We start from the raw sequence: 72,089 nt of genomic DNA on the forward strand, positions 1-72,089 counted from the left end.
GGAGTCTGCCTTCATTGGTTAATCCAGGAGATAACAACAGGGGAAAGGCTAGGTCCAGTTACAATCCACATCGACAATAAGTAAGCTATTAATTAGTAAAACATCCTGTCTTCTATGGGAGAAGCAAGCATATAGATATCCGACTCCATTGAAAGGGGGGATGTTTTTGTAAGGCATGTTGTAAGTCATGAACAAAAGGATGATATACTCAGCAAACCGTTGGCAAGAATCATGTTCAAGGAAATGAGAGAAAAGCTTGCAATGAAGACTCCGGATTAAGGGGGTATATGTTGGTTTAATCCAGCGGGTATATTGGGAAACATATGTTTATTTAATGGTTTGACTCTATCAAAAGGCCATGTTGGCCATATTTCCTTTTCTTTAGGCGTAATCAAGAAGTGGGTTAGTTCCACCATTAGTTTAGAAAGCATTTTCCTTTTTATGGATGTAGTCTATTTCCCTTTTGCAATTTAATGAAAAAACTCAGAAAAGTTGCTCCAATTCGCTGTGTTCTCCCAAATCAAAAGTGAAGTGTGCAGTTTTTGTCCCACCTGCAAGTGCCTTTTTCTCTTTTCTGCCATTACTCATTGAATAAAGTCAATACTCATTGTGTAAAAGCCATCAGGAGTTTGAGAGGAAATTATGCCGGAGCTTTGTGCTATCATATTCTATATATAAAGGTTTATTGGAGAATCACATAATAAGGGAGAAAAAGGAAATTATATGACAGATGGGGACATTGCAGCAGGAAGGCAAGATCATGTGCTGTGTCTTCTAACTTGTACTATAAAAGTATGATCTTGAATAGCACAACCACAAAGTCACAAGCAATAATATGGCTTAATTAATCGTGTACTTGTGTATAGAAAAGAATTAACAAAGCAGATAACTTGTAACACCACTATCTAAATTAAGGTGGGAATGAAAACGGGAGAAGCATCATGGTCCCATGTAATATTAAGAGGAATGTGGTAATGCCCCCTAACAAGCACGAAATTGTGGCTCAGGTCTCTGGTGAATTAGACATTGGATCTGTCTTACAGGTTGGGAGACAAAGCCATGTGACGTTGCCTTTTCTTCCACAAGATGTCACCATCCTCTATCAAGATCTCCTTGTAACTCTGTATATAAACACCATTCCATATGAATAACACAACCACAACTTCCTCTGAAATCCTTCACAACTTTTTGAGAGTTTCCATCCTCAATCCGGCTTTTGAAGTGAACAGAAACTACCATCCTTAAAAATGGCTATCCTTTTTCCTCGGATCATTCAAGCTAAACAAATTATCAGAAGATCATTATCTATGGAAATCCCGAAAGGCTATTTAGCAATTTATGTTGGTGAGGAAGAGAAGAAGCGATTTGTGGTTCCTGTATGGTTGTTAAGCCAACCTGCATTTCAAGAATTATTAGATCAGGCAGAGCAAGAATTTGGGTATGTTCATCAAATGGGCGGCCTCACAATTCCATGCAGTGAATATACATTCAGTGATATTGCTTCTCAGTTGGGCGCATTATGACTTCCTTACAGCATTCTTACAACCAATTAACCACTAGCTAGATTTTTTGTCATTTGTATTTAAAACGAGACAATTTTCCCACTTGTATGAAATCAGATCAAGGAACAGTTTTGAGTTCACTATAATTTGTTTAGTGTATGAATGAGAAATATTTTCAGCGTTGATTATTTTGGAAATGTGAATTTTGGGAGTGAAATGGAGTTAACAAAGATTGTTGCTTTTGTTCATGACCCATCATTAGAAATATAATTGGTAAACAATATGTACCACTTGGTTCCATGACCTTGTGATGGTGATATATCAACCAATAAGTCTCAAATGCTTTTGTTCTTTAACCAAAGTAAACTACAAGTTGGCTAAACATTGATGCATTAAAAGACCAATTGGGTCCCACTTGAAAACAATTCCATGGTATGAAAAAAGCACCGGGTGATTAGATATAAGAATAGAGTTATAGCAATGTTTAACTATTCTTTTGATTACTTGTACACCCAAATATCATGTAAATTAAAGCCAATAAGTCATGTTGTTAAAGCTATGCAATTTCCTAGCTTATCACAACTAAGTAATACGTTAAATTGTTGCATGCGACATTAATTGAGAATCGCAGAAAATCCGTAGAAGTATTATGTTCAATCATGATTATGCACTATGAGCGTTACGTACACGACAATGAATTAAACATTGATATTTGTTTTTGGTTCCTAATATCAGGTGTAAGCATATGTTGTTATTAGCTTAGCCAACAACCCAACAAAAAAAGTATAATATGCCTATATTCACACTTCTTTTTTGAAAAAAAAAAGATATTGACATTGAATTTTGAGAATTCAAGTATAAGCTTATATCGACAATTAATTTACAGGATACTCCAAACAAACAAGTGAAAATTCATGTTTTATACAACAGGGACAAGTGACTCTGTCTCGAATGCCTGTTTCAAAAAGGTCTGTGATCAGTGCTTATAAAAAATGTGTAAGCAAATAGAATGATATAACTTGACTTCAAGATGCTCCCAGGCGACTTTCAACTTGTTAAGGTTTTGTCCCTTTTTTGTAAATTACTTAGAATTGTCCCATTTGTATCGATACACCTGTAGATTTGTTTCCCAAAATCTTGTGATATTTACGTACCAATTCCATGCTATCACCGAAGTTTTCCCTAGCCCATTCCTTTTTCCATTAAGTGTTGGAATTCACAATTCGATTCCAATTTGAATAAACGTTAGTAAAACTCAAATCTGTCTTATTCAAGATATTCAAGTTTTTGCCATGCAATCATGTTTCTAAGCTTATTACAAATAGCAATTCATGAGTCCAAATCCAATTTCGACATTTCTTTGAATTTTTCAAAAAATTAACTTACTAGGGTTTGGTTATTATCTCAAGAATCTGTCAAATTGAAGAATAACAGGAATTTTGGGTTACCAAATGTGAGAAATCACGCACCCCTTATATGATTTCTGTGCTCCGCTTCTTCTTCGTCTTTTTCTGGTTCGGCTTGCACACTCAGCAGAATAAAAAGAGACCTTGAAGGTCTCCCCTTCTTTCCAGATTGTAGACATAACAACGCACACACAAGGAACCAACGTCTTCTTTTTCTTTTGTTAACATTCGATCGACACTCAGAAAACAAGAAAATATGGTGCTCCGTAGTTTCCACTTTGGATCCCAACATTTAACCTATGTTTACATAAAGCCCTTTATATTCTATTTATTTTCAGAATGACCCAAAATTAATAAGTAACATATTTCCCCTCTGCTTTTAAATTCGAAATATTTCAAAATACCCTTCTACTTTATCACCTAATTATTCAACGTACATGTCATTTTAAATAAATGAACAATTAATTTACTTCATTTTTCTATTAGTTTCCATTTAGTAAACTTTGAGTTATTAATTTCTATTTTTGCCCACCAGCATGCCTTAAAATTCCTATATACTTGATTGACTTGTGTTCTTCGATATTTTCAATTATAAAACTTGGGTACCGGTCTTTTCAAGATTACCACCCATCCACGACCTAAGCTAGTGTAAGCCTCTGACGTTCTCTCCATGTTCAAAGACATAATTTGTAGAAGCTAGGTCATCAAGCGCAACAATCTTCTCATTTTGATGTTGAGAACGAGATGGTGTCATGGAAATAGGAGGAGACAAATCATGCTTTAGGAGAAATCAGCCATACATAAACAAATATTGTACTTAACGCATGATTCCTAAAAATAGTCGAGCAACTAAGAAAATCAAGGCAACTATAACACACAGTTCAAAAACTAATATCAAAACACCAAAACAAATCCCTCTCAAGAGAAGCCAATCAATCAAAAAGTTGCTTCTTTGTCGTCATAAAGAAATTTGACTTTGTCGGTCATCTAAAAATTTTCATTCAAGACTTTAGTAAAGTCGTTACTCCTTTATGGCGTATTCAAGCTCGAGTTCTTGAATCGCGTCCACGACAACCTCCAGTTTTGATTACAAAATCTCATAAGATCATGAGCCCATTCAGCTTCCACGCTTGCTAATTTATGGACCCCAGGTTATCAACTTGCTTCCTTTATATTGCTATGACGAACTTGATGAGCAATATACCCCTTTATAGATAGGAGTGAGTATGGTGTAGCTCGATGCGATTATTGATCAAAACCAAACTATGAAACACAAGTATAATTATTTCATTTTGCGAACCGAATGGTGCGGTTATGTAGTTTTTTTAATGTGGTTAGTAGTTTGGTATTTGACTGTGTGTATTTGTTTGGTTTTCTTTTTGTAGTATTTTGTGTTGTTATTCACCATGTTGATTTGGGTTTTTTAATTTGTGGTTTTTAAGAGTGTCAAAAACTATTAGTAATTAACATCTTAAAAACGTTAGATTTCCATAACTTATTTAAATCACTAACAAACTAATAAAGTGAATACGTAACGGTTAACATCTTAAAAACGCCAAATTTAAATATCTTGCTTTAAAAAGTTAAAACATCACCAAACCATATTTATAGAGTTCGGAACATTTAAAAGCACCATCAAATGAATAAGTTAAGTAATTAACAGTTAACATCTTAAAAACACTAAATTCCACCGATTTCTGACGTTTAAACAATACAAAAACAACATTTTTTTCTTCTAATATTTCCCCTTCATTCATCCTAAGTAACAACTTGTTATTGAGACTCTCTTCACTTCACGCGCAAAAGTAAACAACCAAAATCATTACATACTAAAAAATTAAAAAAAAAATCATTAAACATAAGAGACTATAAACAAAGATATACCATGTTAGTTATGTGGTTGCAAAGCAATTCAATTGCTTTTTTGCTGAGTATCATTGGATTACCTTTTACCCTTTGAAAGTTTATCTGCATAAAAAAAACTTGATAATATTAATATCGTAGTAAATGTTTGTGAAATTAAGTCCAAAAATATCGAGAAAAACTTACCAATTTTTATACTCTGATAATTTCTCAATCAATTCATCTATGTATTTACTCCTCGTAAGATAACCAAGTTCATGATCTACTGAAGAAAATTGTATCCTATCTTGTGCACAAATCAAAGGTTATGTGGGGCTAGTGTTAGAAATCATATAGTTACTGATAGCTCTACCACAGATACTAAATGTCGACTCAGATTGTACTGTGGAGATCAGCATTGTCAAAACATGTCTAGCAACTTTAGACGATATGGGAAATTTGACCTAATTTTCTTTCTATCAACCCAAAAGATCAAACGTGTAACATTCGGATTTCGAGGTATGGATATCAAAACTATGTTGGAAAATATGGTTCGGCATGACGTGGTGAAGGTATCACCACAATGTGGTAAATTTTGCTTGAGGCACACATATTAAATGAGTGCCACGATGTGGCACTATGTTGGCCATGTCGTGGCTACCATTTTATGCAAAACCCTAATTCTTGGGCCTTAAGCCATATTTAAAGGAAGTGATGGCTAGGGTTTTCTCCACCCTCAGCCTTCATCACCTCCGAAAGAACCTTTGGTCAAATGCTTGTTCTTTTGAAGCTTTTTGTTGGGCTGAAGATAGTTTTGATGTTGCGTCTTTTGGGCTCGTTAGTTTAGCCTTGTATTCTCCGGTTTGGGCCTGTCTAACCGTGAGCCTTTTATGCATTGTATATAAGTTAAATGCTTGCATGCATATTAGGTCAAGATTGCTGAGATTATCGAAATAGCGATTCATACAGAGTACAATATTTTTCTTTAATCGTTCTTGTAATCTTCTAATCCTCTACAGTTGATGTTCTTAGTCGAGCTCTTCTGAGGATTTTATTTAATCATTCGACACGTTTGATTCAAGTCGTTTTGTTCTTATTATTGCGTTCTTGTTATTTTACATTCATATACTTGTTCAAGATCTAATCGATCTTCATAGATTAAAAGTTGTTTTAATCCCATCAATTGGTATCAGAGCAGGAGGCTGTGTAATCGATACACATCTTTTCTGTGAAAAAGATTTCCATTAGGGTTTTCCGCAATCATTGATATTTATTGAGCCGTCATCTTAATTGACGTATCTTAATATTTATTATTTTGCCCTAATCTGCTTTATTACAAGTCTGATCTTTGAACAGGTTTTTACGATCATAATGGACGCGAAGCAATCAAACCCTATTAATATTTCCAACAGCATCGGTTCGTCGACAAAGATTCCAATCTTATACACCCATGACTATGAAGTATGGGCGCATCATTTTGAAGATTACGTGATTGGATCGGAGGACAATGGTTATCTCATATGGGAAGCCATCATCAATGGACCGTTTTCTCATTCTGCTACATCCAGAATCATCAAGACACAAAAAGAGTACAACGATCTGCTTAAGGACGTGAAGGATATTGCACAAGACGAGAAAGACAAATTCCAGTGTAATATTAAGGCGTTAAGGTTGATCAGATTCGCCCTTCAGTCAGACACATTCAGACTGGTCAGCTCATGTACTACGGCAAAGGAAGTATGGGATAGACTTCGCGAACTGTATTCCACAGACGAAGATCTTGAACATTCTATCCAAACCTTGCTTCTATCTGAGTTTGGAGAATTCAGGCAAGGGGCCGAAGAAACGGTGACCCAGACGTTTGATCGCTTCAATCATCTTCTCAGCAAGATGATCAAACACGACATTGAAAGGAAGCTCATCGAACAGAAGGTTACTTTCTTGAACGGACTGAGATCTGAATGGAGAGCAGTGGTTTCCACAGTCAAAGCCCATGAGCAGTTTAAATCATACTCGCTGGCGAAACTGGTGGGTATTCTAAAGTCCCAAGAGAAGATTGTGGTTCAAGAGAAGAACGTTGTTTCGAGTCTTGGTTCGTTGGCCCTCCTATCTAAAAGTAAAGCTGTGATGGAGGATGAAGAGCTGAACTTGGAGGAATATGACCTCACAACTGAGGATTATGCCATGATGGTATCCAATCCTAAGAGGTTCATAAAGAAGAGATTCCCCAGCAACAAAAATCGAAACTGGCAGGGGAATTACAGCTCTGAAAAGGTGAACAATGAACCGAAGGCTGAGGAGCTCAAGAAGGAACCGAAGGCAGATGGCGATTCCGGAGTAAGCTGTTTCTACTGTGGTGGAAAGAACCACTATGCTAAGGACTGTGTTCTTAAGAAAATGGCTGAAAAGGACGATGGAAATGATGAGGAAGCCGTGCTGCAGAAGAGATTGGATGAGTTGAGAAAGAAGAAGTCTACCGCTAACCCTTCTATTAATGCTCTTATTGTGCAGGGTTCGGTTAATGACGATGAGTTCAGTAGCACAGAAGTTTGGTCTACTGACTCAGAAGATGAAGAAGTGAGGAAGCCTACTCATGGAAAGGCTTATGTGGCTAAGGAGGAAAGCAGTGGTGGAAAATGCTTCATGGTGACTGACGTATCTCAAATGAGGGGATACAATACCGATGGAGGAAGCGATGGACCGAAGGTACAGGAGGATATGTGCTTTACGGCCAAACCACTCAGCCAGCAGTTCAATGAGCTCGATGAACTGATAAAGAAGGTACAATCGGTTTTTATTTCTTCTAAAGTACCTTCATCCTCATATGAGAAAGAACTAAAAAATGTTAATACAAGAATTTCTCATTTAGATAGTAGCTTAACTCAAACTCGAGTCACCAATTCTAACCCGACTGATCAATTAGGCAGGGTGGCGTCGAAGAGTGAGGAGCGGCGAATGTGGATTGAGTTAAAAGAGTCGGAATTAGTTAAAGTTAAAGACGAAAACATTTATTTGCAGAGAGACAATTTGAAATTGTTAAAACAACGAAATGTCTTTTGTTTAATAGCTAAACGTTTATATTCCAATATTACTCAACTTCACTTGGATTGTGAGATAGGCCAAAAGATCCATCGCATGATTTTGCCCTTCCTAGAATTTAAGGAGGATAAAATCGATGCCGAAGCCTACAATTGTGAGAGTGTGATATCGTCTGATGATGTCAATCCGACCTACATGTATGGACTGGACAAAATTGAGTCCTTCATTAAATCCAAAGACCACAAGGACATGCTCAAAAATCTTTTGGACGAAAATGACAGACTTAAACTGAGAACCGAAACCATGCAAAAATTTGACTCTCTAAACGCCAACGTAAGCTCAGAAAATAAAATCGACGTTGAAAATGCATCTGAGCTTAACGAGGACGAAAACATGAGTGAAATTTCTGTAGAGGATACGGTTGACTGCTCAGAATTTGTTAAAAGCGAAACTGAAAACCACAAAAACCTAATTTCTGAAAACTCTGTGGAGTTCGCTCGATTGTCCCAACAAAAGTCCCCGAAATTAATAGAAAAAGCAGTTGTGTATCAAAAGGTCAGGACCACTCCGAATCAAGTATACAAAGTGACTGGAGTAACCGAACATCAAACAGCTGAGCTCACAGATATTGTAAACGAAGACAATGCAGATGGCTGTGATGAGTAATTCTGGGAAGCTCCAATAGATAATGGAAACGAAACAGTTGGCCTATCTGAAAGAACTTCCTGGATGCGAAAAGGGAGATACATACCTGAACCATTGAATAAGCCCGATAATTTCAGTGAGCCAAGCACCAGTGGTACGAAAGATATTCCTCAGGAGGATGGGAGATCAGCAAAAGAAGACATTCCTTCCACTCCCTCAGCTCAAAGTGAAACCTCTTCAGACATTCCTTCCACTTCCTCAGCTCAAAGTGAAACCTCTTCAGACATTCCTTCCACTTCCTCAATGCAAACTGAATCTTCTTCGGATATTCCCTCTGCTCCCTCGGCTCAAAGTAAAACTCCTGAAGTTCAAAAGGACCCAGCCAAGGTGACAACAAAAACGAAGGCGAACGTTCATCATCCACCTAAGCAGATGAGGGATAAGAAGATAGAAAGGAACCAAAGATACAGGAAAAACCTTTCTGAAAGGAAACAATTTTGGCACTCCCAGGATGCATACTATTCACACAAAGACAAGAATCTGAAGTATGAAAACAATCCTGTAAGAAAGCCTGAAAGTTCCAACAACCGAAAGCCAAGGTTCGGTTCACAAGAAAATACCAACCGAAAGCCAAGGTTCGGTTCACAAGAAAATACCAACCGAAAGCCAAGGTTCGGTTCACAAGAAGATACCAACCGAAGGCAAAGGTTCGGTTCTGAAAAGGACTTCAACCGAAACCAAAGGTTCGGTTCCAAGAACAACTCCAACCGAACGCAGAGGTTCGGTTCTGAAGTCAAAAGAGAACAAGACTCTAAGGTCAGTCCCACCAATGATCAAAGGCAAACGGGTCCCCTAGAGTCACCAGCCAGGAAGCCCTCTCCTTCCAAATCCTCTCATTCTAACTCTTCTCGTTCTTCCAATTCATCTCCATCTTGCTCTAACACGAATTCCGCTTGTTCTCAAAAACCTCATTCATCAGCTGAACAAAAGGGAAAGCAGAAGGTCAATGAATCCAAACCAGAGTCCAAAACGAACACACCCAATTCTAACAAAATAAAAGTCTTTACCATTAAAAAGAAAGATGAAACAACTCTAATAAAACGAACATATCTAGTTGACATCTCTCTTACTACTCCCGTTCCCATGAAAAGCTCACATGGATCCAAGAAACTTTGGGTTCCTAAATTTGCTTAATTTTTGCAGGTTATAAGTGACGAGCAGTTTGACGAAGAATGGTACATCGACAGTGGCTGCTCGCGTCACATGACAGGAAGGAAAGAGGAGCTCAGGGAATACAGATCTCTTGCAAATGGTGGCAACGTTAAGTTTGGAAATAACTCTTTCGGCACCATAAAGGGATACGGGATGATAACGAATGGTGACTTTACAATAAGGAAGGTGGCTTATGTGGAAGGACTCCAACACAACCTCATCAGTGTATCTCAGCTTGTTGGAGGTACAGGTCTCAAAGTTTCATTCGATGATGAAGGTTCTGAAATCATAGAGAAAAAGACAAAGAAAGTGATTCTAAAGTCAGAGCGAAAGGGTGAAATGTTTCCTCTGAACATGAAACCCATCAAAGGAAACCCAGCCATATGTCTGTTATCAAAAGCTCAATCCGACGAAAGTTGGTTGTGGCACCGAAGACTCTCTCATCTCAATTTCAAAGATATCAACCGACTTGTCACTGGAGGTCATGTTAGGGGTCTTCCATTGCTCAAGTTCGACAGAGAGCATTTGTGTGCTGCATGCGAAATGGGAAAGCAGAGTCGTCAAAGTCACCCATCCGTAATCAACACAAAAGTTGTTGAACCACTAGAATTGCTTCATATCGATTTATGTGGTCCTTCATCTATCGAAAGCATTGGTGGTAGCAAGTATATTCTTGTTATCGTTGATGACTTTTCACGATTTACATGGGTGTTCTTTCTAAAGCTCAAATCTGAAGCGACTCAAAAGCTGAAAGTGTTTATCAAGCAAATTGAAGTCCAGCTCAAGAAGGTCGTTCGCAACATCAGGAGCGACAATGGTCTCGAATTCAAGAACAAGGAGTTTGAAGAGTTTCTTGCAGAAAAGGGAGTTAGTCACAATTTCTCAGCTCCCTACACACCACAACAGAACGGAATAGTCGAAAGGCGAAACCGGTCTTTGTGTGAAGCTGCCCGAACTATGCTAAGTTTCGCTTCCTTACCTCTTTATTTTTGGGCTGACGCTATTTCTGCTGCTTGTTTTACACAGAACAGGTCCTATCTCAACAAGCGTTTCACGCTCACACCATATGAGATAATAAACAACAGAAAGCCCAATGTGAAATTTTTCCATGTGTTTGGCTCAAGGTGTTTCATCTTTAACTCTAAAGAACACCGCAACAAGTTTGATGTCAAAGCCGACGAGGGAATCTTTCTGGGTTACTCACTCACATCCAAGGCGTACAGGGTCCTAAACAAACGCTCAAGAAGGATTGAAGAGACATACTATGTGACCTTCGACGATAGCTATGTCAAGAAGCTACAAGCCATAGAAGACACTGCCAGAGAAATCTTTCCTCAAACTGGCCAAGTCACAGTCTCAATCGCCAATTTATACGAGAAGTTTATGGATCTCTTTGATGAACCGGAAAAAGCTTCTCTCTCAGAAGCAGGTGCAGCTGACAACAAAGTTGATCATATGAAGCAAATTGTCGAAGATGCTGCAAGAAGAATGCATGAAGGAGAATCGCCCACTGATGAATCTCCATCCAACAATGCTTCAATCGAGGGGGAGCCAAGCTCACAAGTCCAGGAGGAGCCAAACTCTACATCTTCAACCGAAGGTCCTTCACCAACCGAAGGTGCCTCTCCAACCGAGGATGCCCCTCCAAACGAAGGTGCTTCAGCGTCTGAAAGTCCAGCACCACAAGAAACCCCTGAACCTCATGTTTCTCAAGACTCATCAATTGAGGGGGAGCATGAGGATATGACGCTTGATTACGATAGCCAATCTAAGCCGGAAGAAATGATCAATGCTGAACTAGACCCAACCTTTGATCCGAATTACCCTCCTCTTACCAAATGGACCAGAGATCATCCTATCTCTCAAGTAGTTGGTGATGTATCTGAAAAGGTTCTGACCCGATCTCAACTGAAGGCAAAACAGACATCCTTATTTTCAAAGGTTGAGTTTTGTATGTTTAACTCATTCGTATCAAAAGTTGAACCGAAGACAGTGAACACTGCCCTCGATCACTCTGATTGGGTTCAAGCAAAGCAAGACGAACTGAATGAGTTCGAAAGGAACAAAGTATGGCGACTCATTCCAAATCCTCCAGATGCTTCGGTTGTTGGTCTTAAATGGGTTTTTAGGAACAAAATGGACAAGGAAGGTAATGTCATAAGGAACAAGGCTCGTCTGGTGGTCAAGGGATACTGTCAGGAGGAAGGAATAGACTATGAAGAGACTTTCGCTCCAGTAGCTAGGCTAGAATCTGTTAGAATATTTCTGGCTTATGCTGCTCACAAAAACTTTGAGGTTTTCCAAATGGATTTAAAGTGTGCATTTCTCAATGGAGAACTCGAAGAAACTGTGTATGTGGAGCAACCTCCTGGGTTCGTGAATGAAAAGTATCCAAATCATTGCTATATTCTGGATAAAGCTGTGTACGGCCTCAAACAAGCTCCGAGGGCCTGGTATGAAACGCTTACAAAATTTTTAAAGATGTCTAAATTTAAACAAGGTTCGGTTGACCCAACCTTCTTTCGCAAAAAGGAAGGTAACCACCTTATGATAGTTCAAATTTAGGTAATCATTCGACACGTTTGATTCAAGTCATTTTGTTCTTATTATTGCGTTCTTGTTATTTTACATTCATATACTTGTTCAAGATCTAATCGATCTTCATAGATTAAAAGTTGTTTTAATCCCATCACTTTTGTGCTCATTTTGCAAGATTTTGGTGGTTTTAAAGGAAGAAGAAGAAGTGATGGTGCCTTGGTTCAACAATCAAATCTTTCCCCTCACTTACGTACGTCTTCTGGACTCTTTGTAAGTCCTCAAGCTTCCATCCGTTGATGTCTTCCTCTTTAGATCTAGGTTTTATGTCATGTTTTTGTTCATTTTGATGTGGTTTGTATGGTTTGAAGAGATAATGTTTGAAACTTTATGGTTTCTCTGAGTCCCTTGAGCATCATGTCATATAGATCTCGAAATTGGCGGTGGTTGGAAGTCTTTGCATGAGTTTTAGGTCATATTTCATCTGTTGACCTACATTTGGGAAACGACAAGCATGGTGCGTGCTTTTCGAAAAAGTTTGCATTTTTTGGGATCATTAGGATCCCTAAAACCCTTCTGTTTGTTTTGGACCGGGGATTGTAAGGATTAAGTGCTTAATGGGTGACTTCATGCCTTTAGTGGCCATTAAGGACCTTTGTTTTGAGATCTTGGATTATTGGGATATCTTAATGGATAAAGATAGAAACTTTATCTGTAAAGAACTTAGGAAGAATCATTTATGAGGTTTGGAGCTTGAAAGGATGAAGAAAAACCAATTATTTTGATTAAGTTGTTTTGACGCAGTTCCAAGGACATGGCGACTAAAGATCAGTCGACAATTTTGTTATTTTGCGACCATGACATGGCCAAAGGGAGGCCACGACATGGTAGCTTGCTGATGATGAGAACAATCTTGAAGTTTAAGAAAGTTTCGGAGACGTTATGGGGAGAAGCAGTAAGACATACAATGTATGTGCTTAACTGTGTGTCAACAAAGGTGTTAGAAAACACAACCCCATACGAGTGTTGGACCGAAAGAAAACCAACTGTTGAACACCTGCAGGTGTTTGGTTGTATTGCTCATATGAAAGTCATGAAAAGTCATCTCTAGAAACTCAAAGATAGGAACAAGAAATATGTGTATCTTGGAACAGAAATCAGAAGTAAAGCATATAGATTACTTGATCCCAACGCTGGAAATATTTGTGTGAGCAAACACGTGTACTTTGAGGAAGAAAAAGGGTGGATTTAGGAGAATTCTGAATGATTTAAAGAACATTTAGGATGTACATTGGTTGTGGAAGGATACAACGAGGAGGCTGATGAACAGATAGAATATGATGCACCTTCAGAAACTTAGGGCTTCAGCAAACATGATACTCATATGGACTTCTTCAATATAAGTTAACAGGCCCATTTCGAAAATGATCAGAGCCCAACATGCCCATAACTCTCCAACAAACACTCTTCCGCCATCACCATGCAACCCTACCAGCCAGTTCAACCGGCTTAAACACCACCACTTCAGAATCAACAGGTGGTGGTGTACCAAAGAGATATCATCAGTTGTCGGATATCTAGAAACAAGAAGATGAACCTATACATACTCTAGATCAAAAAGAACTAACCTCATTTGAAGCATCAAAGAGTAATGTCGAGTGGGTAAAAGCTATGAAAAACAAATTGGGTGCCATTAAGATGAACAAGACATGGGATTTAGTGAAGCTGCCATAGGAACACAAACCTATTGGTCTCAAGTGGCTGATCAATCTGAAATGAGACCCAAAAGGAAACATCTTGAAGCACAAAGGCTAGTTAGTGGCAAAGGGATATATTTATAAACAATGGATTGAGTTTGCAGAAGTTTTCGATTTAGTCGCTCATCTCGAAACAGTAAGAGTACTCGTAGCTCTCAATGGGAAGAATGGATGGTGGGTCCACCATCTAGATTTGAAATCGGTGTTCTTGCATAGGTAGTTGGAAGAGGAAGGGTATGTATCATAGCCGAAGGGATTCGTGAAGAAAGACTGAAACGGAATGGTGTACAAATTATCCAAGGCATTGTATGGCCTTCGACAAACCCTTCAGGGTTACAAGTACCTGAAGCAAATTGGTTTTAAATGGTGTGTTAATGAGTATGCAGTGTACACAAGAAAGTCACAAGACAATGTGTTGATAGTAGGGGTCTATGTTGATGACCTCATTATCACCAGAGGAAACGAAAATGAAGTAAACACATTCAAGAAACAAATGAACCACGAATGTGTGTAACATCCAAAAATACGACCCAAAAATTTTTGTTTTAATAATAATAAAAATCATAGACTGAACGACATATCATAAAACCATACGTCAAATATCTCAAACCATAAGAAAATGTCGTGATACAACTGTATCAAGTCAACTAAGTATCAAAACAATCTCCCAGGACGAAAACTGAAGCTGTGGTGTGTGCGATGCCATCATCCCGAGCTCTTCCCTTTACTTGCAGAAGTACCTGAAACCAAAACTGAAACTGTAAGCACGAAGCTTAGTGAGCTCCCCCAAATTACCTCATACCATACAAACATATAACAACTACTGGGCCTTGCCCACTGCATCGGACCGAAGTCCGGAAATTGCATCGGACCGAAGTCCAGAACTAACCAGGGCCTTACCCTCTGCATCGGACCGAAGTCCGGAAACTACATCGGACCGAAGTCCGGAACTAACCAGGGCCTTGCCCTCTGCATCGGACCAAAGTCCAGAACTAACCAGGGCATTGCCCTCTACATCGGACTGAAGTCCGGAAACTGCATCGGACCGAAGTCCGGAACTGACTGGGACCTTGTCCCCTGCATCGAACCAAAGTTCGGAACTGACTGGGACCTTGTCCCCTACATCGGACCTAAGTCCGGAACTAACTGCATCAGACCAAGGTCCGGAACTGACTGAGCATAGCATAACATAAACATATCAACTAACATGAACACATATACTGCATACTGCATCGGACCGTAGCCCAGAACACATAACACATAATCCTGTCTAAGTCACGAAGACATCAAACATACTAACTACTGCATCGGACTGTAGTCCCAAAACTACTGCTAACTAAACGGGCCGGCATTGTGGCCTTAGACCCGTTCCTACTAGAAGGAAACTCACGTCGTGAACTGGCTGCCGAGCGTATGGGTCTGGAAACTATCGGCTGCTGCTCCGGTATCTCCCCGGCTACAATTCCACAAACACACTCAATCAAATACTAATAACTGTATTGGGGTAAAATGACTCTTTTACCCATGACCAAAGTCAACTCTCCCGGTCAAAGTCAACTTACAGTTGACCTGACTCGCCGAGTTGGGCCGCCAACTCGCCGAGTCCCGACTCTCACTTCTCAACCCTGTTTGCTGCTACTCGTCGAGTATGGCATCAACTCGACGAGTTTCCTTTTGATTCTAGAGCTCAGGCTATCTGCATCCGACTCGCCGAGTTGTATGAACAACTCGACGAGTTGTTCTTAAACTAAGAAGATTGCCTTGGACTCGCCGAGTTGTATGAACAACTCGTCGAGTCCCTCCATTACTGAGTCTGACCCTGGCTCACTGAGTCCATTCCACTACTCATTGGTCCCACTACTAGAAAACAGCCCTTTAATGACGCGCAAACAATGACACTCGCTGATAGAGGGCGCACATTTGTGCGTGCCCTAAAAGATAATGTCAGTTTTGCAAAATTTGAAGGATAGAGGGCACGCATTTGTGCGTGCCCTAAAAATAGTGTCTAACAAAAAAAATTAAAAACACGGAAGGCACCTATCATAAAAAAGGGCATTGTCTAAAATTGTCACTTTATAATTTTCTTTAGGAAGGCGCGTTTTCTTAGGGGGAAATGAAATACCAAAAAATTAAACAGCCCGCCGATGCATCTCCTTCTTCTTCTTCTAAAATCCTCTACCAAAAAGCCCTAATAATCCTTTAAGCAGTTCGTCTCTCTCTCTCTCTCCCTCTCTCTCTCTCTCTCTCTCTCTAAAAAAAGAAACACATTGATCATCACGATTTCGCATCTAAATCACCTACCGCCTTCTCTTCTACATCTTCACCCACCCACGACCTGCATTCCATCTCTCCATTCTCTCTGCAAACTCTAAGCCACCGCCACCACCATTGAACCCTAAAATCACAATTCGCCTTCCTCTACCTCTGTACTCTCTCCACCCACCGAATCCACCTTAATTCTCTCCCTCCTTCTCTCCAAAGACCCCTTCTACCCATCGATAATTACACTCACCCTAAATTACTTGGATTCCTTCTCTCTTAAAACCCTAATCCAACATATCACACTCCATATTGTACAACGACACTTTTCACAGACCCTTCACCTGCTTATCTCGATCGTTGGCTCCTCAACTGCCGATTCCTCTCTGCTCGCCGCCATTAGCCATCGCCTCCCTGTGAAGCCAAGCCACCACTGGCTGGAGGCCGTCGCACTCCACAGCTACACCAGGGACCTTCAATTTCTTAGCTACAGGTTCATTTTTCTTCAACTTTTTTATGTTTCATTCATCTTTTTTTCTTGTTGTCGGTCTTCCTTCTTTTACATGATTTTTTGTTATTCCCTTCTTGGAGTCGATAAAAAACCATCACCGTCTCTGGTGGTGGCCATTACTCTACATATGCAAAGGTAAAATAAAAGTTTTTTTTATTTTTTTTATTTGACTCTTTCATGTACTTATCTTTACCTTTACCTTCAACTGGAACCCATGTAGAATTGGTGATTAAATATGGTAAAGGAAATAATTTTAATTCTCACAAGGATTCATATTGATCCAAAAGTTAGTAGAGACACACATATTTTCTTTTGTGGTGGGTAGAGCATTTGTCTCATATATCGAAAGGTTAAAAGTTAGCAATAAGACAATTTCCTTAGAGATTGAAAGTGTGATAAGTTTTTTCTCTGAGGATACTCAGTTTTTCTTTTCTTTCTGTCTTTCACATGTGCTTATTCAATGTGGAGTTATGAACTTGGTTTTTATGTGTACATACATTTATAGTTTAAAAATCCAATACTTTAGGGCCAATATTTTCTTTTATAAACATTTTTTTTTCCATACATTCATTTTGCAATGTTCTTGAATCTGCAGATGAAATTAATGGCACCATGTGGTTATGTTTAACTCTTCTGCTTTTGTGAAAACTGTAAAATGTGAAAAACCAAAAACATGAATTTTGGGAATTTATTTTTTTGTCAGGTTGTGAGCTCTGTAAAATGCCTAGAGGATGAATTAGAACCTAACTCTTCTATGTATGTCTAATGTCTTAACCTTTACCACAAACAGATGAGGAAGATACCAAATACAATAAGATTAAAGACGCTTTTCTTACAAGACCAAGTTGAAAAGAAAAGGAACTGTTCTTTTTACAGCAAAGCAAATAAATTTTGTGGTTTGATACTTTAAAAAAGTTGAAAGGTTACACGGTTAAGATGGAAACGAAACATAATTTTCACAACACATGGAAAATCAACGCAGGTCAGCCTAATGAAAACTTTAAGTAGTGGTTTGGTTTGGTATGAAAAAAATGGAATTGCTGATGGAAATCATTGTTAACCTCACTAATCAGCAATTCAAAATCAATATTACTAAATACTAAAAATCATAATACTGAAAACAAACTATTACATTTGAAAAGTCTTGTTGTTACTAGGAGGAGTCTTGAATTGGGGAAAATGGAAAGAAGGAAGGAAAGAAGGAGAGGTTATAGATAGACTTAAAGAAAGAAAGACTTAAAGATCAATAACACGAGAGAGCTTCTGAATACGATTGAGCAAGAAATCCCCTTGCTTAATAGTCGCTTGATACAGAGCATTCTTTGCATCTGAGCGGTTAGAAGGGTAAAAAAACTGCCAACATTCTTGCAGTAATGGCATCTGCAGCTGTTGCATCAGGTGATGATAGGCGTGTCTGTTTCTCTTTCTAATTATACCATCTGTTTTTTTGAATGGTTATGTGTTGTTGATTGATGTGGGTGTATCATAATGGTGTATGTGGTTATGCACATGTTTCTTATAACTATAACGTGATTGTTGTTGTACTTATACATCCATAGACAGTTCATATAAACTAAGAATGCTTCATTTACAAAGCAAAGTGTGACACTTGAGTTAACTTGCTACTAGGTTCTTCTTGGACTTGGATATAGCAGCCCCCAAGATCACCATTCCAACTGAATATTGTCCAGACAATCTTCATCCCACAAAACTCTTGCTTGACCTAGGAAACTTGATAATCCGTACTCAGGTTGGTCCATAGTGATTTCTCTTTGATCAGCCCAAATATCCTTGATTGATGACGTTTCTCATGAGAAGGATATTTATCTCCAATTCGGTGTAGTATTAAGTGATGTATCTGCTTTTTTTTGTTGATGGTGACTATCATTGGAGTCAACGTTCGTTGACAGGAGGACCTGGCGGTTCTTCGTAGTCTAGTATAGTTAGTTTCTTGCCTATTATTGATAAGTGTGGTGTGACTTGTAAGCTTCAACAGGTATATTCATTTCAAGTTTGAAACATGATTATTATTATATGTTGTCAGTTGATAACACTTCATCTCTCCATCTAGATCCAATCAGAGAATCCATCTTTCCCCACAACAAGATTGGTCGTGCGGCTTCCTTTCCTTGGATTTCACTTTCCCCCTGCGCGTTATCATCGACTGATGCAAGTTGCAAACATCTTTCAGGGAGAGGATAATGATAACGAAGGTCTTGTCTGCCCTTGGGATCAAGCTGACTCTGAGGGTTGGTTAGATGTCCTTAATTGGAAGGTTGATTTGATTCTAGAACCACTCATGCTTTCATCCAATCCAATCAGCATTGTGATTTCTTAAACTTTTGGATTTTTTTTTGTTTATCATTATTTTGGTGTAGGGTGTGGGAAATAGGGAAGCTGTTTGGCAGAGGAGATATTTCTTAATCGGAAAGGGCCAACTTCAGGAAGATCACCTTATCAACCAAGTCTTTTCAAGATTTGGTGAAATTAGGCATAACCACAGACAAGATCAGAAACCTACTGATTTTGGTGAGTTTTTATTACAATTCAATTAATTTATTCGCATAATTTTGATCATTTTTTATTTTAATTTGTTATATCAGAGCTTGAAATGATGAAAGAAAGATTTTCAAATCTTTTTGTGGGGGAGGATATTTTCGATAGTAGGGACAAAATTTACTACATATAAGAAGCTTATGGCTTGATCATATCAGAGAAAGAGGAAGCAGATGAAATTCAAGGTACTTTTCATCAATGATTTTACTATTTGACTAAGTTTTTAACCCAAACTATCATTGTTCATCATTTTAACTTATCTTTTATTTGATTTCATAATGCATCACAGTGTCTTTATTTCTTATCTAGTTGGCTTTGTGTATAGATGCTTCATGAAGGATTATGCATTTGTATGGCTAGTATGATCTTTTCCTTCATGTATATATAGATTGTAGAATAACCTTTTTAATGTTTTGCAGCCTAACATTGTTACCGGTGATATTAATTTGTAATTTTTTTTATTTAAAATGATACTTATCATAATTATCTCATATTTTTTTGGTTCTTTAAAGTGTGATTTTACAGGAACTAGTATGTGAAAATGTTTATGTTGTGTATTATATATTCATATGTCCAGTTGTGCTTTCTATATAGCAAATGTTAACCTTGGTCTTTGCGTTTTTTGTTCATAGATTACAAACACCAATATTTTTCAAACAACAGAAGATCTAGAGTTTAATTGGGTGATTGAAGGTGATAGATGTAAACTTGATTTTGGAACTCTCAGTCTACCAACATTAGAGTTTAATTGGGTGATTGAAGGTGATTTTGGTTCTTAAAACGAGACTCAAGATATCATATTTTGGTGCTGCAAATGCAAGTGTTGCATTCTTCATTTCAATTCTTAGTATGAAACATAGAGTAGATTGGCCAATGTACAACTTCTTATCCATATAACATCTGTTTGGAGCATTAGTCTTAAAGAATTATGAAAGGCAAGATGCAACTTTACTTAGTTGGAATTTGATGTAGAGAGTAGATTAGATGCAAATTTAGATATTGTAAAAAATAGAATTGTATGACATTAAATTTTATGCAATGGACTGTATTTTTTGTATATGATATTTTATTTCTATTATGAGACATTAAATGCAAATTTAATTTAAAAATTAATAAATATATAAATATTTTTTTTAGAACATTTAAAATTATGATACGCAAAAATGTGTGTCATCTTCATTTATGACATGGCCTTTCTTGACAGGGGCTTCCTTGATACGCATTGCGTGTCATAAACACGCGCGTCGTAAGGTTACGACACGCAAATGCGTGTCGTCTTCCTTTATGACAGGGCTTTCCTTGATACGCATTGCGTGTCATAACCGCGCGTCGTAAATGCGCGTCGTCTCTCTTTATGACAGGGCCTTCCTTGACACGCATTTGCGCGTCGTCTGAGCGTTTTACGACGCGCAATGAGCGTCATAAAAGGCCTTTTTTCTAGTAGTGTCCCCACTCGGAATCACTCAGAAAGGGGAAAATTCGGGGACTCGTGGCTCGACTCGCCGAGTCTGAAGAACGACTCGCCGAGTCGCATGCATGCAGTTACTATAAACTTGATTCTGCTTGAATCTAGCGCATATAACTTGTAGATTTGGTCTCCATAGGCTCGATTAACATGTAAAGATTCTATCTTTACTTGCCCATAAGCATCCATGAAGATTAAAAGGCTCAAAAAGCATAATAAAGGCTAGATCTAGGGTTCTCATGCAAAGTAACTTCAAAAAGGCAATAGATCAGGGCTCTACAACTTCTAAATGAACAGATCTAGGGATATCTCGACCCATCAAGGCATCCATACAACTATAGAGCTTGGAAAATACATTAAACTAGCCTTAGAGGTGTTCCAATGGAGGTTTTAAGCACAAGACAGAATGATTCCGAGAAATACCTCAATGAACTCTGATTCTAGAACCACTCATGCTTTCATCCAATCCAATCAGCATTGTGATTTCTTAAACTTTTGGATTTTTTTTTGTTTATCATTATTTTGGTGTAGGGTGTGGGAAATAGGGAAGCTGTTTGGCAGAGGAGATATTTCTTAATCGGAAAGGGCCAACTTCAGGAAGATCACCTTATCAACCAAGTCTTTTCAAGATTTGGTGAAATTAGGCATAACCACAGACAAGATCAGAAACCTACTGATTTTGGTGAGTTTTTATTACAATTCAATTAATTTATTCGCATAATTTTGATCATTTTTTATTTTAATTTGTTATATCAGAGCTTGAAATGATGAAAGAAAGATTTTCAAATCTTTTTGTGGGGGAGGATATTTTCGATAGTAGGGACAAAATTTACTACATATAAGAAGCTTATGGCTTGATCATATCAGAGAAAGAGGAAGCAGATGAAATTCAAGGTACTTTTCATCAATGATTTTACTATTTGACTAAGTTTTTAACCCAAACTATCATTGTTCATCATTTTAACTTATCTTTTATTTGATTTCATAATGCATCACAGTGTCTTTATTTCTTATCTAGTTGGCTTTGTGTATAGATGCTTCATGAAGGATTATGCATTTGTATGGCTAGTATGATCTTTTCCTTCATGTATATATAGATTGTAGAATAACCTTTTTAATGTTTTGCAGCCTAACATTGTTACCGGTGATATTAATTTGTAATTTTTTTTATTTAAAATGATACTTATCATAATTATCTCATATTTTTTTGGTTCTTTGAAGTGTGATTTTACAGGAACTAGTATGTGAAAATGTTTATGTTGTGTATTATATATTCATATGTCCAGTTGTGCTTTCTATATAGCAAATGTTAACCTTGGTCTTTGCGTTTTTTGTTCATAGATTACAAACACCAATATTTTTCAAACAACAGAAGATCTAGAGTTTAATTGGGTGATTGAAGGTGATAGATGTAAACTTGATTTTGGAACTCTCAGTCTACCAACATTAGAGTTTAATTGGGTGATTGAAGGTGATTTTGGTTCTTAAAACGAGACTCAAGATATCATATTTTGGTGCTGCAAATGCAAGTGTTGCATTCTTCATTTCAATTCTTAGTATGAAACATAGAGTAGATTGGCCAATGTACAACTTCTTATCCATATAACATCTGTTTGGAGCATTAGTCTTAAAGAATTATGAAAGGCAAGATGCAACTTTACTTAGTTGGAATTTGATGTAGAGAGTAGATTAGATGCAAATTTAGATATTGTAAAAAATAGAATTGTATGACATTAAATTTTATGCAATGGACTGTATTTTTTGTATATGATATTTTATTTCTATTATGAGACATTAAATGCAAATTTAATTTAAAAATTAATAAATATATAAATATTTTTTTTAGAACATTTAAAATTATGATACGCAAAAATGTGTGTCATCTTCATTTATGACATGGCCTTTCTTGACAGGGGCTTCCTTGATACGCATTGCGTGTCATAAACACGCGCGTCGTAAGGTTACGACACGCAAATGCGTGTCGTCTTCCTTTATGACAGGGCTTTCCTTGATACGCATTGCGTGTCATAACCGCGCGTCGTAAATGCGCGTCATAAATGCGTGTCGTCTCTCTTTATGACAGGGCTTTCCTTGACACGCATTTGCGTGTCGTCTGAGCGTTTTACGACGCGCAATGAGCGTCATAAAAGGCCTTTTTTCTAGTAGTGTCCCCACTCGGAATCACTCAGAAAGGGGAAAATTCGGGGACTCGTGGCTCGACTCGCCGAGTCTGAAGAACGACTCGCCGAGTCGCATGCATGCAGTTACTATAAACTTGATTCTGCTTGAATCTAGCGCATATAACTTGTAGATTTGGTCTCCATAGGCTCGATTAACACGTAAAGATTCTATCTTTACTTGCCCATAAGCATCCATGAAGATTAAAAGGCTCAAAAAGCATAATAAAGGCTAGATCTAGGGTTCTCATGCAAAGTAACTTCAAAAAGGCAATAGATCAGGGCTCTACAACTTCTAAATGAACAGATCTAGGGATATCTCGACCCATCAAGGCATCCATACAACTATAGAGCTTGGAAAATACATTAAACTAGCCTTAGAGGTGTTCCAATGGAGGTTTTAAGCACAAGACAGAATGATTCCGAGAAATACCTCAATGAACTCTGATTTTGACCATGGATCTTTGCTCTACACCTCTTCTTTTGGGTACTTTCTTCTTTTTCTTCTTCAAACCTTCAAGAATCCACACAAAACACTTTAATCAAACAAGGAACGGTTTAGGGTTGCTCACAGGCTCTCTGAGGGTGAAGGAGGCGAGTTTAAGGCACATATCATTGCTTAAATAGTGAGAAAACCCGGGGATTTAGGGTTTTCTTCCAGACAGGCGGACTCGTCGATTCCCGAATATGGACTCGTCGAGTCGCCGACTAACACGTGCTCGAAATCTCGTCTCTACTCGACGAGTCAGGCTATAGACTCACCGAGTCCCTCTGGAAAACTTCCAAATAAATAAACATGAAAACAACATACCAAAGACGGGACGTTATAATTCTCCCCCACTTGACTCAGACTTTGTCCTCGAAGTCTGCTACGGCCGAATCTGCAAACAACTCCGGGTAGTGCTCTCTCATCTCCTCCTCAGCCTCCCATGTCCACTCAGACCCCTTCCGGTGCTGCCACTGCACCTTCACTAACTCAACCACCTTGCTCCTCAAGATCTTCGTCTTCCGATCCAAGATCGCTATCGGCCTCTCAATATAATTCAGGTTGCTATCGACATGAAAGTCCTCCAGGGGAACCACCGCTGACTCGTCCACCAAACACTTCCTTAACTGGGAAACATGGAAAGTGTTGTGAATCTGACTAAGCTCCGCCGGAAGATCTAACCGATACGCAACCCGCCCAACCCGGGCCAAAATTCTAAAAGGGCCAATAAACCTGGGGCCTAACTTTCCCCTCTTCCGGAACCTGATGACACCCTTCCAGGGTGAGACCTTCAGGAGGACCATATCGCCCACCTGGAACTCCAAGTCTGAACGCCTCCTATCGGCGTAGCTCTTCTGCCGACTCTGCGCAGTCTGCAGTCTACTACGAACCTGCTGAATCAACTCGGTCGTCTTGAGCAACACTTCGGTGCTCCCAATGACTCGTTGACCGACCTCGCCCCAACAGATCGGGGTCCTACACTTCCTCCCATAGAGTATCTCGAAGGGAGGCCGATCAATACTCGCATGGTAACTGTTGTTATACGAGAATTCCACTAAAGGAAGATACGTATCCCAACTGCCACCGAAGTCTAGGACACATGCCCAGAGCATGTCCTCGAGAGTCTGAATTGTCCTCTCGCTCTGCCCGTCCGTCTGAGGGTGGAAAGCGGTGCTAAAATGGAGACGAGTACCCATCTCGTCGTGAAACCGCTTCCAAAATCTGGATGTAAAACGGACGTCTCGGTCTGACACCACCGATACCGACACTCCATGACGTGCCACTACCTCCCGTACATAGATATCGGCTAACTTTTCCGCCGATATGCTCTCGTAGATCGGTATAAAATGAGCACTCTTCGTCAACCGATCCACTATTACCCAAATCGAGTCTACCCCACGTGCGGCCCTGGGAAGCTTGGTGATAAAATCCATGGTAATGTCCTCCCATTTCCACACAGGAATGTCTAACGGCTGAATCTTGCCGTGAGGCCTCTGGTGTTCTGCCTTGACCTTGTTGGATTAATGTCTAAGTCCATAACTATAATTGGTAAGACTTGACCCGACCCGGCATGGTCCATTTGGGTTGCATACCATCATGCACTTGAATGAGAGAAATAAGACACTTATGGTTATTAATATATTATAAGTTCTAGTATATTAATAATAAGAATAATAAGATTATTTAATTAGTATTGATCAAGAATTAATCTAGGATTAATTAAGTGATCAAAAGAAGACTAATTAAATATATGGGTTGATTGTGTAAATCATCCATACTTGTATAGTGGGCTAATGCTCCATGGATAATCAAGTTGGGCTAAAACCCATAGGATGGTTCATGGATGCTCCATGGTGTATTTGTACCCATGGATCCAAGGAAATGGAAAGTCATGACAATTAGGGTTTGCCCTAATTGTAACACTATATAAAGATATTATTCTTGGCAAAAATGGGCAACTAGAATCACACTAGTGTGTGAAGTGAAAGGGCTAGCCGATTTTGATGAGTGTAGAATTCTCTCAAGTCATTCCAAGTGTTTTGATGATTGTGATTCCATTTGAGGTGTCACACTTGGGGCACTAGGCACTCTAGCTTCATGAAGACTTTCTTCTCCAAAGAGGTATGTATTCTATCTTGCTATAGTTATTGTTTTGTATGCTAGATTAGGATAATACCTTGGAAGTTCTTATTTGTATGTATAATAGAGAAAACATAGATCCAAGGTATTTAGGGTTGCATGTACACTTAGGAGTGTTAGAATGCTCAAAACCCAATAGTGGTATCAGAGCCTAGGCTTGTTTTCTTGTTATACCTGCAATAGAAGCTGAAAAAACGAATCTGGTGCTGTCTGGCCATCAGACTCGGCGAGTCCATCAGGAGACTCGGCGAGTCCATGCCTAAAAAGTGATGAATTCGATCCAACTCGCCGAGTTTGTTCATGCACTCGACGAGTTGGACCCCCAGACAGCATATTTTCGAGTTTTTTGGCTGGAAATGGACTAGGAACATTACCCTAAGTTGTTTTTGAACTTATAAACTTGTTTTTGGTGTGGTAATGTTCATGCTAATCCATTTTCAAAGATAATTGTCAATAGATTCATGTTTTGTATTAGTTTAAGGTTTAGACTAATTACATGAAAAAGTTTGATTTGATTATCTTGTTCTTATGAGTTGCTTAGATTAATAGAAATGTTGAGTGAAATAGTTGTTTTCAATCCATTTTAATCTAAGAGTTGAGTATAAAATGTGTTTGTGTAACTTGTCCTCAAGTTACATGAAGAGTCACATTAAAGACTCATAAAACTCATAATAGTTGGCAATGGTTACAAAATGAAGAGTCTTGTGTCATTGAATGTTTTTTTATGACTCGATAACTTGTCCTCAAGTTATGGAAGTTCAAGAGTCACTTCATTAAAAGAAAAATATGTAACCATAATTAAATCCATAAGTTATAAAATAAAGGAAAAGTTAGTTCTTTTATTAGTTTAAAGTCTTCCATAACTTGTCCTCAAGTTATGGAACTTGAAGAGTTTTTGGATTAAAACTACTTTAAACACATAAGTTATGGAATTAATTAGTTTTGAATAGTTTCAAAACTTGCCCTCAAGTTTTGGAATTTGAAAAGTTTTCAAGTATGAATACTTTAATTCCAAGTTAGCCCTTATAATTTTAAAAGTTAAAATTCAACCCTTATACTTTATAATATTATAAGTTAATAATATATATATATATATATATATATATATATATATATATATATATATATATATATATGTATAAGAGTAAAGTCAGTCTTACCGCTAGTACGCCTCATTCACGAAGCCGGTCTATAAGGTGGGTATAAGGTTGTTGCCTATAAAATGGCAACTTAATGGGTGTCCACTCTCACCCACCGCTTGCTTGACTGGTGGAGGGTCGTTAGCCGAACGGGTTTGACAGGACTAGAATTCTCCCTTCATTAAAAGTATTAATGAAAAATACTAAGTAACTAAACTCTTAATAATACCCAATCTTAGTTACTTAGGAAAAATGTGAATAAGGTGCTAATCCATGAAATTACACTTTACACTTTGTCAAAGTCGTTAGTGGAGCGTGTGTGGTTAACCGGCACACTAACTTGGACTTAACAAGGTAGGTAAAGGGTGACTTAATATTTATCATAGTATCGATGGAGCGTGTGTGGTTAACCGGCACATCGATTGAGGGGTAATTTATTAAGGGTACCAAGTGATTTGCATGGTTACTTCACACCTTGTTTTGTGATCCTCGGCATCCCAGTCACAAAACCTGAAGGGCACACTCGAGATTGAAACATGCCTTTGAAAAAGTTCAATGAATCTTAAAGATCTAGGAGTTTCAAAACCAATTAAAACCTAATAATACATTTCGTTTATCTTGGTGGAAATTGGTGAATCGTCATTCACCTACCTTCAAATATTTTATAGCTTGGATTACGGCATACCTCTTCTAAGTTATAAAATAGTTTGTTGGGTCCTAGCCTTAATATTTCATATTGGGTGTCATATTAAGGACTTTAAATCAACTATCTTGAATATCTCCCAAAAGATGTCTGGTTTAGACACCTATGATCCTCCCAAATCTCTTGAAACAAGCTTTCCTAAATGAAGATGATGTTCCTTGGAAATCATACTTCTTTCACCTCCTCCAATTATTCTCCCTAACCCACAAGTTCTTGAAAAGTTTAAGGTCACTCAAGCCCTATTGGCAAGGCAAGGTCTAGGTGTGGTCACATCTTGGAGATGTAGTCACATATTGACAAGCCGGGAGAGTTGGGTGTCAAAGTCTTGAGAAAGTTGGTGGTTCAATCACTTTCTAAGTCACATAGTGAGTTCCTTTAGGACACCTATGAAACAGACTATGACAAGACCCTTAATGATCTTATCTATTTGTTAAGATCAACTTCCTTAAAACTTGATGGACATTGACAATAGTGACACAGGAAATCCAGAAAAAGCATTCTCTTCCCAATGGAAAGGGATCGGCCATAGTCAACTCGGTTGACCAAATGGTAAAGAGAAAAGCTAAGTCTGTGATAGTCTCGTGTACCATTATCAAAGGGTCCATATGTTTATATTGCCAAAGGAAGGGGCATTGGTCACGAAGCTGCCAAAATTTACCTAAGGATGTTAAAGTCAATAAGTTTGACTCTACTTCAGGTAAATTCCACTATCTAACTCTGTTAAGTTTCTATTCTGAGATTCTTGATACATGATGTGACTGGGTCACATGGTGATGTTTTAAGAATGAAAGAAAAGTGAAGAAACTTAAAGAAAGAATATGCTGAATCTGATGGCGTAGATGGATTTCTATCGCATAGTTTGAAGATCGGATTCTTGAGCTACTTCTTAGGAGTTATGAGATATTGCTTAGGAATAGGTAACAACAAGTTTTCATATGGATTGTAAGGATAAGTTTTCCGCAAAGTTTAAAATAAAAGAAAATTTTTTATTTTATTTATTTTAAATATCCTTACAATGGCATTTGAGGAAAAATTGTTGCTTATGTGATTCCATTAAGAGCAAGAGTGGAAATATGAAATTGATTCTTTCATTTGTGGTAATGTCTAAATTTACCAAATAAGGAAAGATTCTCATCACCCAAGTTTCAATTGGACCGGAACTTGGAATCATGCAAGTTGTATAGCATGATGAATGAGAACTTTCAAGTTTTGGAAAAATTAAGACTAATTACTCGTTCACATGGATGTGTGAGTCAAGTAAAGGACTAAGGGATCGAGTACACATTCTTGTGCACTGGTCAAGTCCACCACAAAAAGATTGATTAAACTATTCGTCATAGTTTACTAAAGCTCAGTAAATATGATTATACTTACAAGCTTAAGTGTAACTCTGAGACATTGGAAATGGTTCCAATGTAAGGCAGAGCGAATAAGAAGAATCAAATTAGGCAGAAGGATAAAAGTTTCTCAAATCTGAAAAGATGGGAGAGTACTTTAGTATCAGCTTTTGTGATCATCTTAATGATTAAGAAACCATAGCACAATTAGTTCTCTAAGGAAATCGTAGTGCATTCTTATGACTAAGAAGAGGGGTCTTGAATTGTTGAAATGGTTAAATCAAGAAGATGAGTCATACTTCGTTCCAATACAAGTCTTAGAGTCATACTCCAAGATTGTAACTTGAGTGACATGTCTCAAAAGAAGGTTTAAAACACTTTTCAAATGTAAGAGTAAAAGTTTTCTACTCTTGTACATTTGAAATTGGTAAGTTGTGATGTTTTGGATAAAACAAAGACCAACTTAGGCCAATTGTGTGAAGTGTTTGTCTTGATTAGAATCCATACTATCTCTTGGATATTTGACAAGGGGGTCTTATAGGTCAAGAGGACAGTGAGAGTCTTAAAGGTCTTGAAAGTCTCAAGAACTAATCAAGAATAAAACCTGAAGTTCTTCACTAGCACACGACTTGAGGTTTATAACCTATCGTGTTGACATATTCTGTGCCCATTCCAGTTAAAGGTGGTTTTGCATATGAGTTCTTAGAGTTCTCAGTTTGTTGCACAACAACTTGGAAGCAATGGCAGGCCCTTGAGCTGCCAGGTGGCAAGAAATTAAGATTGAGTTCAGTCCATATGAGTTTGGGTTTGTCATTATCCTTGTCTTGTGACTACGATTTTGACCATTCACATGGATAAGAACACATACACCAGTAAATCTAAGTGTCATAAGGTTTCTCTCCGATTCATGAAAATGATGGTAAGGAAACACTTTCACTAAGTAGATTTTAGCTAGATAGCAATTGTGATATTTGCATTCTCAAAGTCGTTAGTGGAGCGTGTGTGGTTAACCGGCACACTAATATGGACTTGTGAGAAGTGGCAAAAAGGTCTAAACATTATGATTACGGCATCCCTCTTCATAATTGTTTAGATACACAAGTGTGCTATCTAAGGGAAGGTGTATGATTTTGATAAAGTCTTATCAAAACAATCTAGTATCAGAAATCTGAACTTTGGTAAGAAAGTCAATAAAGTATTGATTTCTAGAAGTCCAGCTGATTTCTGGGTACATGTCAAAGCTAGTGGGAGCATAAGTGATATGCTAATAATCATCATGTTAGTGGTAGCATGATAATTATGATAAGTATTGCAAGTTAGCAATGTTAATTATAGAAAACAAAAGTTTCAATTGGGAAAGAGTTGTTTTGCTATAATTAAGGGAGAGGAAATTATGCTTCATCTCAAATCTATAAGCTTAGATCGTGAGGTTTTAATCATTTAGTCAAGGATATATATATGAATTTCATGTTGGAATGGCTCAACATAAGGAAATTCTATATATGGATCCATTATTTGCGTTCTAAACTTCGATTATGATTACGGCATCCCTTTTCATAATCTGAATTATGAGAACTTGGCAAATTGAAATGGACATATTATAGCAAAAGACTAGTTTAGTCTTTATGTGAGACATCATGAATCGTGTCCCATATGCTTCGGATATAGGATCGATTACATGTGCTATATTCATCCGTTCTAAAATTTTCCAAATGCCTGGGGCATTAAGAAGGGAAAAGGTTTAGAACTGGATATGACTAAAAGGATTAAACAATTGTCGAGGACAATCTAAGGTTTACCAAAGATTGGTTACTCAAGGACAATTGGAAGTATAGTGATAATTCTGGAAGGACCATATTGACATAATCTGTAAGGAGGCAACTCTTGTTCAGAAGTGATAGTCAAAATGGAATCTGGAAATGTTTCAAAGTTAGAATTTTCAATCTGTGTAAGATTAAGGAAACTTAATGCAAGAAGAATATTTCCAAGGAGTTGATCTCCTTTGGAATACTCTGTAATGATTGTTGCCAAGTCTTTATGACTTTGTGCATAATCATTACAAGAGGATCAATGCATATAAGTTTACAATCTAACAGATTTCAGTAAATGGCATGAATTTGGAATTCTTGCATTTGCGGTAAGGATTTGGGAGTGTGAAAAGAGAATCATTGAAGTTATGTTCAATTGATCTAGTTCACAAAGTAAAGATCATAGACAAACATAGTATGCATACTTGGTGTGTGGCATGACTAGTGTTTAAGAAAACATAGTGTACATGCTTGGAGCATGGGACAACTATTGTTTTAAATTCAAGAATAAAGTTGATAGCTGAAACAGTATACAATGAATAATGTGTAATCATATGGTGATAAATAAAAGGTGTTTTATTTATGTTCAAAGAGTTGATACCATATTGGATTCAATTATTATTGTGTTTCACTTTGCATCTTTTGACTTCCCGAATAAACTAGGTTATTCTTCCGGAATGACTAAGTTATTCAAACCATCCACAGTCGGTCATATGTTGGAAGTAGATATGAATTAAGACTGTCATGGGTTGGCTTGTAGAGGTCTAAGGTGTTGGACAAGGCTACAACACTCATGAGTGCTCATAAGTTCTGAGTATTGGATTCAACCCGCGCTCATTGGAATCACTTCATGGATTTTATCACGAGTGATCATGAGACGATAATATCTGATATTCTTCAAACCTAGAGATATGAGTTGTTACTATGAGTTGATAGTACATTGATTGCACGAAACCGCATTTGGTAACTCGGTGCTATAAAACGTGCTTTTGTGTATGATTCAACAAGTAGTAGAACAAGCCATATGAGTCGAAGTTTATCCGTTCCTTTTACCTTCGGGATAAAAGTGATATCTGTGGGCCCCTTGATGATTTGATGATGACAAATGGAAGTGCTCGGCCGGGCCAGGACTGATTTGATTTGTTCAATTAGTCAGTCGTCATAAATTGGAAATCGGGAAACAACAAATGGACAGAGAGAATGATTATAATCCATGTCTCAGTCCATATGATATCTAGAATGGAGGAATATATGATCCCTTATCTAATGGACAAGTCACTGACAAAGGTCAGAGTTCATCTACAAGGTCAGAGTTCGACAGAAGCTTTTGAGAGCTACGATTGCCAGTTGGTTCCTGAAGTCATACGCAATAATAGTTTTAGACTTATCCAAGTGGGAGACTGTTGGATTAATGTCTAAGTCCATAACTATAATTGGTAAGACTTGACCCGACCCGGCATGGTCCATTTGGGTTGCATACCATCATGCACTTGAATGAGAGAAATAAGACACTTATGGTTATTAATATATTATAAGTTCTAGTATATTAATAATAAGAATAATAAGATTATTTAATTAGTATTGATCAAGAATTAATCTAGGATTAATTAAGTGATCAAAAGAAGACTAATTAAATATATGGGTTGATTGTGTAAATCATCCATACTTGTATAGTGGGCTAATGCTCCATGGATAATCAAGTTGGGCTAAAACCCATAGGATGGTTCATGGATGCTCCATGGTGTATTTGTACCCATGGATCCAAGGAAATGGAAAGTCATGACAATTAGGGTTTGCCCTAATTGTAACACTATATAAAGATATTATTCTTGGCAAAAATGGGCAACTAGAATCACACTAGTGTGTGAAGTGAAAGGGCTAGCCGATTTTGATGAGTGTAGAATTCTCTCAAGTCATTCCAAGTGTTTTGATGATTGTGATTCCATTTGAGGTGTCACACTTGGGGCACTAGGCACTCTAGCTTCATGAAGACTTTCTTCTCCAAAGAGGTATGTATTCTATCTTGCTATAGTTATTGTTTTGTATGCTAGATTAGGATAATACCTTGGAAGTTCTTATTTGTATGTATAATAGAGAAAACATAGATCCAAGGTATTTAGGGTTGCATGTACACTTAGGAGTGTTAGAATGCTCAAAACCCAACAGACCTTCCTGCAGGTCAGGCACCTCTCTACATACCAGGCGACATCCCGCTTCATGCAGGGCCACCAGTAATCGGGTCGAAGATCTCTGTACATCTTCGTCACCCCTGGGTGGATAGAAAATCGAGACTTATGAGCCTCGTCCATCAGAACCTGCCGTACTCCACCCCAGTACAGTACCCACACTCTCCCATGAAGAGTCAACAACCCTCGACTATCATAATCAAACGAAGCTACTCGGCCTACTATCCTCTCACACTTCTGCCTTTCCTACTTGAGGCCCTCAACCTGTGCCTCTCTGATCTGCTCCAACAACGGAGTAATCACTGTCATCCTCAGACATAAGTCTCTGATAGGGGCTGCTGTCGCCTTGCGGCTTAGAGCGTCAGCCACTACGTTGGCCTTCCCTAGATGGTAAAGGATCTCACAATCATAATCCTTCAGCACATCCAACCACCGTCTCTGCCTCATGTTTAGATTCGGCTGATCCATAAGATACCTCAAACTCTTGTGATCCGTGTAAATGGTAGAACGGACCCCATAGAGGTAATGTCTCCAAATCTTGAGGGCAAACACCACCGCCCCCAGCTCTAAATCATGGGTAGGATAGTTAGCCTCGTGAGGCTTCAACTGTCTCGAGGCGTAAGCTATCACATGGCCTCGTTGCATCAATACTGCTCCCATACCTGTGATTGAGGCATCACAGTAGACTACAAAATCCTCTACTCCCTCTGGCAGGGTAAGGATCGGAGCCTCGCACAATCTCTGCCTGAGGGTCTCAAATGTCGCCTGCTGCTCAGGCACCCAACGAAACACCACCGACTTCTTGGTTAGTCGGGTAAGCGGTACTGCTATCTTGTAGAAATCCTGAATGAATCTCCTGTAATACCCTGCCAAACCTAGGAAGCTCCGAATCTCGGATGGAGACTTCGGGACCTCCCACTGCATCACGACCTCTATCTTGGCCGGATCTACCAAAATACCCTTCTGGTTGAGTCTTGGAATACACCAAGATATCATCTATGAATACTATCACAGACTGATCCAACATCGGTCTGCATACACGATTCATGGGATCCATGAACGCGACTGGAGCATTAGTGAGCCCAAAAGGCATCACCACGAACTCGAAATGACCATAGCGGGTCCTGAAAGCAGTCTTCTGCACATCCTTACCTCTGACCCGCATCTGGAGATATCCGGAGCGTAAATCGATCTTGGAGAACTAGGATGCCCCCTGAAGCTGATCAAACAAATCGTCTATCCTCGGGAGAGGGTAACGGTTCTTCACTGTTACCTTACTCAGTTCCCGGTAGTCTATACACATACGGTGTGACCCATCCTTCTTCTTAACAAACAGGATTGGCGCTCCCTAAGGTGAACTACTCAGCCGAATAAAACCCTTGTCTAGCAGCTCTTGCAGCTGCATAGACAACTCCTGCATCTCAGGGGGAGCTAACCGGTACGGTGCCTTAGCTATCGGAGCCACACCAGGAATTAGGTCGATCCCGAACTCGACCTATCTCTCAGGAGGTATTCCCGGTAAATCCTTTGGAAATACATCCTGAAAGTCTTGCACCACCGGAACATCGTCAACTGTCGTCTTGCCCTTTTCCCAGGCATCCAAGACATAGGCTACATAACCGTCGCAACCCTGCTGAAAATAACGTCTCGCTCTAGCCGCTGAACACAGAACTGGTCCGCGTTGTGGCCTCTCGCCCTGAATCACCAACTCTCCCCCACTGGGAGTGCGAACCCTCACTAATTGCAATTCACAATCTATCACAGCCCCATTGGGGCTCAACCAATCCATGCCCACTATAACCTTATTCCCTCGTAGGGGAATAGGGACCAAATCCACCGGAAACTGCTCGTCGAACAACTGAAGAGAACATCCCCTGTGAACCCTGGCGACCCTCACGGTCCTGTCGTCTGCTATCTCAACCTCTATTGGACAATCCAGCTCCCCTGGAGTTTTACTAAATCTCTTGCTAAGCGCTAGTGATACAAACGATCGGGTAGCCCCCAAATCAAATAATATTGTAGCAGAAATGCCGTTCACAGAGAACGACCCTATCCAAATATATAACCATAAGCAATAATCAATAATAAATACAGAGATGAAGGGAAGATACATACCCGTCACCACATCAGGAGTCGCTCGCGCCTCCATAGCTGTCATCTGAAAAGCTCTACTCTTCGCCACTGGAGCCTCGGCTCGGCCCTGACGGCCATCTGTAATCCTCAAGGTAGCAGGGGCAGGTGCCGCCACCTTCCCTGCTGCAGGTAAACTCGGACACTCGGACATTTTATGTCCCCTCTGATTGCACTGAAAGAAAATCAGATATGATGCTGCAATGGCGGTAGCAGGGGCTGTACAATCCCTGCTCAAATGCCCAGTCCGACCGCACTTGTAGCAGCCGGAACTCCCTGCCTTGCACACCCCATCGTGCAATCTCCCACACTTGCCACATCGACCGTGGCTCTGCTGATTCCTGGATCTGTGATCTGAAACCTTGGGCTTTTTGCCCGAACTTCCTGTACCCGAAACCGCCTCCGGTTTCCTCTTCTTCTCCATCTCAAGGTCAATCTCCCTCTCCTGAGCCCTAGCAATCATGTCATCCAGCGTTTTACAGCTGGACCAGCTCACAAACTGCCGAATACCACTCCGTAGCATCTCATGATAACGGGCATTCTTCATTTCCTCGTCAGCTGCATACTGAGGAACGAGAAGGGCCCTCTCTCTGAACTTGGCGGTGATCTCCGCCACGGTCTCTGTAGTCTGGGTGAGGTCCTAAAACTCCCTGGCTAACTGCTGCACCTTAATAACCGATGCAAACTCCGCCCTGAACCTGGTAGAGAAATCAGCCCAGGTCATGGCATCTAACGCTGCGTCATCTCCAATGGCATGTCCAACCTCCTCCCACCAATCCCGTGCCCTGTCCTTCAGAAGACAGGACGCCAATCTGACTTTGTCCCCCTCGGGACACCTGCTCGAGCGGAACGTGTTGGCCACATCCGCCAACCATCTAGTACTCGCTGTGGGGTCCCGCACCCCGTGGTAGTCTGGAGCTCCACATGTCCGGAACTCCCTGAAAGTAAGCGTGCGCGACCCCATCATGGCCGCCACCTCAGCATGAAAGGTGCCTAGCTTCTCCTCCTTAAACTCTAGTATACCCTCCTTGATCGAACCAAAGATCACTGGAGTCTGCTCAAGAATGATACGAGTGACTTCTGAAGTGAAGAACTCTCTGGTCTGCTCATCCAACTGTTCGGTTCCTGAGCCTGATCCCAATCCTTCTCCGGCACCTAAACTGCCGCCTGCTGGTCTAGAGCATAAAACCACCATTCTGAAAACACATTACGATAAATGTCAGAAACAATGATATATCTCGAGGGGTCACTACTAGTACAGACCCTCCGGTCTCATCTCGGCCTTCCTTGATTTGAGTACAGATCCTCTGCTTCCAGTAGTATGGGCCCCTACTACCTTCCACATCTATCTGTAATTTCCTCCAGAACTGCCTCGACTCCACCCGACCACTACTACTGCTGCTAATCTCTACTACACTCATCCTAGGCTTGCCCTAGGGAATTATCCGACTCAATCCTTACCAGTCCTCAGCTGCTGAAGGCCTCCTTATGATGCCAATTGGTCATTACATGAATGCCATCACATGTGGCGAGGCTCAGATAATCCTTTGAGTACAAAACTCGTCCCAATAACGGTTAGACTCAAACAAGAGCTGCGCAGTAGGGCCAAATCCAACACTCTGAGATTATTCAACCTTGTTCACATGTGATGTGGCGCATTCACCTAACGGCTAACTCCCATCACTCAGAGTCCCACAAAGCACAAATCAAGTAGCATTCGGACACGGAACTACTCGAGCAATTCTATCCTTGTAATGAGAAACTATACTAGCATACAATGTTAAGCTCGTGCTATCAGGCATAACCTAAACAGGCTATCCTACTTCTGTCTACATGATGCTAACATGCAATTCTCATAAAGCTGGAACACACACAAAGCAGGCACATAAGGCATCCTCCTAGATCCTTAGTCCTATACTAGCATACTGTTCTACTGAAATCGAAACAATTAATCATAATATAAACTTGTATGTGGTAATTTGGGAGTACTTACTTGAGCTCGGCTGATCGCATGCACCACACCCTTATCTTGTTTTCAAAACTATTTTCTTTCTAAGCGCTTTTCAAAAAATTTCTTTCGAAAACATTTTCCTTTTAAAAATCTTTTTATCTTTCCTCTAGTTTGAGTTCAGACACACCCGAGGGTGTATCCGAATCCCTCAAACCAAGGCTCTGATACCAACTTGTAACATCCCAAAATACGACCCAAAAATTTTTGTTTTAATAATAATAAAAATCATAGACTGAACGACATATCATAAACCCATACGTCAAATATCTCAAACCATAAGAAAATGTCGTGATACAACTGTATCAAATCAACTAAGTATCAAAACAATCTCCCAGGACGAAAACTGAAGCTGTGGTGTGTGCGATGCCATCATCCCGAGCTCTTCCCTTTACTTGCAGAAGTACCTGAAACCAAAACTGAAACTGTAAGCACGAAGCTTAGTGAGCTCCCCCAAATTACCTCATACCATACAAACATATAACAACTACTGGGCCTTGCCCACTGCATCGGACCGAAGTCCGGAAATTGCATCGGACCGAAGTCCGGAACTAACCAGGGCCTTGCCCTCTGCATCGGACCGAAGTCCGGAAACTACATCGGACCGAAGTCCGGAACTAACCAGGGCCTTTCCCTCTGCATCGGACCGAAGTCCGAAAACTGCATCGGACCGAAGTCCAGAACTAACCAGGGCCTTGCCCTCTGCATCGGACCGAAGTCCGGAAACTACATCGGACCGAAGTCCGGAACTGACTGGGACCTTGTCCCCTGCATCGAACCAAAGTTCGGACCTGACTGGGACCTTGTCCCCTACATCGGACCTAAGTCCGGAACTAACTGCATCGGACTGAGGTCCGGAACTGACTGAGCATAGCATAACATAAACATATCAACTAACATGAACACATATACTGCATACTGCATCAGACCGTAGCCCGAAACACATAACACATAATCCTGTCTGAGTCACGAAGACATCAAACATACTAACTACTGCATCGGACCGAAGTCCGGAAACTACTTCTAACTAAACGGGCCGGCATTGTGGCCTTAGACCCGTTCCTACTGGAAGGAAACTCACCTCGTGAACTGGTTGCCGAGTGTATGGCTCTGGAAACTATCGGCTGCTGCTCCGGTATCTCCCTGGCTACAATTCCACAAACACACTCAATCAAATACTAATAACTGTATTGGGGTAAAATGACTCTTTTACCCCTGGCCAAAGTCAACTCTCCCGGTCAAAGTTAACTTACAGGTGACCTGACTCGCCGAGTTGGGCTGCCACCTCGCCGAGTCCCTTCTCTCACTTCTCAACCCTGTTCGCTGCTACTCGTCGAGTATGGCATCAACTCGACGAGTTTCCTTTCGGTTCTAGAGCTCAGGCTATCTGCATCCGACTCGCCGAGTTGTATGAACAACTCGACGAGTTGTTCTTAAACTAAGAAGATTTCCTTGGACTCGCCGAGTTGTATGAACAACTCGTCGAGTCCCTCCATTACTGAGTCTGACCCCGGCTCACTGAGTCCATTCCACTACTCACTGGTCCCCACTCAGAATCATTCAGAAAGGGGAAAAATCGGGGACTCGCGGCTCGACTCGCCGAGTCTGAAGAACGACTCGCCGAGTCGCATGCATGCAGTTACTATAAACTCGATTCTGCTTGAATCCAACGCATATAACTTGTAGATCTGGGCTCCTTAGGCTCGATTAACACGTAAAGATTCTATCTTTACGTGCCCATAAGCATCCATGAAGTTTAAAAGGCTCAAAAAGCATAATAAAGGCTAGATCTAGGGTTCTCATGCAAAGTAACTTCAAAAAGGCAATAGATCAGGGCTTTACAACTTCTAAATGAACAGATCTAGGGATATCTCGACCCGTCAAGGCATCCATACAACTATAGAGCTTGGAAAATACATTAAACTAGCCTTAGAGGTGTTCCAATGGAGGTTTTAAGCACAAGACAGAATGATTCCGAGAAATACCTCGATGAACTCTGATTTTGACCGTGGATCTTTGATCTACACCTCTTCTTTTGGGTCCTTTCTTCTTTTTCTTCTTCAAACCTTCAAGAATCCACAGAAAACACTTTAATCAAACAAGGAACGGTTTAGGGTTGCTCACAGGCTCTCTGAGGGTGAAGGAGGCGAGTTTAGGGCACATATCATTGCTTAAATAGTGAGCAAGCCCGGGGATTTAGAGTTTTCTTCCAGGACTCGCCGAGTCCCGAATATGGACTCGTCGATCGCCGACTAACACGTGCTCGAAATTCCGTCTCTACTCGACGAGTCGGGCTTTAGACTCGCGGAGTCCCTCTGGAAAACTTCCAAATAAATAAACATGAAAACAACATACCAAAGACGGGACGTTACAATGTGAGATGAGCGACTTAGGGCTTTTATCATACTACTTGGGTATTGAGGTGACTTAAGAAGAGAAAGGAACCAGCTTAAAACAAACATCATATGCCAAGAGTTTGTTGAAAAAAATAGGCATGGAAGAATGCAATGGGGTGGAGGTACCCATGGAGCACATGCTGGAATTGACGAAAAATGAAGATGGTGATCGTAAATGCTACTGAATATAGAAGTATTTTTAGTGGTCTGAGATATTTATGCCGCCACACTAGACTTGACATAGCATATGCAGTGTGAAGTGTAAGTCGGTTCCTTGAAAGGCCCACTAAACTTCACCATCAAGCTGTGAAGAGAATTCTAAGATATGTATAGGGAACTCTCAATCTTGGGCTATTTTACCGTCAAAGCTCCAGAAAGAATGAAGTGATTCCATTCTCAAATAGAAATCACGCCCGAGACTTGGTTGACAGAAGAAGTACAAGTGGAATGGTGTTCTACTTCAACGAGGTGTGTTGCACTGTCATCGTGTGAAGTGGAGTTTATGGCAGCAACTATTGCAACATGTCAAGGAGTCTGGCTTCGTTGGTTGATCCAGGTAACACAGGGGAAAAACTAGGTCCAGTTACAATCCACATCCACAATAAGTAAGCTATTGAACTAGTAAAGCATCCCGTTTTCCATGGGAGAAGCAAGCATATCGATACCCGGTTCTATTTTATTAGAGAATGCATTGAAAGGGGGGGGGGGGGGGGGGGGGGGCGGTGTTGTTGTAAGTCATGAAGAGAAGGCTGATATCCTCACCATACAGTCGCCAAGAACCATGTTCAAGGAAATGAGAGAAAAGCTGGGAATGAAGACTCTGGATTAAGGGGAAATACGTTGGTTTAATACAGAGGGTATATTGGGAAACATGTTTATTCAGTGGTTTGACTCTATCAAAAGGCCATGTTGGCCATATTTCCTTTTCTATAGGTGTAATCAAGAAGTGGGTTAGTTCCCCCATTAGTTTAGGAAGCATTTTCCTTTTTATAGATGTAGTCTATTTCCCTTTTGCAATTTAATGAAAAAACTCAGAAAAGTTGCTCCAATTCGCTGTGTTCTCCCGAATCAAAAGTGAAGTGTGCAGTTTTTGTCCCACCTGAAAGTGCCTTTTTCTGTTTTCTGCCATTACTCATTGAATAAAGTCAATACTCTTTGTGTAAAAGCCATCAGGAGTTTGAGAGGAAATTATGCCGGAGCTTTTGAATAATGGTTTATTGGAGAATCAAATGTACATTAAGTGAGAAAAAGGAAATTATATGACAGATGGGGACATTGCAGCAGGAAGGCAAGATCATGTGCCGTGTCTTCTAACTTGTACTATAAAATTATGATCTTGAATAGCATAACCACAAAGTCACAAGCAATAATATGGCTTAATTAATCGTGTACTTGTGTATAGAAAAGAATTAACAAAGCAGATAACTTGTATCACCAGTATTCTAAATTAAGATGGGAATGGAAAACGGTAGAAGCATCATGGTCCCATGTAATATTAAGAGGAATATGGTAATGCCCCCTAACAAGCACGAAATTGTGGCTCAGGTCTCTGGGGGTTTCTTGAAACATACCTGGCCCTATCATTAATAGGTGAATTAGACATTGGATCTGTCTTACAGGTTGGAAGACAAAGCCATGTGAGATTGCCTTTTCTTCCACAAGATGTCACCATCCTCTATCAAGATCTCCATGTAACTCTGTATATAAACACCATTCCATACGAATAACACAACCACAACTTCCTCTGAAATCCTTCATAACTTTTCACCAAGAAGACGTGCATGCTTTGAGAGTTTCCATCCTCAATCCGGCTTTTGAAGTGAACAGAAACTACCTCCTTAAAAATGGCCATCCTTTTTCCTCGGATCATTCAAGCAAAACAAATTATCAGAAGATCATTATCTATGGAAATCCCGAAAGGCTATTTAGCAATTTATGTTGGTGAGCAAGAGAAGAAGCGATTTGTGGTTCCTGTATGGTTGTTAAGCCAACCAGCATTTCAAGAATTATTAGATCAGGCAGAGCAAGAATTTGGGTATGTTCATCAAATGGGCGGCCTCACAATTCCATGCAGTGAATATACATTCAGTGATATTGCTTCTCAGTTGGGCGCATTATGACTTCCTTACAGAATTTTTACAACCAACTAACCACTAGGTTCTTTTTATCATTTGTAATTAAATCAAGACAATTTTCCTAGTTGTATGAAATCGGATCAAGGAACAGTTTTGAGTTCATTATAAAATTTTCATTGTATGAATGAGAAACTAATTTTACCATTGACTATTTTCGAAATGTGAATTTTTTGGTTCGGAGTGAAACGGAGAGTATTGTATTTAATGTTATATCTTCGCTTGTCTTATAAAACTGCATAAAGCAAACAGAGCTAACAAAGATGGTTTCTCTTTATGGTAAACCGAACTAATATGCTATCTAATCTTTGTTCTGGTTGACTTTTAAAGTGATTTAACACAAATAAAGTTAACCGGGGGATCAAATATTTGGTAATATCAATTGTTAATGTTAGGAGTTATGGTATTTTAACTCAATAAACAGTGTGGTTCTTATCAAGTTGTACAAACTTATTCAAAATGAGTGGTGAACAAGGCGTAGCACTGTAGCAGTTGGGTCCAAGACCTTGTGATAATGTTGTATCAAACATTATCTCTCACATGCTTTTGTTCCCTTACCCAAATTAAAATATAAGTTGGCAAAATAATGATACATTATAAGACCCAATTTTATTCTACGTGAAAACAATTCCGTCCTTTGAAAAACCAACCTATTCATTAGATATACGAATAGATTTATAACAATGTTTGACTACTCTTTTGATTTCCTACAAATCCAAAGATCATTTAAATTATATCGACTGAGTACTCTGATAAAACTATGCAATTTTCTTACCACGACTAATTAATATGCAAAATTACTGCATAATGACATTAACCGGTGATCGTAGAACACCGGTTGATATATTATATTTAATCCCAATTATGCATGTTACGTCCCAAGGATTGAAAAAAAACATTCATATTTGATTTTTGTTCCTCATATCGGTGTCACCATGTGTTGTTATCAGCATGGGCAACAACTCAAGGAAAATAAAGTCTTATATCCCTGTAGTGTTACTTATTTATGAAAATTGATCAGACACTTTGTTTTTGAAAAAAACAATATTGACAATGAATTTTGTTTCTCCTTCAAGTATAAGCTTATATCGTCAAATAATATACATGGTATTCCAAACAAGTCAAAATTCATATTTTACACAACCAGGGCATGTGACTCAATCTCGCATGTTGCAATATGATCTGTGATTTACAAAAATGTGTTAGCAAATAGAATGATGTAACTTGACTTTAACATGCTCTCAGACGACTTGCAAGATCAAAGAATTTCTGCTCACTACATGGGATTGTTAGGCCACCCATAGGATGGTCATATCCAAACTCTTCCTCAGTCTCACGTAATAAGTCCTGAAATGAAGGCTGGCTTAACAATGACACGGGAATCACAAAACGCTTCTTTTCTTGTTCTCCAACATAAACCGGAAAATACCCTTTCGGCAAGATCATGTCTTGTGTCTTTTAACTTGTATAAAAGTGTGATCTTGAATAGCACAACCACAAAGTCACAAGCAATAATATGGTTCAATCATGTACTTGTGTATAGAAAATAATTAACAGAGCAGATAACTTGTATCACCAGTATTCTAAATTAAGGTGGGAATGAAAAACAGTAGAAGCATCATGGTCCGATGTAGTATTAAGAGGAATATGGTAATGCCCCCTAACAAGCACGAAATTGTGGCTCAGGTCTCTGGGGTTTTCTTGAAACATATGTGGACCTATTATTAATAGGTGAATTAGACATTGGATCTGTCTTACAGGTTGGAAGACAAAGCCATGTGAGATTGCCTTTTCTTCCACCAGATGTCACCATCCTCTATCAAGATCTCTTTGTATCTCTGTATATAAAAACCATTCGATATCAATCACACAACCACAACTTCCTCTGAAATCCTTCACAAATTTTCACCAAGAAGACGTGCTTGCTTTGAGAGTTTCAATCCTCAATCAGGCTTTTGAAGTGAACAGAAACTACCTCCTTAAAAATGGCCATCCTTTTTCCTCGGATCATTCAAGCAAAACAAATTATCAGAAGATCATTATCTATGGAAATCCCGAAAGGCTATTTAGCAATTTATGTTGGTGAGCAAGAGAAGAAGCGATTTGTGGTTCCTGTATGGTTGTTAAGCCAACCTGCATTTCAAGAATTATTAGATCAGGCAGAGCAAGAATTTGGGTTTGCTCATCAAATGGGCGGCCTCACAATTCCATGCAGTGAATATACATTCAGTGATATTGCTTCTCAGTTGGGCGCACTATGACTTCCTTACAACATTCTTACAATTACCTAACCACTAGGTTATTTTTATCATTTGTAATTAAATCAAGACAATTTTCCAAGTTGTATGAAATCGGATCATGGAATAATTTTGAGTTCGTTATAATTTTTTCAGTGTATGAATGAGAAACTAATTTTAACATCGACTATTTTGGAAATGTGAATTTTTGTTTGGGAGTGAAATGGAGGGTATTGTATTTAATCTTATATCTTAGCCTGTCTTCCATTTGACATTTAAGGTGAATGAAACTAGTGAAGTTAAATGTACCTTGTAATTCCAGCTTCTTGCTGTTTTATAATAAAGTCTTGCTGTTAGAAAAAAAAAAAAAAAAAAAAAAAAAAACTTATCAAGTTGTAAAGACTTATCATAAAAAATATAATTGGTGAACAATATGTAGAACTTGGGTCCATGACCTTTGTGATGATGATATATCAACCATTAACTCTCACATGTTTTTGTTCTTTAACCAAATTAAAATATAAGTCGGCTAAACATTGATGCATTACAAGATCAACTGAGTCCCACTTGAAAACAATTCCATCGTAAGAAAAAGGAACTTGGTGATTAGATATACGAATAGAGGTATAATAATGTTTAACTCATAGTCACAGGGATCGCCAATATAGCCACGATCCACATTCCAAACGCGGTACAATTTCGTACGAATCGCCAACCGAAACACTCTTTGGTACGGCTTCCTTGCGATCCCTTCTATTCTCCGATTCGCTACTGGGAACGTGATTTTGGCAAAATTAAGTCCAAAAATATCGACAAAATCTTACCAAGGAAGCCATACCAAAAAGCATACAAGACAATGAATAAAACATCGATATTTGATTTTGGTTCCTCATATCAGGTGTAAGCATATGTTGTTATTAGCTTTGCCAACAAAACCAACGAAAAAAAAAAGCATAATATGCCTATATTCACAGTTCTCTTTTAAAATTGACTACACTTCTTTTTTGAAAGAAAAAAAAAACATTGACAATGAATTTTGTTTTTCATTCAAGTATAAGCTTATATCGTCAAATAATATACGGGGTACACCAAACAAGTGAAAATTCATGTTTTATAGAACAGAGACAAGTGACTCAGTCTCGCATGCCTGCTGCAAACAGCAGGGGCGGTTTTAGTATATAGGGCACATAGTGACACATGCAACTCCTAATTTTCTCTAGCCTGTGACACCCCGACTATGAAATTTTGTGTCCACCCCTGGTTGGTTGTGATAAGTGCTTTACAAAAATGTGTAAGCAAACAGAATGATGTAACTTGACTTCAAAATACTCCCACACCACTTTTCAACTTGTTAAGGTTTTGTCCCTTCTTTGTAAATTACTTAGAATTGTCCCATTTGCATCAATACACCTGTAGATTTGTTTCCTCATTTCTTGTGACATTTATATACCAATTCCATGCTATCATCAAAGTTTTACCTAGCCCATTCCTTTTTCCATTAAGTGTTGGAATTCAAAATTCGATTCCGATTCTAATAAAGGTTAGTAAAACTCAAATTCAAGATATTCACGTTTTTACCATGCAATCATGTTTCTAATCTCATTACAAATAGCAATTCATGAGTCCAAATCCAGTTTCAACATTTATTTGAATATTTTCAAAAAATCAACTTACTAGGGTTTGGTAATTACCTCAAGAATCTGTCAAATTGAAGGAAAATTGGAACTTTGGGTTACCAAATGTGAGAAATAACGCACACCTTATATGAGTTCTGTGCTCCGTTTCTTCTTCCTCTTTCTCTGGTTCGGTTCGCAATCAGCAGAATACAAAGAGACATTGAAGGTCTCCGCTTCTTTCTAGATTGTAGACATAACCACGCATACACAAGCAAACCAGCGCTTTCTTTTCTTTTGTTAATATTCGATCGACGCTCAGAAGAAAAGAAAATAAGGTGCTCCCGAGTTTCAACTTTTGATACCAACATTTAACCTATGCTTTCATTAAGCCCCTTATCTTCTATTTATTTTCAAAATACCCAAAATAATAAGTAACAGATTTTCCTCTCTACTTTTAAATTCGAAATATTTCAATGTACATTCTACTTTATCACCTAATTATTCAGCATACATGTCATTTTAAATAAATGAACAATTAATTTATTTTATTTTACTATTAGTTTCCATTTAATAAACTTTGAGTTATTAATATCTATTTTTTCCCAAGAGCATGCCTTAAAATTTTCTCAATATTTTCAATTATAAAACTTGGGTACCCAATCTCTTCAAGAATACCAACTATCAACGACCTAAGCTAGTGTAAGCCTATGGGGTTCTCTCTATGTTCAAATACATAATTCGTAGAAGCTAGGTCATCAAGCGCAACAATCATCTCATTTTGATGTTGCGAACGAGATGGTATCATGGCAATAGGAGGAGATAAATCATACTTCAGGCGAAAAAGAGCCTTATATAAACGAATATTGTAATTAAAGCATAATTCCTAAAAGCATTTGAGGAACTAAGAAAATCGAAGCAACTATAGCAAACAGTTTAGAAACTAATATCACAAAACCAATCCAAATCCCTCCCAAGAGAACCCAAGCGATCAAAAAGTTGGTTCTTTCTCATCATAAAGAAACGAAGACGACGAGGAATATACCCCTCTACAGGTAAGGTGAACACAGTGCAGTTCGATGCGATTATTGATCAAAAACAAACCGTAAAGCACAATTACGATTATTTCATTTTGGGAACCAAATGGTGCAGTTATGTGGTGTTTTTAAGTGGTTTGTAGTTAGGTATTTGACTGTGTGGATTTGGTATGTTTTTCTTTCTGCAACATTTTGTATTATTATTAATCGTATGGATTTGGGTCTTTTAATTAGTGGGTTTAAGAGTTTCAAAACTATTAGTAATTAATATCTTAAAAACATCAAATTTCAATAACTTACTTAAAGCAGTAACAAACTAATAAAATTGAGTATTTAAAAATTAACATCATAAAAAACCAAAATTTAAATAGCTTACATTAGAAAGTTAAAACACCATCAATCCATATTTTTAGAGTTCGAGACATTTGAAAGCGCCATCAAATGAATAACTTGAGTAATTAACAATTAACATTTTAAAAACACTAAATTTCTCCAATTTATGAGGTTTAAACAAAACAAAAAAACATTTTGTCTTCTAATCTTTTCGTTTCTTTCATCCCATGCAACAACTTGCTGTTGAAACTTTCTTTCCATTACATAGACTACAAGTAAACAACCAAAATCATTACGTACTAAAAAAATAAAAAATAAAAAAACATTAAACGTAAGAGAATATAAAAAATATAACATGTTAGTTATGTGGTATCAAAGCAATTTAATCGCTTTTTGCTGAGCATCATTGTATTATCTTTTAACCTCTGAAAGTATATCTACAAAAAAAAAAAAACATGATAATATTAATATCATAGTGTCTGTTTGTGAAATTAAGTCCAAAAATATCGACAAAATCTTACCAATTTTTAGACCATATAATTTCTTCATCAATTCATCTATATCTTTACTCTTCATAGTAAAACCAAAGTCATGATCTACCGAAGAACATTGTATCCTATCTTGGGCACTGTAACGTCCCAAATTCCATAATAAATTTTTCATTTTTAAAATAGAATATACACTCGATTTTATAAAGTCACATTTAAATCAAACCAATTGTTTATAAACCATAATTCAAAATGAGAGTTATAAGGAAGAAATGCGAAAATTTCGAATCATAAAACAATTGTTGTGTGTACAGTCTTGTCTTCGCAATCTGATAGGTATGTGAAAAAAATTTAATCCTCAAATATAAACACAAAGCTTAGTGAGTTCCCCAAAATATCGCATACAACACATCATAATAATCAGTTATGGTTTGTCTACAACCATGGCACTATCAGTAGTCTTGAGTGATGGGTTTTGAGCAACACATCATTCCTATGGTGTACATACAAACCCTAATAGCTTTCGGATCTAGTTTGTCTAATGAACATGCAATTGATAATCCAAAGCCCTAAACCCTAGATCTAATAACTATAACTGAAATTAGGGTTTAGATCTTACCTTTGATTGTTATATAGCAATAACAATCAATCATTGGCTTCGGAAAGCTTAGTGCCTCAAGTGCTGCACCACTAATGGAGTCACAAACACCACTAAGCAACTTGGATGAAGAGGGAGGAGAGAGGAGGCACCAAAAACGGCTGGAAACCCTAGAGGAACTCTTAGCCACGTTTTTGGAGCATAGTATACATGTAGGCTATTATGGTTTGCAACTAGGAAACCCTAATCTGACTGCTTAGCCCCTATGCAGCCCATGGACTCCTTTAACATATCCCTTAGACGAATTCCTTATGGGTTTCGCATAGAATTCGTCCAACCTATATATTATTAGGTGATCCATAGCCCAATAGTAATTATCTTAAAGTTACAACTCCAGTCCCTTAAGTTTTATTAATCTCTTTTAGCCACAAAATTAATTCTTTATTAATTCTTGACTAATATTAATTAAACAATATGATTTCTCCTTTAATATATTATTCTCATAATATATTAATAAATCATAATTAAACCTTTCTCTTCTTAATTCATCCTACATATTGCTATGGTGAAGGCAAACCAAAAGGACCATGCTCATAATCGGGTCAAGTACATATCAAAATAGTTATGGACTTAGACACTAATCCAACACTGAGGACTATCAACGGTCCTTAATATCACATACAACACAACAATATAAACAACTATAGGTTATCAACAACCTTGGGACTATCAATGGTCTTATGAGCTCACAGCAGCCCTATGGGCTATTAGCAACCATGTGGGTTATCAGCAACCTAGCGGACTATCAGGAGTCTTGGAGTTATCAACAACTCAAATACACATATAACAACAATCAACAAATAAGACTCAGCTAGTCTAGCATGCACACCACTATAATATTGGTAATATAGTAAGAAGACTCACCTGAACGAAGAACTAAAATCCATTGCTCAAATTCCCATTGAATCAGCTACACAAACCTCCTAAACCAATCACAGGTAAACCTCATACTGTAACACCCATAAAATCATGAAAATTTAAAACTTTTTAAAAATCATTAAAAACCAATAATCGTTACAACTTTGTTTTCAAAATGTTTTCGTGTCAGAGTATCCTAGAATCAAATCATAAAAATATAAAGAGGTGCACGATCACGCCTTCCCCTTCCCACGATCGTCAGAAGTACCTGAAACAAAATCAACAACTTTAAGCCCGAAGCTTAGTGAGTTCCCCCAAAATACCAATGGCATACAATCATAATCATATCATAGCAAATAAACAACATACATAATGAGCCATCAGCCTGACTGGACCGCCTTACAGGGCCATCAATCTATTTGGACCTCTCTCTGAGCCATCGACACATCTGGACCGCTTCGCAGGGCTTCAGCCTATCCGGACCGCTCCGGACCGCTCGTTGGGCCTTCAGCCTGACTAGTATGCCCTAATCGGGTCTGCAGTCTATCTGGTCCACCCTGGGTATGTTGGAGAAAACACAAAGCATGACCACCTCAACCTAACCCCCAATCAAACAATCATGTGCACATAAATATCATACGCTAGTTGGCATGTATAGATAGTCATACAGATCTAACAGATCACTAACACAGTATCATCCTATAACCAGGATACCGACCTTACCGGTCACTAACATAGAATCATCCTATATAACAAGATACCGACCTAACAAGTCACTAAGCATATCATCATGCAATCAACCTGGATAAAAATCCGAAAAGGGCCGACATTGGTGCCTTCGACCATGTTAGTATTGTGAGGACAACTCACCTCATAAGTAGCTCGGGATGATAATGTCAAACTCCCCCAAATACAACTCCAAATCAATCAGCTACATCAGCCAATGATGCAGTTCAATAAATTTCCAAATTAGTAAAATACCCCCAAAAGTCAAACTCGTCAAGTGTAGCCCACTGACTCGTCGAGTTCTTTCAGAACTCGAGAAACCATGAAAACCCTAGTTGACTCGCCGATTTTGCAGACAACTCGTTGAGTCCATGTGGTGTCCAAATGTCGGGAAAAACCCTAACTAATTTGTCGAGTCATCTCACTGACTCGCCGAATCCATGCAGAAATAAAAAACAACCAATCTTCATCCGACTCGTCGAGCTGACCATGAAACTCGTCGACTTCTTTCAGTCCATTTCTCATTCATATGCTTTCACGTGAAATCAAAGCTCCAAACTGTAGATCTAGGCTCCTAGGGTGTTGTTATCATGTAAAGTTGCTAACGTTACGTGCATGAAAGGATCCAAGAAGCTAAAACCCTCATAACTAGCATTAAAAGAAAGTTTTGGACATGAAGGAGGGCCAAGGCTTCATAAAGCTTGAGGCTTTATGTCCATAGGGGCCTAGAGGAGTCCAGATCTGAAGCTATGCCCTTGTGACAAGCTCAAATCCGAAAGTGACTCCATTTTTGCACCAAAATGCCCATATTCTCACATAAGAAGAGATGTAACCAATGGAAGGCCAAGGTAAATTCTTTTTACCTTCAAACGTAAGCCAAGAAAATGTAGATACTAGATCTATAAGCTTCTTCTCGTTCCAAGCTTCTAAATCCCAAGCTTCTTCCACAAATGCACCAAAAACACACTTTAGCCTCTCACACACTCAAGAATAGTGTTTAGATCGATTAGGATTTTCTTCTGACCGTCAAAAGGTGGTAAGGGGTTGGAGGAAAGGACTTAAGGTCCTTTAAATAGGCTTCAAACCCTAAAAATTAAGGTTTCCATGCACAACCTCTAGTCGTCGAGTCGGGGCTCTCCGACTCGTCGAGTAGGAGTCATAAACCACGCGGGCTGACTAGTTTCGACACGACGAGTTAGGGCCTTCAACTCATCGAGTTCCCTCAATAAAATGAATATAATTGCTTTTAAAATTATACTTGGGAATCGGGATGTTACAATTCTCCCCCACTTGAACTAGACTTCGTCCTCGAAGTCTGCTGTGGCAAACAACTCCGGATAATGCTCCTGTATCTCTGTGTCTGGCTCCCAAGTCCACTCGGATCCCCTCCGGTGCTCCCATTGTATCTTTACCATGATGGGTTTTGGCCATAAGAACATCCTATGTGCTCATACAAACCCTAATGCTTGGATCTAGGTTTCTCTATTGTACATGCATTCATCCAAGACTTTAAACCCTAGATCTAGCATACAATAATGATTTTAAAATATGAATTAGGGTTTAGATCTTACCTTGATTGTAATGTAGGAATAACAATCTCAATTCCTCCTTGTAATAGGCTTCTGAAAGCTTAGTGTCACAAATGGCACACCTCTAATGGCTCACAAACACCAAGAGCAAGAGGACGAAGAAGGACAAGAGGAGAGGCACCCAAAAATGTCTAGAAACCCTAAGGAGTCAGTTAGCCACGTTTTTGGTGCCCTAAGGGTCCTTAAATAGTGAGGCTATTAGGGTTATCTAATAAGGAAACCCTAATTTGACTACTTAGGTCCTAAGCAACCCATGGACTCCCTCCTTAGAGGCCTTGGACGATTTCTAATGGGCTTCCCCATAGAATTCGTCCACTCCATCCTTATGGAATCCATTAGCCCAATATTCAAATATCACACAATTGACAGTTCCAGTCCCCTTTATTTAATTAATCTCTTTCAGCCACAAATTAATTCTTAATTAATTACTGACTAATATTAATTAAACAATATGATTTCTCCATTAATATATTATTCTCATAATTTATTAATAAATCATAATTAATCCTCTCTCTCCATAATTTATTCTATCAAGTTGCTTTGGTGAAGGCAACCCAAAAGGGCCGTGCACCATCTGGTCAAGTACATACCAAAATAGTTATGGACTTAGACACTAATCCAACAGTCTCCCACTTGGATAAGTCTAATAACTATTATGCGTATGACTTCAGTTCCTAGTCCGCAATCGTAGCTTTCAAAAGCCGCTGTCAACTCTAATCTTATCAGAAGCGTGTCCTTTAGATAAGGGATCATATATTCCTCCATTCTAGATATCGTAAAGACTGAGACATGGATCTAAATCACTCTCTCTGTCTATGTGTTGTTTCCCGATTTCCGATTTCCAATTTATGACGACTGACAACAGACTATGTTTTATAACACCAAGTTACTGGTGCGTTTACATATTATCAATGTGTAACCGACTCGCAAGATACAACTTACACATCTCGGTTTCAAGAATATAAGATATTATCGTCTTACCAATCACTCATGATAAAATCCATGAAGCGATCCAAGTGAGCGTGGGTTTATTCCAATACTCTAATCTTATAGCAGCACTCATGAACCATGCAACAAACTTTTGCTATGTCTAAAACACTTTAGACAATCTACAGTCAGATTCATGACAGTCTTCTTTCGTTCCTACTTCCAAAGAATGAGCGACTGTGGAGGGTTTGAATAATCTTAATATTCGGGAAGTCAAAACATGCAAAGTGAAACACAAGAATAATAATAATAATCCTATATGGCCCCAACCTTTTGAGTATAAATAAAACACATTTTATTTAATCACCATATTGATTACTCATTATTTGTTGTTTCTGGTAATCAACTTCTTACTTGAATTATAACAACAATTGACCCATGCTCTTAGTATGCACACTATGTTTTCCTATGGTCCTTACTTTGTGAAATAGTATAATTGAATAACATTTTCAATCACACTCATTTCACAATTCCCAATCCTTACCACAAGTGTGAGAATACCAAATTCTTGCCACTTATAGAATATGTTAGATTCTAACATTTTATGCAACGGTCCTTTCGTAATATCATAGCGCCAAGGTCACCAAGACTTTGCCAATGAAATTACAAAAGGCTCTATTGGAGATTGTGACAAGACAATTCCATAGCCATGAAGTCTCACATTCAAAGTACATTCCTTTGAACATCCTTCTTGCATAGAAGTTTCTAATCTAGATATAGATTCTTAATATCCAACTCCCAATATGGAAACATTTCCATATTTGCCATATGACAAATCATTCTAAATAGAATCTTGTCTATTCATAATAATGTCAATATGGTCCATCCATTAGTATACTTCCAACCGTCCACAAGCGACCAATCTTTGGCGAACCTTAGATTGTCCTTGATGGTTGTTTAATAATTTTAGTCAAAACCGGTTCTATTCCCTTTTTCCCTCTAAAAGCCCTAGATTTTATGGTTGTTAAAATCTCTCTTAGTGAAAGCATTTCCTCACAATCATTTTCATAAAGGATAGAAACCTTATGACACTTAGATTTTATGGTGTATGTGTTCCTATTCATGTGAATTTTCCATAACCATAATCAAAAGATAATGTTTGTGACAAATTCAAACTCTTATGGACAGAACTTGTTCATTATTAATCTCTTGCCAACAAGGGTCCCACCATTGCTTCCAAGTTATCTAGCCACTCACCTATGCCAGTCAATGTATATTCATCGAACAAGGTGCTTGCCTTATGTAGTCTATTGAGAACTCGTAGAACTCATATGCATAATCACTTAACATGATTGGCACAGAAATAGAATTTTGTCAACACGATAGGTTACAACCTCAAGTCGTGTGCTAGTGTTTAATAGGTTTACTCTTGATTAGTTCTTGAATCTTTTCAAGATCTTCAGACTCCCACTGACCTCTTGACATATTAGATTCTCTTATCAAGAGACATTTCTTGATAAACAAATATTCAAGAGTTGGTGTGTGTCTATATCAAGATAAACATTACACACATTTGGTCTTAGTTGGTCCTTGTTTTCTCCAAGACATCACAACTTACCAATTTCAAATGTGCAAGAGTAAGAAAAACAATTTTCTACTTCACATTTGATGAGTGTCTGTCACTCAATTCACAATCTTGGAGTATGATTCTAAGACTTGATTTTGGAACGAAGTATGACTCGTCCTTTTGATTTAACCATTTTAACAATTTCCGATTCCTCCTCTTAGCCATACTAGTGCCCTAAGATGTCCTTAGATGATGAATTGTGATATGGTTCTTAATCATTAACACGATCATAAAACTGATATAAAAGTACTCTCCCTTCTTCTTAGATTTGAGAAACTTTTTATCTTTCTGCCTTCATTGATTCTTCTTATTCGTTCTGCCATTCATTGAAACTTTTCAATGATTCAGAATTACACTTAATCTTGTAAGTATAACTACATTTACCAGACTTTTGGTAAATTATGACAAATAGTCTCATTGTTATTTGTAGTTGACTTGACTAGTGCACAACATTGTGTTCTAGTCCTTTAGTCCTTCACTTGACTCACATACTTGTGTGATCAAAGAATTAGTCTTAATTTCCTAAGTACCAAGATTTCCATACATCACATGATTCAAATCATATGATTCCAAGTCTCTGTCCAATTGAAACTTGGGTGATGGAAATCTTTCCTTACTTAGAAAAATTTGACATTACCATAAATAACATAACTAAGAATCACATCCATTTATAGAAATACACAAACATCAATTTTTTCACAATGATTTCATTGCAAGGATATATATAAATAAGACAAATCAAAATTTATTTTATTCATAAAAGCAACGAAAAACATGTCCTTACAATTCAAAATCAACTGAAAAACTATGTAATCAAATATTCCTAACAGATCTATCATAACTTTTAAGCTAAAAATCTGATCTTCGAATCCATGCGACCGTGATCCATTTCTTCGTGATCAGACGCATCTTGCTCTTCCATCAAGCTTCCTCTCTTTTCTATGATCCTGCAAAACTGGCACACCCCCGAACCAGACGACGGAAACGTCTGAGGGCTCACGTGACTTTAATTGAATATCATAAAAATGAATATACATGAATCATAACATAAACATCACCATGCATCAATATTTTACAACTGGAATTTTTCACATCAAGTACATTGTTTTAACATTAGACATTCATAACATAAATTGTTTGAGCGTTTTCAACAACATAACATCCTAACATTAATTCATATTACCCCTCCGCTTACCTGTGTTACCTGAGAATACAAGTTATTTTGGAGAAACGTCAACATATGAAATGTTGGTGAGTTCATAAGCAATGTTGTGGTAAAATGATTTGCGTAGTTTGTAAAACCCAGAAAATCCGATATTTTCTGAAAAGACTTTTATTTATCATAGTGTGAAGATCCATAAGTTGATGCATGAATGATTTCAAAAACATATATATGAAGGGTATTTTGTATTATAGTTATAAAAATTCGAGCGAGTAGTATTGAATTCCCCGGAAAACCCGATGTTTTCTGATGTTGAAAGGTATCCGTGATTAATGATTTTTGTATTGTCATATCGAATGAATATTGATTACTCCACATTGTATATCGTCCTAATTCAGTCTACTTTGATTTCTCATAAGCCTTAGCGAACGAAGAGAAGAGGAGCACTATGTCCTGCTACTATCGTAAGTACCTTAGGCTGTCGGGAATGTGAAAGACACGATGGTCCAACTCGCATTTAATTACTTTGACCTTACTAGCCTTACTAATAGGCCACTAGGGCCCAATAGCACATAAAAGCTATTGAAAGTCCTTTTACACAGAATTGGGTCATAGGAGGCCTAATAACATATAAGCGTTATCCCTTTGGGACCAAAGATCATTTTGATGGACTTGCAAGATCCATCAAGCATGATTTAAAACTCTCAAGCCCAAAGTTTGTAAGTTTACTCATCGTAGTTATCGCGTATCTATTGAGGTGTTTGATTTAACGGTTGTTGTTTTTGTATTGATTCGAGACCGAATCAATTCGTTTATAACGATATTTGGAGTTAAACGCGTATTTGTTTTCCGTTTGTCGGTAGTCGTGGGTTTTGTATTTTGACTTAATGAATTAATTTGTTTAAAAGTAGAAGTTTGACCTTTTCACTACCTTTCTTTTTATAAAAATAACAATTTTAGTCCTTTATATAAAAGAATTTCATTTTTAGTCCTTAAAACATTTTCTTGACACTTTTGCATCATAAATTTGTTGAAAAGATAGTTTTAACCCAAAATTTATTTTGTTAACAGATTCAGCCCTTCCAGAATCGTATTTCTCGGTTAAAACCCTATTTTCGCAATTTTTACAGTTTTGGCCCAAAATCCAAAAACTTTACATTTTTCATCCTTTTTAGTAGTGAAATTTTTTTTTGACCCTTGAAATAGTTTTATTACGCTATTTACCCCCTGTTTTGAAGAAAGTTTCATTTCAGTCCCTTAAATTGTCATTTTTCGCAATTTTAGGCTTATTGGGCCAAAAAGCCCAAAATTAGCCCATTAAGCTAAAATTTACATTTCAAGTCCTTTGAAAATTTTATTATTCAGAAAAACAATTATGGAAACTGTTTTGACTCTTTTGGCCCTTAAGAAACTGTGACTTGGCCATTTTTAACCCTAGTTTTGTATATTTGACATTTTAAGCCCAAAAATGGGTTTTTATGTTGAAATATGTATATCATAATCTCATAAGTTATTATTCTTGACTTGTTTAGTGTAAAATAACTTATATTATGTTTGTTTCCCTTCTCATGTCATAGATCTCGAGATTCACCCCTTTTTAGTTACATGTTTATCACAAAAACACATAAAAATACACATACATGCATAAAATCACACATAGAATACACATACACATAGATCTACACATTTTCTTGTATTCTACCCCATAAAACACATGAAAACTGAAAAGAGAGGGGTATGAAGCTCACCTTGAGTTGTAGATTCGGTTTTGAAGAGAGAAAACGAAGAAAGTTTCGATCCTAGCAAGTCCTCTTGGTAAATCTCGAGTTTAGTGGCTTGGATGATGATTTTTGTGGAAGAATCTCCTTATCAAGCTCTAAATCTCGAAATCTTTATGAAGGATGGAGAGAATTTATTTGAGAGAGAGTTTGAGTGAAATGTGTGTTGGTGTTGTGTTCGGCCGAGAGAAGGAAAGAGAGGAGAGAAGAGAGAGTAGATGAAGTGATGTGTGCATGGGGACATGAGCTTTGCATGGAGATCCAAGAGATAATAAAGAGGTGGCAATGGAAGTCAACCCTCTTCCATTTTGGTGTAGTTGGGCCGAGAAAGGAGAGGGGAAGAGAAAAAGAATTGGGCCTTGTATGCTTAAGCCCATTTTATGGTTATGTTAGATGATTTTTGGCCCAATAAAAATCAAAGAATGATTTTTATGACCTATTAGGGCTAATTTAGATTTGTTGTGACCCAATAAGGCCCTGTAAAGATAACCTAGTTCATTTTAGGCTTATACGGCCCAAAATATTAAGTTTCATGTATATGGGTCCAATTAGGGCCCATTTGAGGGTTATAGGTTCAAGATAGTTAAATTGGAAACTTATTGGTCTATTAGGCCCAATAAGGAATTCCTAGTCCAAAATGGACTTAAACCAGGATTTCAAGGGTTTTCCAATTCTTTGTTGACTATTTGTAGTGCTTGAATGAAGTATTTGATGAAGTTTTGTTGTTGTTGAATAAAAAATCGTACATGCTTTCACATTGTTTGCTCACATTTGTTATCATTGTTTAATGTTTACAAGGTGTCAAACTTCCTAGTTGTGACATCATCCCCCCGTTAGAGGGAATTTCGTCCCGAAATTCTTTTGAAAGATAGATTTGAGAATGCGAGAATAGGTGAGGGTACTTCTATTTCATTTGATCTTCATGTTCCTATGTGAATTCTGGTCCCCGTCTTGCGTTCCATCGAACTTTCACAATCGGAATGCGGCTCTGCTTGGTACGCTTCGCCTCTCTGTCCATGATTTCAACTAGTTCCTTGATGAACAGAAGATTCTCATTGATTTCAATTTCTTCTAATGGGATGATGAGAGTCTTGTTGGATAAGCACTTTTTCAAATTGGAAACGTGGAACACAAGGTGTACAGTGCTGAGCTCGGCGGGTAGCTGCAGTCTATAAGCCACTGGACCGATTCAGGCAAGAATCTCGAAGGGTCCAATGTATCGAGGGTTCAGTTTGCCCCGCATCCCAAAATGAATCACTCCTTTTCAAGGAGATACTTTTAGTAACACCCTATCTCCGACTTGAAACTCCAAGGGCTTTCGTCGTTTATCGGCGTAGCTCTTTTGTCTGTCTCGTGATGATTGCAGTCGGGCCCTGATCTGAATTATCTTCTCGGTCGTCTCGCGTATGATTTCTGGTCCCGTTAAGGCATTGTTTTGCGTTTGCCCTCTTGCTAACTGGGTGTCTCCTACCTCCGCCCAGTACAACGGTGATCTATATTTATTCCCATATAATGCTTCGAAAGGAGCAAATTTGATACTCGAGTGATAACTGTTGTTGTATGAGAACTCGATCAAAGTCAAGTGGGTATCCCACGATTTTCCAAAGTCTATTACACACGCGCGAAGCATATCTTCTAGCGTTTGGATGGTTCGCTCGCTTTGACCATCCGTTTGTGGGTGGTAGGCAGTGCTCATGTCAAGTTGTGTTCCCATAGCTTTCTGAAGCGATTGACAAAAGCGTGATGTAAATCTACTATGTCTATCTGAGATAATAGATACGGATACTCCGTAGAGTCTCACGATTTCCTTGATATAAATTCTGGTCAGGCGCTCCATCTTGTATGATTCTTTTATTGGTAGGAAATGTGCGGATTTCGTTAGTCTATCAACTATTACCCAGATCGTGTCCAAACCCTCCATCGACTTGGGTAGTTTGGTCATAAACTTCATGGTAATCCTTTCCCATTTCCACTCTGGAATTATTGGTTGTTGTAGTAATCCCGAGGGCTTTTGATATTCCACCTTTACTTTAGTGCAAGTAAGGCATTTGCTAACGTAGGTGGCAATCTCTGCCTTCATATTAGGCCACCAATAATGTTGCTTAATATCCAAGTACATTTTGTCTAAACCTGGATGGATGGAGTATCGCGTCTTGTGGGCTTCACTCATGACTACCTCTCTAAATTCCCCAAGTTTAGGGACCCAAATGCAGGTCATGAAATAATATGCCCCGTCCTCTTTCATTTCGAGATTCTTTTCCATTCCACGTAACGCTTCGCTTGTTTTGTTTTCCGCCTTCATGGCATCTGACTGGGTTGTTCTGATTTGCAAGGTCAGGTGGGATTGGACGGTTATCGAGAGAGTTTTCACACAACAATTTGAGTATTCCTTTCGACTCAAGGCATCAGCTACCACGTTAGCCTTGCCCGGGTGGTACTTGATTTCACACTCGTAGTCGTTTAGCAGTTCGACACATCTTCGTTGCCTCATGTTTAGCTCTTTTTGATTCAAGATGTGTTGGAGACTCTTATGGTCGGTGAAGATGATGCACTTAGTACCATAAAGGTAGTGCCTCCAAATCTTCAGGGCGAAGACCACTACTCCCAGTTCCAGATCATGAGTGGTGTAATTCACCTCATGCGTCTTTAGTTGCCGGGACGTGTAAGCTATCACCTTTCCATGTTGCATGAGTACACAGCCTAAACCCTGATTTGACGCATCGCAGTAGACTATAAAGTCTTCCGTTCCTTCGGGTAGCAATAGCACCGGCGCACTACATAGTGCTTGCTTCAGAGATCGAAATGCGGCTTCCTGCTTGTCCTTCCATACGAAGGGTACGCCCTTTTTTGTAAGCATGGTAAGCAGTTTGGTCGTCTTAGAGAAGTTCTGGATGAATCTCCTGTAATAGCCTGCGAGACCCAGAATTTGGCGAATTTTCGTGGGTGTTTTTGGGATTGCTCATCCTTCGATGGCTTGTATTTTATAAGGATCCACATGAATTCCTTCCTGGCTAACAACATGTCCCAAAAAGTTCACGCTTCGGAGCCAAAACTCACACTTAGAGAGTTTCGCGTATAGCTTTTCGGTTCGTAGGGTTTCCAGGATTTGTCGAAGATGTTTGCCATGTTCTTCTTCGTTTCGTGAATAGACGAGGATATCATCGATGAAAACGATAACAAAGTTATCAAGGAATGGTCGGCATATTCGATTCATTAAGTCCATGAATGTGGCAGGAGCATTCGTTAGACCGAAGGGCATCACAACAAATTCATAATGTCCGTAACGAGTTCGGAAGGCGGTTTTTGGAATATCCTCCTCCCGGACCTTGAGTTGGTGGTATCCTGATCACAGATCTATCTCTGAGAAGTGACTAGCTCCTTGAAGCTGGTCAAATAGGTCGTCGATTCGTGGAAGTGGATATCGATTTTTGACAGTGAGCTTGTTAAGTTCTCTGTAGTCGATACACATCCTGAAGGTACCGTCTTTCTTCTTGACAAAGAGAACCGGAGCTCCCCATGGCGAGAAACTGGGTCAGACGAATCCTTTATGCAAAAGCTCGTTGAGTTGACTGGACAACTCTTGCATCTCTGCGGGGACCAATCTGTAAGGCGATTTGGCAATGGGAGTAGCTCCTGGTACAAGGTCAATTCGAAACTCGACTTGTCTTTCTAGAGGTATCCCCGGAAGGTCATCAGGGAAGACATCTGGGAACTCACAAGCTACTGGAATGTCTTGAATGTTGACCTCTTTCTTGGATTTGTCTACTATATGAGCCAAGGACGTCAAGTCCTTCTTTCGTAGGTACTTTTGCGCTTTAATGCACGAGATAAGGTGAAGGTTCGTGTTGGGTTTGTCCCTATATATAATTAGGGTTTCGTGATTTGGAAGGTGAAGGCGAACGGCCTTCTCGTGACACATAATTTCAGCGTGGTGGGGGATTAACCAATCCATGTCGATAATCACATCAAAACTCCTAATGGAAACAGGCATTAAGTTTATTTGAAAGACGTGATGATTTAAGGCTAGGGTACATCCGATATATATTTCCCCAGTGGATTCTGTCTTCCCATTAGCCATTTCCACCGTGAAGGTTTCATTAAGCTTTTGGGGTTGTTGTTTTAACAAGTGTTTGAATTTATTACTCACGAAACTTCGTTCTGCTCCAGTATCAAATAGGATGCATGCATAAGTGTGGTTTAGGAGAAATGTACCGGTAACAATAACGTGATCCTGAACCACTTCTCCTTGACCCATAGTTAGCATCCTTCCTATTCCTCCGTTCCTAGGGTTGTCGGTGTTGGGGCAGTTTCGACGGATATGCCCGGTCCTTCCATATCCATAGTAGGTGGTACTTGATCTTGTGTTATTGCCGCTGTTGTTGGTGTTGTTTTTGTTGTTGTTGTTGTTGTTTTTGTTGTTGTTGCGGTTGTTGTTGTTGTTGTTTCCTTGTGGTTGGTTCTGGGGAGGATAGGTCCTACAATACCTTGCCGCGTGACCCTTCCGATTGCAACTGGTGCAATGCATTTATCTACATTCTCCATTATGGTGGAGACCGCATTTGTTGCACTTTGGAAGAGTTCCCAAATACTTCCTAGGAGCACTTGGATTAGCTGAGGCTGGAGCATGTGGTGTGGGTGGAACTTGGGTGGTTGCAGCGTTGACTGTCACTGTTTGTTGCTTCTTGGAAGATTCTGAGCCTTGACGTCCCTTCCTCTTGTTGTTCTTTCATTTCTTGTTGTCACTCTCTTTCTTTCCTTCAGCTTCTTCTAGCTTCTCGCCCTTCTTGTTGTTGTGGTCGTATAGTTTCTTGGCCAATCTCTTGGCACTGTCGAAAGTTTCAGGTTTTACAGTGATCACATTTCCTTGAATTGGGGAGGCCAATCCCCAGATGAATCATTCGATTTTCTTTCCTTCAGACGTAATCATGCCAGGGCACAGTAATGACAGCTCGCTAAACCTTGATATGTATGCATCTTTATCAGAGTTTTGGACGGTGAGATCCCACAGTTCTTGCTCCATCTTCTGGATTTTGCCACGAGGGCAGTACTCAGCCATCAGCATTTCTTTCAACTCCGTCCATGGCATAGCGTTTGCTACAGGGAGAGTCATGGCCTCTATATGTCCATTCCACCAGGTGAGAGCCTGGTCGACGAATGTGCACGCGGCAAACTTCACTTTCACCTCCTCGGGGCATTCACATATTTCGAACACCGATTCCACTTTCTCAATCCATCTTTTTAGGGTTATCACTCAACCCGTTCCATTAAAGGTTCGCGGCTTGGCATTGGTGAAATCTTTGTAGGAGCATGTTTTGGTAGGTCCTTGATTGATCCCGTTGTTCGAACTTCCAGCCCCTTGTCCGTTTACTCCTCCATTGTTCCCTTGGTGAATCTGTGCCATTGTTGCGGTGACCGTAGCAGACGCAGCTGCTTGGAATGCAACTGAGTCGACTTCTGGTGGGGTTGGCCCAGGGTTTACGCGAGTTGGTCGTTGAGGCATCTTTCTGTCATGGAACGGAAAGATGTTGAGTGCCTATGGTTTTGTGAGATTGGGATCCTATAAACTAGGTGTGTGGCACGAACTTAAGCAATTTCACAAATTAGCATACAATTATGGATATATAACACATAGTAGAATACAACATCATAGTAGAACACATAAAATTTTCCGTTAATATTATCCGCATTTTGATACATGAAAACTTTGCTCGAAAGAGCATACATAAGTGGTGTAAGTTTGACAGCATAACGGCTCTATGAGTAGTGTAATCACTTAAACATAGAGTTGATGGTATATAACATAGATCCTAGTACTAGTAGGGTAAGTCTACTCCTAACACTCGATGGAGCGTCCTATGACTGCAACGAGGTCATATACCGAAGTGTTGTGCCAACAACTGGGCCATCTCAGTCATATCTCCAATGACTTCATCCCTCTCATGCTCAGCTTGTACTGCTCGTGCTTCCATGGCGAATAACTGTTGCCACAAAGCGTCAATCTCAGCTTCTGGGGAGCGATTCTCCCTTGCGGGATTTACTGGTGGGGTGGGATGGTCTTGCTGCGCCTCGCTGACAGGTGCCGTGGCAGAGTCCTCGCCGGAGTCTTGTTCTTCCTCCATGTCATCCTCAGCCTCATCGAACTCGTAGTCAGTGTCCGTGTACTCATCAGGTCCCACGTCGTGTGCTCCCCCCCTAATCTCCTACCAGCTCATCTTCGATCATCCTGTGGGCTACTAGGACCTGGTGAAACTGAATGCCCTGGTGTTCTCCTTCCATGTCGACTGAGAAGAGGTATGCGAATAACTATCATTACTCCTATGACGCTTCAATTATTGTATAGATTGAGTTGGTATTCTCTTTTTGGTGATAAGGGGGTATGTTTTTAGGTTTTCCTACCATCGCGATTTCCTCGGGACACATGATAGTTGTACCTCGGAGGAAATGTAGTTGATCAGGCTACATCCTCTCCTTGATACAACTACGAACGGTCCCGGCTTAACCGAGATGCTAGCATTATCTTGTTTGGTTTGGTATTATTATGACAACCCGAAATTTATTCCTTCATATTTAACCCCTCCTTCCGTTAATAAGCCTCGTTTTATTAAACTGTCTGTTAACCTTTCGGAAGAGGTTAATTAATGTGGGACTTTTATAATGACTTGGTAAGGGTTGAAATAAATTAGAAACACTACAATATTCCCTTGAAAATTTTTAGTTTCAACCACGTCAAAATACGACCATTTAATCGGGTGCGACCAAAAAGCCCCGTTTAACGGCAGTAGCGGGTAGATTTCCATTGAACCCCAACTCAAACCCCTATATAAGGGGGAGTGGACTCCATTCACACTCTTTCTACTCTCTCCCTACACTCTCTCTACACAACTTGTTTTCGAGCCAAAAACGCCCGTTTCGAGCCCCAAACTAGTAAGTAATCGATCCTAACTTGTTGTGTAGATTAGTTAACATACAAATTCGTGTTTAAGACATCAAATAGGGGCAAGATTATGTGTTTACGGCCCAAGAACACTCTTGGACCGTGAACACCCTTAAGTGGGGTTTTTAAGCCTCAAAACCCCTCGAAACTACCCCTAGGGCTTAGATATGACTTGTGGACTTACACCTTCGAGCTTAGAACACTAAAACCTTGCATTTTGGAGAGTAAACATGATTTTACGGCCCAAGAACACTCTTGGACCGTGAACCCCTCTTAATAGGCCGTGAACACCTTTTAAGGTGTTAGAAATGCCCTCAAACACCTCCTATGGCCTTAGAAAATGTCTAGAAGCAACCATCATTGAAGTAAAGGCATTAAACATCAAAGAATCATTGGACATAGGAGTTTACGACTGTAAACCCCCATAGAATTGGTCCCTGGGCCGTAAACTCCCAAAAAGTGGCCAAATGATGCCCTAACACCCCCATTTGACTTGGAATAATGCTTAGAACTTTATACTCTATCATTTAAGGCTTAGATCTATGAAGGAAATGACCAGGTGAGAGTTTACGGATGTAAACTCCTTTTTTAGGGCCGTGAACTCCTTAAATGGTCCATTTGTTGCCTTAAACCCATTCATATGCCTTATATTTGGACCTAGACTAATTCTACAAGTGATATAAGACCTTTTAGCATCCTAGAACACCCTCACCATGAGTTTACGGCCGTAAACTCATGGGGAGTAGGTCTTAGGGCCGTGAACTCTATAAAGAGTTTACTCTTGAAGAGTAAACTCCCTATCTAGGCCATACATACCCATAGATGTTACCCGTAACACCCCTAACACTTAATTAAAGTGTTTTCCGCACTTTAGGATGCATATACGTGTTTAATTAGTATTATATTTACTAATTGTATGTAAACATATGTCATCATATGTTAATAGGTCACTAAGTGTGTTCAAGTCTTTACTTGACACCGAGCACCCAACAGGCACCGTCGTTCGATCCACTTACAATAGGTGAGTTCATACCCCTGAATTAACCTTTTAAATGTTTTTACATGCTTTTATGGGGGGGGGGAATACAAGTTAAACATGCCAGTTATCACATCAAACACATGTGATTGATAACCCGCATGCACAAGGATTTATTACACTGTCAACTGTTTTACCGAGTATGATACTGCAAATGGTTTTCCAAAACGTCTTTACTTGTTCAAGCTTTTCTCAAATTGTTTCCACCCTGTATGTTTTACTTCAGATCCTGTTATAGCAGTATTTTAAACAAATGATTTCTTTACCCAAAATGTTTTATCAAAGTTTCATTCAAAACTTGTTTATGAAAGGTTTTCAAAGAATTTCTAAAGGTCTTCAAACTTATTTCACAAAAGAATACCAAGTCATGATTTTCTTAAGTATAAAGGTTTTCCAAAGTTTCCATCAAAGTTTTCTTCCATGTTTTAATACTCCTACTTTGTTAGATACTACTGCTTCGTTATACTTCTACTTAGTTAATGCTCCTACTTAGTTAAATGCTACTACCTTGTTAACGCTTTTACTTAGTGATACGCTTTTACTTCGTAATAGGCTTCTACTTGTAAACGCTTCTACTTCACGATACACTTTTACTTGTTAACGCTTCCACTTCACGATACGCTTCTACTTAGTTAAAAGTATGCTTGTGCTTGTATAAGTTATATAAATATTGTTTAAAGGACTTAAGAAGGCTAGTTCGCCCTATTTCCTTTTCTTCGTTGAGATGTGGTCTGGTGGGATTGGATATCCGTCCGAAGGTCGTTTGATTATTAGTTATATATTATGTATACAAGCATAGACATATAGGTTTACATCGGTCAGTTCAGTTGTGAGTCTCTATCATTAGTCCAGTATTTTACATTAGATCTCACTATACGAGATGCATCTTCAGGACACGGCCTTCTCCGTTGTCTAGTTGGTAACCAGAGTCTCCTATAGGGAGAGCGGGCATTGTGTATATAGATCTATACGGGATTGACACCCCCACACCCTGACTGCTAGCTACAGTCCACGGCCTACCAAGCCAAGGGGTGACAAATGTCACATTCTTTCCGACGCTTGTAGGGCGTCAAGTTCTCTAGTGTCTATCAGTATGGTTACGAGTATCTCGGGGTTACCTTATAATTCATGGCTTTAAGGTAACGGGAATTTAACACTGTATTTACTATTTTTAGACCTTGCTAGACGTATCATTCAGTTGATACTGTCTGGGGTCTGTTTTCACTGTTTTTAGACCTTGCTAGACGTATCTTTCATTTGATACCGTCTGGGGTCTGTGTCTCCCGTTTGTTAGACTGAGCCAGGCGTGTCATTCATTCGACACTCTCCTGGAGTCTATGATTTCTTTGCCTTAGTCAGCAGTATCTCCTGCTGAGGCATATGATATTTTCCATTAGTACTCTTACTAGTAATATTCTCCTACTTTCCATAAAGTCAAATACCATATTTTGGTAATGATAATATTTCAGGGAAATTACTCTTTAAAAACATAACACTGTCGGGTATTGGTAGAAGACTACTTATAATTAGAAAATATAGGATTTTCTGGAAAGGACTCTAATACACCGTTGACTCTAAACTACTACTTTTATAAAGTTATTTAAATAAAATGACACTAAATACTTATGAACTCACCAGCATTTGTAAAAATGCTGATACTCGCTTTCAAAATAACTTGTATTCTCAGGTCAGCTATAGACAGGTACATCCCAGGAGCCTTTGGATGAAGACAGTTTAGTACCAAGTTGCACCAATATTATTACTTGTATTACTTGATGTTTTCTATGTAATGTAAACCATGTAAAACTATTACTAGTAATGCAATGGTTGTTGTACTTTGAATACTATACTGCATATGTTGTGATACTTGACATGACGTCATCCACCCCAGAACATTTCCACCGTTCCGGTTTTGGGGTGTGACAGATTGGTATCAGAGCATTGTTTATAGTGAGCTAAGTATATCAATTCATAAAAGATATACAGCCTATAAATACATAGGGATAAAACACTCTGACCAAAAATTATACTTTAAAATATAACCATATTTTACCAAAGTATAAGAACATCCAGAATCTAAACACTCGAACAAAAGTATCACAAGAAGAACAAGAATAAAAGTCTTCGGATGTTAAGCATTACCGTCAAACCTGGGCAGTTATGTAATCGTAAGCTGGAATAAATGTAACCTGATCAACTACATTTATTCGAGATGCGATGAACATGTGCTTGGGAGTGATAGTGGTGTTGCAACAGGTCTAAAACTTACCAACTAGGAATGCTAGAGCCAAACATAAAGTTTAAAATACTATGGGAGTATTTTGGAATACTAAAAGACTTGCATCAATTCCAGAATCATATTCAGAAGATAAGAAAACAAACAAGAAATTAAAATACCATAGGGGTATTTTAGGTTCCATAGATAACCTTGTGTGAAGAACTAAAAAGATCCTTACTGATATACCTACAATTACAGAGGGTATACTCCCAAGGTTATATATAATAAGGATCCCATAGGCTAAGAATGTGTGGTTTCGCTCTACTTCCTTTTCCTCGCTGGGATGTGGATATAGAGTAGTGTCACATATTCGAAGGCCTATCGGATCTAAGTTATATATGATTTATATACCCTATGTAATCGTAGCAGGACTCGATATGGACCACCCAGTGAAATGTTAATAATCTCTTAGGATTCTTTAGACATTTCCATTCTCGCACGAACCCTGTAGAAAACCCTATCCACTTCAGTATTCGGCATAAGAGTTGATTCCGACCCCGAAGAGGTTCATTGAGAAGATTTCCAGTTCGGAAATAAATGAACTAGGTCGAGACTATTGAAATCACCAAGTGCCTAAATCTTTTTAGGGACATCGGTGAGAAATTCGCCTAAACTTCCAAGATTTCCAGTGATGACACCCGAGTCGGATTCGAAAGTAAGGCGGAGTAGAGATTCAATATGTCCTCATGAGAAGAAAACCCTAGGTAACTACCCGAAGGAAACCAACGCCGGTCCCAGTCAAAGATACAAGGTAGACAGAGGGAGCAGTACATGGAACCCGAGAAGTGTCTTATCCTCGTATTCGTCACACTAACACACCCATAAAATAATACACTTTAGTGAGTTAGTGATCACGCTAATCACGCTATGTGTTAGGTAAATCGCCTTTTCCCGTTGCCGGTAATACGCTTAGAGCGGATCCCCACTCCTCTATTGAGGTTGTTTAGCCATAAGTCTTCATGAGCCTTTTATTTGTTTTGTTTTGTTCAGAGTTGTGTTAGTCCCTCTTTGGTTTATAGTTGCATATCAATGTGTGGTTAGATATGCTAGTTCACTATAAATAGAGCCCTGATACCAACCTGTCACACCCCCGAACCAGACAGTGGAAACGTCCAAGGGTTTGCGTGACTTTAATTGAATATCATCACAATGAATATACATGAATCATAACATAAACATCACCATGAATCAATATTTTACAACTGGAATTGTTCACATCAAGTACATTGTTTTAACATTACACATTCATAACATAAATTGTTTAAGCGTTTTCAACAACATAACATCCTAACATTAATTCATATTACCCCTCCGCTTACCTGTTACCTGAAAATACAAGTTATTTTGGAGAAACGTCAACATATGAAATGTTGGTGAGTTCATAAGCAATGTTGTGGTAAAATGATTTGCGTAGTTTGTAAAACCCAGAAAATCCGATATTTTCTGAAAAGACTTCTATTTATCAAAGTGTGAAGATCCATATGTTGATGCATGAATGATTTCAAAAACATATATATGAAGGGTATTTTGTATTATAGTTATAAAAATTCGAGCGAGTAGTATTGAATTCCCTAAAAAACCCGATGTTTTCCGATGTTGAAAGGTATCCGTGATTAATGATTTTTGTATTGTCATATCGAATGAATATTGATTACTCCACATTGTATATCGTCCTAATTCAGTCTACTTTGATTTCTCATAAGCCTTAGCGAACGAAGAGAAGAGGAGCACTATGTCCTGCTACTATCGTAAGTACCTTAGGCTGTCGGGAATGCGAAAGACACGATAGTCCAACTCGCATTTAATTACTTTGACCTTACTAGCCTTACTAATAGGCCACTAGGGCCCAATAGCACATAAAAGTTATTGAAAGTCCTTTTACACATAATTGGGTCATAGGAGGCCTAATAACATATAAGTGTTATCCCTTTGGTAGTCGTGGGTTTTGTATTTTGACTTAATGAATTAATTTGTTTAAAAGTAGAAGTTTGACCTTTTCACTACCTTTCTTTTTATAAAAATAACAATTTTAGTCCTTTATATAAAAGAATTTCATTTTTAGTCCTTAAAACATTTTCTTGACACTTTTGCATCATAAATTTGTTAAAAAGATAGTTTTAACCCAAAATTTATTTTGTTAACAGATTCAGCCCTTCCATAATCGTATTTCTCGGTTAAAACCCTATTTTTCGCAATTTTTACAGTTTTGGCCCAAAATCCAAAAACTTTACATTTTCATCCTTTTTAGTAGTGAAAAGAATTTTTGACCCTTGAAATAGTTTTATTATGCTATTTACCCCCTGTTTTGAAGAAAGTTTCATTTCAGCCCCTTAAATTGTTATTTTTCGCAATTTTAGGCTTATTGGGCCAAGAAGCCCAAAATTAGCCCATTAAGCTAAAAATTTACATTTCAAGTCCTTTGAAAATTTTATTATTCAGAAAACAATTATGGAAACTGTTTTGACTCTTTTGGCCCTTAAGAAACCGTGACTTGGCCATTTTTAACCCTAGTTTTGTATATTTGACATTTTAAGCCCAAAAAATGGGTTTTTATGTTGAAATATGTATATCATAATCTCATAAGTTATTATTCTTGACTTGTTTAGTGTAAAATAACTTAGATTATGTTTTTTTTCCTTCTCATGTCATAGATCTCGAGATTCACCCCTTTTACTTACATGTTTATCACAAAAACACATAAAAATACACATACATGCATAAAATCACACATAGCATACACATACACATAGATCTACACATTTTCTTGTATTTTACCCCATAAAACACATGAAAATTGAAAAGAGAGGGGTATGAAGCTCACCTTGAGTTGTATATTCGGTTTTGAAGAGAGAAAATGAAGAAAGTTTTGATCCTAGCAAGTCCTCTTGGTAAATCTCGAGTTTAGTGGCTTGGATGATGATTTTTGTGGAAGAATCTCCTTATCAAGCTCTAAATCTTGAAATCTTTATGAAGGATGGAGAGAGTTTATTTGAGAGAGAGTTTGAGTGAAATGTGTGTGTTGGTGTTGTGTTCGGCCGAGATTAGGAAAGAGAGGAGAGAAGAGAGAGTAGATGAAGTGATGTGTGCATGGGGACATGAGTTTTGCATGGAGATCCAAGAGATAATAAAGAGGTGGCAATGGAAGTCAACCCTCTTCCATTTTGGTGTAGTTGGGCCGAGAAAGGAGAGGGGAAGAGAAAAAGAATTGGGCCTTGTATGCTTAAGCCCATTTTATGGTTATGTTAGACAATTTTTGGCCCAATAAAAATCAAAGAATGATTTTTATGACCTATTAGGGATAATTTAAATTTGTTGTGACCCAATAAGGCCTATTAAAGATAACCTAGTTCATTTTAGGCTTATAAGGCCCAAAATATTAAGTTTCATGTATATGGGTCCAATTAGGGCCCATTTGAGGGTTCTAGGTTCAAGATAGTTAAATTGGAAACTTATTCGTCTATTAGGCCCAATAAGGAATTCCTAGTCCAAAATGGACTTAAACCGGGATTTCAAGGGTTTTCCAATTCTTTGTTGACTATTTGTAGTGCTTGAATAAAGTATTTGACGAAGTTTTGTTGTTATTGAATAAGCATCGTACATGCTTTCACATTGTTGGCTCACATTTGTTATCATTGTTTAATGTTTACAAGGTATCAAACTTCCTAGTTGTGACAAAAACATTCAATTGTAATCTTATCACATTATGTATGAAGAATTAGTGAATAGGAACTTAATGGAGATACATAGTGGATATTACTTGAAGTAGAGCCATACTTCTTGACTCTCCCATCTCTTAGATTCTTCAGGTCCTCTGGGCAGCTTCGTATCCAACGCCCCTTCTCTTGGCAGCAGAAACATGTGGCTTCTCCTAGAGCAACCACAAAAGCATGGTTGGTTGAATTACCAGACAAATATGCTCCATTACTTTGCCAAATCATTTCTGATTCAGCAGATATAAGAATGTAAGTTAGGTCAATGAGGGTCGTGTGAAGATCCATCATATAATAGTCTCTTATGAACTTATCGTATGATTTAGGGAGTGACCGAAGAACCCAGTCTACAGCCAAATTTTTGGAAAAGATGCAACCAACATTGTTAACCTATCGATGTGTTATTTCATCCCTAGGACGTGAGCACACATGGATTTTCCATCTTCATGTTTCATTGCTAACAGGGCTTGAGTGATTTTGAACTTTTCAATTCTTCGATCTTGTGGGTTTGGGAGAACAACAGGAGGAGGTGGAGGAAGTAAAACCAAGTTAGTCCACAATGCAGGGTTCGATCTTTCACCTTCATTATGTAACATAATTTCACTTTGAGCAGGAAAACCTTTTCCAAGGGATTCGGGATGACCACCGTTAGATTCAGACATCTACAAAATGGGAGAACAATCAAGTTAGTTGATTGATTGAGTCCTTAATAAATCACCCAAATGTGATATTAAGGCTAGGACCCAACACAATACTCTACAACTTGGGAGTGGGATGATCTAACCCAAATTGCAGAACATTTGAAGGTAAGTGAATGACGATTCACTAATTTTCCACCATGAAAAACAAAAAAGAGATTAGCTTTTAAATGTATTGAAAAACTCCTAAATCCTTTGAGATTCATTGAACTTTTCAATGGCATGTTTAAATCTCGATATGCCCCTCGATTTGTGACAGGGATGTCGAGGATCACAAAACAGGGTGTGAATAACCATGCAAACTTACATGGTGCCCCCAATGTTACAGTTACCTATTTGATGTGCCGGTTAACCACATACGCTCCACCGAACTATGACAAACATTGAGTCACCCTTTGCTACCTTTGCTTAGAACCATTTAGTGTGCCAGTTAACCACACACGCTCCACTAACGTCTTCGCAAGGGTACAAAGTGTAATTTCATGGAATCACATCAAATTCACTTTTTGCCTAAAGTAACTAGGATTGGGAATTTTGTAAAAACATTCAGTTACTTTATAATTCATTATACTTTTAATGGAAACGGTTTGCCCTATCCTACCCATTCGGCTAACAACCCTCCACCAATCAAGGAAGCAGTGGGTGAAAGTGGACACCCATTAAACGACCATTTTATAGGCCATAACCTTATACCCCCCCCCCCTTATAGATCGTCTTCGTGAATGAGGCCTACTAACGGTAAGACTGGCAGTTTAACTTATACATATATAATATTAGACTTTTAATGTTATATATAGTATAAGGGTGTATTTTACACTTTTAAAATACTAGGTGGTCTAATTTAATAAATTACACTTTTAATTTAACTAAATGTAAACCATATCACTATGGATTTATTAACTTTCTTTTAATTATACACTTAATTAATTTAATAAAACCATAAGGGTGCAATTTGAACTTTTTCAAAATTAAGGTTTTAGAATTTAACATTTTAAACTTTTAGTCGAAATTTAAATTCCAAAACTTGAG

Source organism: Lactuca serriola, chromosome 8 (genome assembly GCF_051521515.1).
Source record: "Lactuca serriola cultivar US96UC23 chromosome 8, Lser_US96UC23_V15, whole genome shotgun sequence".
NCBI classification, from domain to species: domain Eukaryota; kingdom Viridiplantae; phylum Streptophyta; class Magnoliopsida; order Asterales; family Asteraceae; genus Lactuca; species Lactuca serriola.